Source organism: Cajanus cajan, chromosome 5, assembly GCF_000230855.2.
Source record: "Cajanus cajan strain Asha chromosome 5, NIPB_CcT2T_4, whole genome shotgun sequence".
Taxonomy (NCBI): domain Eukaryota; kingdom Viridiplantae; phylum Streptophyta; class Magnoliopsida; order Fabales; family Fabaceae; genus Cajanus; species Cajanus cajan.
Window position 1 is genome coordinate 15684615 of NC_138521.1, and position 72089 is coordinate 15756703.

Here is a 72089-nt window from a genome sequence, read left to right on the forward strand (position 1 = left end):
GTGTGTTGTCTAACATTTATTTATGCACTTGAACTTGAGTGAGATGTTTCTCAGTCCCCTTTTACTCTTTGTATGTGTTTAAATTGTGTTGCAGGTGATCATCAACATGAGGATGTTGGTGATGAGGCATAGGCTTTAATTGGGCGTGCTTTAATAGGATATATGACATCGGGGCATATAGCTAGGCTTAGTTTAGGATTTCATTATTATTATTTTGTTTTGGAAAAACCCATGTTTCATTTTCTTGTAAATTTCGCATTTGACCATGATTTACATTTACGGATGTGAATTCTTTACTCTTATGTTAGCGAAACCATTGTTTTAATTCAAAAAAAAATTATTTACTTTGAGAATGTTTTTTTTATAATTATTGTATATGTATGTTGGGGTAGAGGGTGTCACACTAACGAACAAAACATTTTTATATAGGAGAAATGTCTGTGAAAATGTCTTTGAAAAGTTTATCAGATGAAGTTTAAGATGTAGATCATCTGTAAGACATTGTAAGTCAAAGAAGCAAATAGCTTGTTTCATATACATTAAATATTTATCATTCATTGAGACTAACGACAAAGTCTACTTTGAATGCTTCATTTCTTAATAGATCGAATCAAAAATCCATCTCAAAACTCACAAATCTATTAAAGAGAAGAACCATGTCTTTCGTCAGAACCAAATCCCTGAAATAATGGAGAAAAGTAGATAAAGTCACTACTATAACTGTTCTACGCTAACATTGCTTCTACAAGCTCCGTTTAGTATGAAAAGTTGATAAGTAGCCTTCTTGATCAGATAAGAGGTACCATTTGATGAAATATATTTAATGCTCACATTAAATGAGTTAAATGGTCACTTGTCATCATAAAGAAAGACGACAAAGACAAATAGAGAAAACTTGTGAGATAGACTCAAAATATTGTAACGATCATCTTCTCCGAGTTACTATATAAGAAGTTTCAAAGCACAAGAAAGACTGGGATGCTAATTTTACATAGATACATTTGTATAGAAATTCACTTTTTTATAAATCTATTCTTTCTTGTAAACATTCATTGCTATATAATTGGTTGTATAATGTCTTAGTGATACTAACACAACTTCTCTACAACCTTTATAAGCATTGTTATGAGATTGAGTCTAGAGAGGCTTGTTTGAAAAAGAATACTTGTTCTTAAGCCTGGAGAGGTTTGACTATAAAAAAATACTTGGTTGTTAAGCTTGGAGAGGCTTGTTGTTAAAAGAATACTTAGGTAGTTGCTTGAAAAGGTAAGTCAAAGAATACTTAGGGTTGAGCTAGAAGTGACCTATTAAAATAATACTTGTATCTTTATTTAAAGATAGTGGAACTCGATCTAGTTAGATTGAGAACTGGACATAGTCTCAGTTGTTGAGGCAAACCAATATAAAAATACTCAATGTTCCATCTAACTGCTCTTATTACTTTATTTGACTAGCGTTACTACTTTACTATAGAAAACATGTGAGTTTTTAATATATATTATTCAATCTCTCTTCTAGTGTTTATCTCTTCTCCACACAAAGGGTTCTAAGATTTTGACCTAACAATCTTCTTCCTCCACCTATAGTGGAAGTGAAGAAGAAGGAGGGTGGCAAGTTCTATGATAGAGAATACTTATCCTTGTGATAGTGATCTCTTATTGATTTGAAGGCTTCTTAGAAGCTAATCTTGTGAAATTAACATTTCACAAAGAGAGAACATCTTTCATATAAGATGGTAAAATTTTAGAACAAACTTATTTTCTCATTGTTAATAATGGATCAAAATCTAATTGTTGTAGCACAAGGTTTGTTGTTAAGTTATACCTCACTACTATTCCTCATCCAAAACCTTACAAGATTCTATGGCTTAATGAAAAAAAGGATTTGGTAGTAAATCAATAAGTGAATGTAAAGTTTTCCATTGGGAACTAGGATAAAGTATTATATGATGCAATTCCAATGGAAGCTTGCAATATTTTGATAGGAAGGCCATGGAAATTTGATAGAAAATCCATACATAATGGCCTTACTTATGAAATATCCCTCACTCACAAAGATAAGAAATTTGTATTACATCCTCTTACACCTATGCAAGTGGAAGATCATCAAATGAAAATGAAACTTATGAGAGAAAAAGAAAATCAGAAAATAAAGAGAAAGAAAAACAACTCCTAGACGACGAGAAGAGTAAAAAGGAGGAAAATATTTGTTCCCAAGTGATTGCTAAGAATGAGAGTCATTTTTAAGAAAAATTCAAATCAAGAAAACTCTGTATCTTAAGCAATCACATGTTACACCAATCAATGAGATGGTGAAAAACATTATTCCTTCCTTTTTGGATGGAAAACTTGAGTAAACTTTTCAACCTTCACAAGATGAACTCACTAATGCATGTGTTCTAGCTATTCCAAATATTTCTTTTGAGCTATAATATTTTGCTCATGGATTAGGTGTGGGATTTCTCTAGTTGAAGGATGGACACCCTATTGCTTCTTTAAAGATAACTCATCTTGGTGCCACTATCAACTACCCCACCTATAACCAAGAGTTCAATGTTTTTTCTAGCCTTTCAATCTTAAGGAAAACACTTTATTCCTAAAGAGTTCCTTAGCCATGGTGGCTTTAGATCACCTTAATCTTTAGGTAGGAAAGGAATTTTAATGCTAGATAGTTATATTCTAAGGGTATGGATGATCACATAGAACACCCAAGGCAAGACTTTTTAGAAGTTAATAACAAACCTCCTTTAGAAACATTTGAAAAATATAGTTTGAGTATAAATAGCATAGTATGTTTTATAAGAGTTCAAAAGGACCCCAAGAAAATAAAAATCCTTAAGTATAAGTCCATCCCACACTTGGATAGGATAAATAGGTTAAGGGTCTTTGATCATAAAGAAAACACCATTTCTAAGTCTTGCACTTTACTTTCTTTTTTAGGTGTTAAAGAAGAAGAAGGAGCTTGTGATTTGAGGAAAAATCCTCTTGAAGAGGGATGAGATGATATTATCATGCCTAGGGGCCAAGTCCTAAAGGCGTCAAGAGGAGTGAGCTAGACTTGAAGGAAGAAGGTTCAAACTCTTATTGAGCTTTTGATTACTTTTAGTAGTCTACTTTCTCTTTTTTGTAAATATTTTTTCTTGTAAATATTTTTCTTATTTCAACCTTGATTTTTGGGTCAAGTAGTGTAGGAATTTATTCCTTGTAATTAGTATTTTTTAGGAGTAATTAGTATTTTAAGAGGGTATAATTACACTAAAAGAATTATTGTTTTTAATGAAGGTTATTTAACTGGGGTTATCCTAACTTTTAGGAATGTACACAATTATCGAGATTTTTATTGACCTTAATTATGTTATGGGGGTTTATTTGAAAATCCCAAGTAAATTGATGGAGTCTAATATAAACCCCCATAACGTTCTTCATCTTTTTAATTTAATTTAATTAATCAATTAAAATTTCAATTCCACCTTTTGTTTTAATTTTCTCTTTATTTCCCCCTTTCTATTAATTTATCCTTTTGCCTACTTCTAAATCCTTAAAAAAAAGTTATTCTCTAGCTATGCTCGTCTTCTACACTTTGCTATGCTCATAACCCTAAGGTTGTTGCTATGTAAGCCCCCTTCATTGCTAAGCATTGTGGTTTGCTTGCCGCTTGAGCAACTTGTGTTGAGATTCATGGATGATGAATCAAACTCAGCTCTGAAGTTTTGAGAGTTTTGATGATAACAAAGGACACAAGCTAATAACAAAGGACAAGTTAATCAAGAAAGGAAGACATGAAGATCATGAAAGAATACAATATGTGATAGGAGTAGCTTATATGTTCTTATATGGTGTGTTGCCTTGTTGAGTTTATTGTGCATGTGTATGCTTTATGCATGAGTTAATCTTAATCTAAATTGACTAAGAGTGAGTATGATGATGATTCAAATAACTTGGAAAGTTTTCTAAAGTGTGAAATCAAGTTTTTGAAAACTAACTCAAAATAATTGATTATTATTAAATATAATCTATTATTCCTGCAAGAGGTTCAGGGAACCTTGCTGTAATAATCGATTATCTGAAAAAATAATAAATTATTCCAGGAAGTACTCTTTGGAATAATCGATTATTCTGCAAAACAATCGATTATTCTGTTCTTGAGTGATTTCCAGAATTCATAAAGAACAAAATAATTGATTATCCTTAAAAATAATCGATTATCTGGGTTTGGAAAACTTTATAAATAGTTTTTACACTTTGAAACAAGTACATATAGATGAACAGAGAATAGAACAGAGTAAAATTGATTTTGTGATGTCTTTGTGACCTTCTTGGAGTGTTTTCTTTGTGAAACCAAGAAGAAAAATATTTTGTGAAATGCTTTGAGAGAGATCATCATCATCACTACATTCTAGGAAAAGAAGGATTAAGATTTTTCAAGAATTCACAGTTTGATTTGTTCAGTTTCAAGGTGAATTCGTTCCTTTAATTCTTTGTGTAATGTGTAAAGAAATCTTGAGTAGATGTCTCAAGTGTTAAGGAATTCTTGTAGTGGGTTTCTACAAGAAGTGTTTTCTTGGGTGCAAGAAAATGTCTATCTTGAGTGTTGAAGTGTGTGCATGTGTGGTATGCTTCTGAAACTTCTTCATTGAGTTAGTGGAACAAATCTTGATCAGGTTATGATTGAGGACTGGATGTAGGTCACATGTGGAGTGGCTGAACCAGGATAAAATACTTTGCACTCTTCTCTCATCCTTATCTCTTGTATTGATTAATCTTTTGAATTTTACAATGACTGATTTTGAGTAATTTGCTTACATGGTTAGAACTGATTAAAAGTGAATATTGTCATGGCATACATGTTATTGTGAGAGCTGTTTCAATAAAGATTAACCAAGAACTCATATAGAAGTCATTCCCATATATAAGTGGTTTAATATACTTCTTTGAAAGGTGTTTTAGAAAAGTTTTGAATGAAATAAAGATCCTTAAACTCTGAAAAAAATTTAAGTGTCATTGAATCTAATTCACCCCGCTCTTAGATTGAGCCATTCTTTTCTATCAACTTGGTCCGTTGCTCAGAGCGTTACTCAACAAATAAGATAACTGCTCTCTGTATTTTGTTGCTAGCAGTTTGCACTTTTGTAAGTCCTTCGGCAATTCACATTTTTTCCAAGAGAGAGGGAGATGTTAAATTTCTTCTAGTTTGCACTTCATAATGCCAACATTGTTCAAACATGCATGATTGCTTTTAGTATTTTCTTTTGCATTATACAAACATAACTTTCTTTATAAATACTAAGCACAAAAACATTCAAACCATCTATATACAAAACTTAAACCACGTACACATAAGTGGATGAAGGAATCATATTCCTTGAATTTTACATTTATTTAAAAACAGAGATAGTACTTGAGCAACCATAGAGTTTTTAAATATAAAACTGAGTTTCATATATGGGTTTGTCGTTTTGGTGAATTGGTGCATTGTTGTGGCATAAGTGGAATTGTGGAAGTGATTTTATAGTTAATGAATAGATATAAACGAAATGGACAATTGAAAATCTATTGGAAGTTTAAGATTATTTTAAAGAAATTCTTTATTGAGCAAAGTCGTTGGTGGTATTGTGTAACTGAGATTCTTCCCCCTAAACAATACATTTAAGTCCTTTATCTACATTGCTTTGTGATATTGAGTGTTGGTTGGTAAAGAGCTAAAAAAAGAATACTCTAGTAATTAAGATACATGTTGTAGAGAGGAGGATGTTATAGTGCATGAGTATGAGTAATGAACATTCAAGATAAGGATTAGGAGTGAATACATTTGAGAAGAGGTAAGGGTAGCAACACATGTTGAGGAAAATATGGTAGAAATCCCACTTGAAATCATAAGTAACTAAAGCAAGATGAGCTGATTTGATGGACGATGGCCCATTTTACAATGGGTAGAGAGAGATCATAAAAATCACTAAGTGGTACCAATAAAAAAGAGTTAGATCTAAATGGCCTTTCTATAGCCTTGGATTGTGACTATTGGATCCAGAGTGGTCACATCGACCTAGTAGGAAAAGGCTTCTCTTATTATATTGTTATAGTAGTTGATGGAACCCTTCAATCATTGTTGGATAACAACTACCAATGGGAGGCCTCCTTTACTCCAAGGATCACGATTCTTCAAGTCTTCTAGTCTTAGATGATGATAATGACGGAAAATGGAAAATGAGACAAGGTGTTTGATGAAAGATTTGAAAGATGCTCTAGGGTTTTGACTCTCTAAGGTTGATGAAAGCCACTCTTAGGGTTCATTGAGTCAAGGTGGAGACAAGATGGGTTTGGCTGAAAATGACCAAGAGACTAAGAAGAGAAATTAAGGCACTAAGGCTCACTCAATATCAATATACTCCAAAGTGTCTACAAGAGGTATAGCCTAGGATATTTATAAGTGAAGGGTGAGGTCATAATCTAATGAGTAAGTGGTGGCTAGGACATCATTGGATGATCATTTCTGTCTAAAATGAGAAGGAAATGCATCCTAAACGAGACCTAAATATGGCCCCATGTGACACACATGCTAGGTAAATAATGGCATCTTTTGGGTTTTAGTTTAGTTACAACTGGGTGAACAATAAAAATATGCAACCTAGGTGCCCTTCCTCTTGGCCCAAAGCCTCACTAAGCCCAAATGAACAACTCATGAACACACCACTCTCTAGTCCTCTAACCCACTTATAATAGCCTAGCAAATAAGGTCCTACACTCTAAGTACCCCAAAATATAAGGGTAAAATAGGAAATATAAATAAAATAAATCCTATCATCTAGGATACCCAAAATATAAGGGTAAAATAGGAAATAAAATAAAAGACAAAAATTCCTATGCTAATATTATCAAGACTTAGGAGATGAACAATACTCTACACTCATGATGAGCATGGCTCTAGGCATGGTAGCTCTTCTATCATCCTCCACTCTCGGTTCTAGTGATGGGTCGCACATGTAGCTCCAAGGATGATCCTCCATCAGTAGTCTGATAAGATGGTAAAAAAAGTTTATTGTTTGGTTTTTGTTAAAGATAGTTATGAAGTTATGGAAACTTTCATTGCATGATTTGCAAGAGGTTCATTGACAAACATTTATTGCTGACATATTTTTAAACCTATTGCCTGCACCATGGACTGATGTAGCATTTTCACATGTAGCTACTCTACTTCTAGTTACAAAGGTATTATTGATGTTCCATAAAATGTTTAGTGAAAGATAATTCTTTCTCACTAGAATTCCTTTGAAAATCAATCCCTCTTCACAAGAAGGAAATATTATAGTGTAAGACATTTTAGTTGGCCCCTACACCTTCAAGGTATTTCTTGAGTCTTTTGAGTTTAATTTTTACGCACCTTGTGATTACAAAAACATAATATTAAATACACACTAGTAATGCAACAACTTATTAGATTTTACAATTTATATTGATTCCATACTTTTCCATTCTTATCATATGAATATGAATAATATAATTAGACTAAAATTTTTTCCTTTATTTTTTCTCTTCAAAAATGGTTTCATCCATTTCATTCTTTTTGGCTTTGATTCTGAATATTACCTTCCTTTATTGTTCACTCCTCTATCACCTGAACTTTGCAAGATTCAAAGGCAGAATGATTTTTCAAAAGATAGTAAATTAACCAAAAGACAAAAGGTTGAAGTTGGTTACTTGCACAAGGTATGCTAAAGTTTATGATCATTCATTATAAAATTTTGAATTCATAACTTTAATTAGCTCAATAGAATTTTTTTATTCATCACATGTTGCTAGTTTGAAACATTACATTAGTTAATAAATCATTTTGAAATGGATAAGGTTTTTAAATGAATCATTATGGATTAATCTAGTGTGTAATAATAAAGTGGTTATCTAATTGGAAGACAAAATTAGGTATAGGAACTATTAAACTAGTCATTATGTGCAAGCTTAATTTATCTAAATTATAGCGATTATAAGTTACTGATGGAAGACCATGGGCCAAGGGCCCAATTACTCGAGCTATGACTAGGAGCATACAGGAAGGATTAGCTAGCTTGAAGGTTAGTGGGCTTTCTAGGCCCAAGCTACTCTCCATGTGGGCCATCACATCTTGAGAAGTGGCCTAACTCTTTTGTACATAGTAGTTTCTTGTATAGGTTTCATTTTGCCTTTGTATTTGTGAGACACTTTCTTTCTTTTATTATAGGATATTCCTTTAAGTATTTAGGGTATGTTACTTTGAGATTTTTTCTCCATTTGACCTTATATTAAGGGTAATTTATTTTCATATTTTTAATAGTAGAAGTGGGGTGACAAATAGTAAGGTATGTAGGTGTAACTAGCAATTGGGCTAGAAGTGGGCCTAGGCTAAATTTTACACATTGGGCTTGTTTTCCTACATTTTTTTTCTAAGGAATTGATTTAGCTAGGTCTCACCATCATTTGGGGTGAACCTTACTAAACCAATTCCAAGATTTTTGGATTAGAAAAGTGAAGGAAAGCACCAAGGCTGCCTAGCTCACTTCTGGCCGAATTGCATAGCTTCTTCTATACACTTGGGAAGCTTGTGCTACAAGCTTCTAAGTTAGAAGCTTGCTTCCCAAGATTCTAAGTTAGAAGCTTGCTCCACAAGCCTCATAAACTAAATAGGCCGGTCAAGCTTGACTAACCATGGTTCTCCTTGAACCATAGTTAGTCTAGCTTGCACCACAAGTTTTCCTCCACTATATAAGTCTTTTCATTGACTTTGTAATCACTTTTGACATATATGAGATCATAATTTTCAGAAATTCTCTCTACTTTCAAAGGTATAAACCTAGGAGAAAACCTTCTCCTTAAGAACCTTCACAAAGGATTCCTTCCTTTTGTGCCTTGCTTCCAAATTTCTTTTTCTTCTTCAAGAAGATTTCCACACCATTTTTGTTGCTTCCTTCAAACTCTTGTAGTTTGAACATTGTTCCATGAAGCTTAAAGCCTTAAGAGAAGATTGGACAATGAAGACGGAGCTAGGAGGAAAACGCCAATCTCTTCTCCAAGTTTCTTCCATCAGTTACAACATTTGAATATCTATAATATGGTAATTTCCCTTGCAAGTTGTGATTATGTTATATGGTAATAATACGTGTCCTTTTAAATAATATGACCTCTTTCACCTTCAACTACTAAATTTATGTTTGATGATTTCTAGCCAGAAAACAAATTTGATTTTTAGGGCCACTATAATTTAACCCTAAGTAGAGTTTTTAATATGGTTTTCCTCCATCGTTTCCTCTTAATATTAGTGGAAACTGATCTTGGTTATATTGAACTACAAACACATTTCCATTTGATACTATCATGCCTGAGTCTTTGTCAAGGGTATTTAGTCCTACCTTAATGGTAGGCATTAATTAAAATTTTGAAGTCAGGAATGGCTTAGGGATTTTTTTTTGTAAGTTGAAAACATAGCATGACCTTAGACAGTAATAGTGCAATTCTCAATTTTCCATTTTTTGGTTTAGAGAATAAAAATTCTCATGTGTTGATGATGGTTTGGAAGGTGTACACGTGTTGACAATGTTTACTTGTAAGGATTAAAAGGCTTTGTGACAAAGGAATTTTGAGATGAAACTTGCCTTCATTTTTTTTATTTTACCTTATTCTAATATTTCACATCACTAACCTCTCTCTACTGACCACTACCTTGTGGCATTTCCTTATCCAATGTTTATAGCGAAGCTGGATTCAAGGTGACATTATTTGTAGAGAAAATAAAATTGCCCATTATTCTATGCAAAATTTCACACACATAAACACACACAGACATACACATAGTGTAATGTCCCTTTGATTTGATGTCTTAATGGCTGCACTCCATAACATTTCACATAGTAACACTTCACATAACTTCTTGTTGGTAAAAACCCTTCACCGATCAAAACCTTCTACAGGTAGCCCTTTCTAAAATGCTCAACTTCTTTTAAGATTAACAATTGTTCCCACAAGCCTATAGAAGATTTTTTTGACATGTTTTATCCTCACTCACTTTCTAGGAAATTTCTCTAAAGGTTACCCATCCCTAAATTGATCAATGTCAAGTATGTTTAGCTATAAAGTTCTTAAGTGATGGGTTACTGAAAAGTAGATGTATCTTGCTGGTATAAATATTACTAATTAATTCATTTAACTCATTTTTGACAATATAGTCTCACATTAATACAACTTCTAGATCTTTCACATTCTAGTGTGCCTGGGATGTTACACACAATAATTTGAGCATATAATTTTCATCCTAATAAATAATATTACTTGACTATAAATACATAAGAATGTTTATAGATGGGGATCAAGTAACTATAAGAGTTATTTAGTAGAGTAACTCTTAATTCTACTAAAAGTTACTATTTGAGTAATTTGATCCTTACGTACATACACTCACACACACATTTATAAAGGAGTAAAGTATCAGTTTGGTCTTCAACTTTATGGGGCATTATCATAATAGTCCTTGTGTTAAGAAAAATGAAACTTTAATCCTTAACTTTTATTTTCGTCACACAAATTGATCCCTACCATGATGGAAATGTTAACTCTTTTTGTCAAGTTACTACTTAACATGTTATGTATCGCATAACCAATGATGTAGTTTGTCACTTAAATGTAAAATCACTTCTAACTTAGTAGGGATATTAATGGAAAAAATTTATCTCATTTTTAGGATCAATAATATTGAATTAGGGAGGTGAAAAGTTAGTTATTTTTTTTCCTTTTTAACCTAGGCCTTTGAGAATTGAAGACCTTTCATATCTTTGTACCGGTCATTCACGTCTTTTTCCCTTGAATTTGAATCATTAATTTTTTTTTTTATTGTTACTAAGTTGAGCATGTGGGTTGTTAAATGTTCCCTAGGGTGTTAGTAATTTTTTTCACCGAAGAAAAGATATGTATGTTGAACACATTATTCAATACATTTTTTCCTGTAGGTTTCATTTTCATCTTCATTGAAATCATTGAAGTTTTATGTTTAATTACCTTAATGTTCTTCACTACTTGTTTAATGATTGATTTTTTTTAGAGAACATGAATAATTTTATATTTTTATTGAAATAGCTTAAATGTGGGTGTTTTGTAGCAATTTTATTTGGTGATTCTTGTTAGGTTGTTGCATTCTTACTATGTTATTTGACTGGTGATGAAGAGGAAGTTTGATTAACTGGTGAAGGGAGGAACAATATGGTTAGGGCTTGTGGTTAGGAAACAGATCCATTAGTTGATGATGGGAGCAACAACTTGCCTCATGTTAATGATGAGTAGCAAGTACCATTAGTTAGTGATGACAAGTGTGACACTCTCTACCTCGTATGCATAATACAATAATTATAAAAAGAAAATATCATACTTGAATGATTTCAAACAAAGATAAAGAGTATCACATTCGAAATTTTAATAAAACTAAATCAATGCCTAACTATTACAACTTTTACTGCTAGAAAAGTACTATTTAACATCACTATATTTACATCAGTTTTAATAAAAATGATATAAATGAAAAATATAGTAACAATTTTGTAAATAAATAAAATATGTAAATATATTTACACCGGGTTTATGGAGAAACGATATAGATATAAAAAATTATACATCGATTTTGTGATTGACCAATATAAAAGCGAAATGATAAAGTTATTTTACATCGGTTTTAATTTTGATCAATGAAGTGAAGGCCAAATCTCCGAAGTGACAAACCCTCTCGACATCTCAACACTCTCGGACGTGCGCTCTTCTCTTGTGCGCGGACGGGAGCTCTCGTGGGCACTCTTTTCTTCCGACCTTTGACAACCATAAGGAGCTCTCCCTCTAGACATCTCAACACTCTCGCGGGCACTCTCCTATTGCTGACCTTCAACAACCCCGGAGGAGTGTGCTAGAAATGTGGTGGTGCTCCAAATCCACAAACGCTACCAAAGGAGGTTTCCTGAAACGTGGTGGTGCTCGTGCGAGTTCGCCGCCGAAGAGAAGACTAGAAGATTCGTAAGTTTACTTGAAAACTATTTTGGAATTTTTCAAAGCTTGCTATAGTGTGTGATATATTTTGTTTAGGGTTCAGGGTTGAACAGACCCACCATCCAAGCCTTGCCGGTGACACACCTTCGATTCCCGCCGCCAAAAAGCTTCTGACTTTGGATGATGCAGAAGTAGATACTGTCAACACGATTTATGGGTCTGATAAGGTGGTGGTGATGATTACCAATTTAGAGCCTTTCTTTGTGAGAACATTCACCGTGCTTTCTCTTTCTCACCATTGCTTCGGCTTGCTTGAGATTCAACCTTTTTATACTATTACAGACTACCTTTGATGCCCCAACTAGAGTTGCACCACTGACTTTAGACATGGCCAGTATGGGAAAAGGTAAACTGTGGATAAATGGACAAAGATTGGGCCGCTATTGGCCTACTTACAAAGCATCTGGTTCTTGTGGTTACTGTAACTATGCAAGAACATATAACGAAAAGAAATGTGCAAGTAACTGTGGCAAGGCTTCTCAAAGATCGTGAGAATATCTAGCTTATTCTGTAGTTCTATTCAACGTTTGTTAATTGAATTATTTATTATATATTATTAAGGTGAAGTTCTAATTTTGGTAGGATAATGATATGTATTAGATGTAACTTTTATCCTTACTTTATAGTAGTTTATAATTTGGCCGAGAAATGCATCCAGTTGAAACCACAATCTAGTACACATAGGTTGGCGGGACTTATGATTGGAATTCTTGAAGAAAATACTGAGGTGATTATTGGACTATTGCTGTCAAAGATTTAGGTCTATTTTTTTTCCTAATATTCTATTATTTGATTCAATTTTTCCCTTCACATTTTAAACTTGGATAAGCATTGTGCAATGTCTCAGGTTGTTTTAGCAGATGTTCCAAAGAATTTGGCCCTTAGTGAGAGCTGTTTTCTCTTCTATTGTTAACTGATTCAAAGTAAGCTTACAATCAAAATTCTCAAAACCTATTTTGCATTGATTTTTTAATTTAGTGTAGTTTTGATTATAATGGGTTTGGGGGGAATCAGCATAGTGGAGATACATCAGGTTACATATGCTCAAATTCTGTCATCACATGCATTGACCTAGCAAGTGAGTGCTAGTTACTTAAGCAAAAATATCCTATTAATCTGATGTCAAATTGATGAATAATGTTTGATTAAGGCACATCAAAAATTGCTATTTCGCATATACAGATGCCTTTGATTTTGACATATCGTTGAAAAACCAAGAGTAAGGATGAAATTGATGTCTTGTAAATAGAATTTAGCATTACCGAGCCAATGCCAAATGAAAGTTAATTTATGAGATTACAGTTTGATCAACAGGACAATAATTTGTTTGGTGCTCCTATGGTCTAATGTTCACACATCTGCAGATAACTCCAATATATTTAAAATCATGCATGAAGCAGGGAATGTGCTTGTTAGAAAATTTATTTTACAGGAAATCTATTCAACAAAATGATGTGTTGCTTAAGGTAACTGTTTTTGTGTACTATTTGTTATTATCTATTTAACAAGTCATTTCCTCATGGTTTAATATGTTTTTGATATGCTTGCACTAACAGGAAAATAATTGTTACTCATGCAAAATATTGAGATATGCCGTTTGTATGAGCTTGATCATATCAGTTCAAATATTATAAAGGTAACCTGCATCTTTTGATTGCGTGCCTGGCCTGGTGATGGAGGAGGCCCATGGGCTAAGGGCCCAACTACTAGGGCTATGACAAGAAGGATGCATGAAGAGTGGGCCCAAGCCCAAGAAAGGCCCATCACTTTATTTTGTTGGGCTTTGTCTCAAGCCCATTAGATTAGGGTTAGTATAGGATTAGGCCTTGGTGCCTTGTATTTCTTTTTGGGCCTTGTATTTTCGGCCACTTAGGTTAGGCATTTTCATTTGAAGGTCATTTGAAATTAGGGTTAATTAAGGTTGCATGTGAATTGTCATTAGAATGTAATTAGCTTTGCATTTGATATGCATTTCGGCCATGTGCACACATGCACATGGTGTGACCGAAATGCAACTCAAATGGAAGGCAAATCACATTCCAAATGAGGTGCACATGGGAGGTTTCGGGTTTGGCTCCCAAAATTTGAATTTTGAATTCAAATTTTGGGCGCCTAAGGTTAAGTAACCATACCATGGTTTCACTTAACCTTAGGCTAACCCATGGTTCACTTTGACCTAATTTACCCTATATATTCTATATGGCCGAGACTTGTAGCTACTTTTGGATTAATTGAATGAGATTTCTCTTCTTAGAATTCTCCCTTCCGAAAGTCACCTTTTCCTAAAACTCTACCCTACTTGAGATCCTCTCCTTGTAGAGTTAGGAAACTTACTCTTCTCCGGACTTGGCTAGAAGCAATCATAGGTCACATTGAAGCTACTTGGAGTCTTCTTCCTTGTTGATCTTCTAAGGAATTCCGAGAAGCTTGAAGTGTTCATGAGAATTCCAAGTGGAATCTCATCACCTGGGGATTAGAAAATATTATATTGTTCTTTCATACTACAATATACTTTTGATTGTGTGCCTGGCCTGGGGATTGGAAAATATTATACTGTTCTTTCATACTATAGTATACTAGAACTAACCTGCACAAGAAATATATAGATTGCTGGAGTATATCATTGGAAACATGACCATAAGGTGTCGGAGTATTTTGGCTTCAACAAGCCCAAGACAGAAGTTGTCTAGATAGTATTGCCCAACAGTTATTTGATTTTGTTGGAAAGCCAATATCCAATGAAAGCTTCAAGGTAGTTCTTGTAATACTCCAATAATAAGCAACACATTGAAAGATTTTTCATATATATTAGTTTATTCCTATTTATGAACATTTCTTTTCTTGATTATTATTTAGATTTCTAACTTCATCCATTCTTTTATAGCAATGGGAAGGCATGATTGAACTATTGGGCTCCGAATCTAACCTTGTTGGAGGTCTTGAATTTTTGCACAAGTATAAATGATTGAATATTGGATACTTCACAAATTCATATTATAATATTTCACAAATTCATAAGTAACTTTGATTAATCATATACTTTAATAATATTGCACAAGTATAAAAAAAGAATAATAAGTTTAAAGGCATGATTGAATTTTTTATAAAGGTCTTTAATATATTGACATTTTCTTAGCGACCTTGTACTTAAATATATTGTTATTTCAATTATTAATAAAATTCGTAACTAAACTAATTTTTAATTCATATTAATTGATTAATCTTTTAATTTCCTAACAGGAAAATTGCATCTAAAGATTTACATGCATGGTTTATTTACTAATCAAATCATGACAAAATTAAATTCTAATTTTGTGATATTTCGTCAATACAACTAGTGATAAGTATATCTTTATCACATGTAGCTAATCTTTAATTACCTAATTTTATATCTTGTAGAACAAAATCATATCTAAAATTTAAGAGATTGTTGTACATTGTATACAGTTGTGTTATATAACTAGTCTTTTTATTTGTTTGGGTTCTTTTTAGGGTGTTTATGTTATATGATCTGTTTGGCAAAATCTTGTTATTGTTGTGACAATTCGAATGATAGAATATAGAAGCCCTTTCCCTTGGTATATTGTATTTGAAATTTATTATCATAATTAGTAATTAACAATCCTGGGTAGTGGTGTAGAGCGATCAATTCCAAAAAAGTTATTGTGAGATGGATGCTCAATACCAAGATTATATAACAAAATACAGGTAATCAGAAAAAATCTAAAAATAAATTATTTTTTTTAAAAAAAATACAATCTACATCAATTTTCTAAGGAATCGATGTAAATTTATGCATTAATTTACATCAATTTTCCTGAGAACCGATATAAATTTATATATAAATCTACATCAATTTTTCATAGAACCAATGTAAATTTATACACAAATTTACATTGTTCTCAGGAAAATCAATGTAAAATATGCATAATCTACATCGGTTTCAAAATCGATGTAGAAGTGTATACATTTTCTAAGTTGCTTTATTCTACATCAGTTTTAGTTAATGCATAGATGGCTTCGCAGAACTGATGTAGTTAATGCATCCTGTAGTAGTGTTTAAGAAAAGTATGTTGTAAGGAAGTAAACTAAAACTCCTAAAAAAAAGCATGAAATGTAATTTAATATCCTCGTTATCACAAATATCACAACTCTCCCTTCAACCAACTAGACTCCTCCAAAAAATAAGTCTCTTACAATCACATATAAAACAACCACAAGAAAAATAAGGGAGTGAGAATATAACTCATTCCGACTACCGATGTAGAATAAGGCTAGGTAGTCACACACAAACAATATATATAAAAAACAATGGTTAAACTTAGTGTACATCTCATTGGTTAAACTTAGTGTACATCTCATTCCATCACTATATCAACCAATACTTTTGTTCTCCCATGTGCCCAAGCAATGTACAATACTTTTGTTGAACATATGTAAGAAGAAATGTAAAAGTGAAAACTAACATAATCAAATCCATGATCTCAAAATTTTTTATACCACCACTAGATTATTAATTTTATATATTTATATAGTGACACATAATATATATTTTAAAATTTAAATATATATATATATATATTATTTTTAAAATTTTTTAAATATTACATTGTATGGATCGGTTAAATTTGAAGTTATGTCTTGATTGTGAATGTTGGTTTTAAGACTAGTCTCGTGGAATTATAATAATTTGTGTTGTAAGTTTCTTTTATAAGATTATCTTAAGTATGATTTGATATTTTTCAATGCTTTAAAGCATAAGTTTCACATGTTTTCAATTATTTATAATTTTTAATATAAACTATCATATGAGTTAATAGCTGACTCAATAGTTTAACCTTTAACCCAATAATCTAGTATCCCAACCGACTTTCTTACTAGGTCAAATCTAATAACATTAATTCAACTCATGATTTCATGTTAGTTTCTAAATGATAAATATATTTTTTCTTTTATACTTTTTATATCAAGTATATATGAGTGTTGTACATATAATTAGGTAAACATTTCCTAGTGGATTGTAAATTTTTTAATTGATGCCAAATTTTATTTCCATTTCGAGATGTGTTATATCATTTGCAAAATTTTGCAAGTCATGATAACAATCTTAAAAATGAAAATGAACTCTTCAGTCTCCGTTATGCATATTTAATGAATGTGATCAAAAGTATATTTAGTATTGTTCCGGTATGCTTAAAAAAGTCCCACATCGCTTAGGAGTCGAGGCTAAGGGTAGTTTATAAACACTCTTCCTCCTTAACCTACTGAGACGCCTTTTAAAAAGACAAAACCGTGACGGCCCAACGAGTACCAAAGCGGATAATATCTCGGATGCAGTGGCCCTAACAATGACAGCAAACTTACGGTAGGAACATTTGGCGTTAGAAGGAGGGCCTAGGCCACTCATGCCCCTTAGCATCGACTGGGGGGCTTGTCCCGGTATGCCTAAAAAAGTCCCACATCGCTTAGGAGTCGAGGCTAAGGGTTAGTTTATAAACACTCTTCCTCCTTAATCTACCGAGATACCTTTTAAAGGACAAAACCATGACGGTCCAACAAATCAAAACGGACAATACCTCAGATGCGATGACCCTAATGATGACAGCAAACTTACGGTAGGAACAAGTATTTATATAACCTTTCACAATTTATAAGTGAGTGTTTTCAATTCTATTTAAAACACGAGATGAATTGTGTTTATATGTATAGTATTGCATAATTTCCTTTACAAAATGAATGTCTCTTCGATGAATTTTCTATTGAACTAGTAAACTAATCTACATCTTTAATATTATATGTTAATAAATACTATAATTTTAAAAATATTATTCAAATTCAAATTAAAGAGTATGGATGAAAAAATGTCAATCCACGTACGTCTCCATAAACAATCCATTAACCTTTTAATTCGGGCGATAAAAGTTAGTTAGGCAATCACAAACTAAGGAAAAAGAAAATGAGGAAAAGCATGTAACGAATCAATTTGAATAATTAATTGAAAAAAAAAAAAAAAGAACTCAGGACTACAATAAATTGAAGAATTAAAAAAGCTACATTTTACACCCTTTATTCTATAAATCAAACTGTTATTACAAAATATTATTTATATTAAATATTATAAAATTGAATAATAAAAATAAATAAATAACTATAAACTATATTTTATATATTTTTTAAAAAATAAAATTAGTGATGAAATAATTTATATCTAACTTTAAAAAAAAAAAACTTGTCATTAAATTAAGTTATTCCAGAATTACTGAAAGAAATTACTGATTCGTTAATTTTTAAACTAGTATATTACGTTTTGGTTAAAAAAAAAAGTAGTATATTACGTTAATTTAAATGTACATGAATTGGGTATTAAATAAATATGAATTAATTTAAAATGTGATTTATATGAAAGAAATTTTTAATTTAATAATGCTGAGTTTTGAGATAAAATTATATAATTAACAATTATTAAATAATGTAAAACTATTACAAAATTTATTCTAATGAAACTATTACACAAGTTTAGTTTTGTCAATTGTGTCATAACTTCAACTTTACTTCTCTTTATTAGTTTTAATTTAATCTTAGAAAAAGCTTGAGTTAATTTCATTGAAAAGTAATTACTTAAAAGGAAAATAGTGAATATAATTAAAGACGTCGTAAGTATATATACCCTCTATTATTGAATTTGTTGTGACCTTCAAGCACGTTATGCATTCTATTGTATGAATATATAAACTCCTGCAATTGGAAGGATTACAAATAGCTAAACTAAAAAAATCTATATTATTAATTTGAAGTACATTTACCACGGTATAATGCATCTTAAACCCTAAGTATATTTATCATACTATTTTTTTTTAACAATATTATCTAATCATAAATTAAAAATATATAATAAAATTCCTAATTTTGTAATAATTACCTTAAAAATTATATGTAAAATTTTTCTTATTAATCGACGATATAAAAAGCAATATATGAAACTAAACTTTATTTAGTATCGTATAAACACATTTAGATTTTGAATGTACATTCTATTTTTTTTTTTTTTTAGTTCTTGTAATTTTTTTAAAATAATCTTTATGATTTTTTTTATTTTAGTCCTTGTTTTTATTTTAGTATTTATAATATTTTTTCCTTTTAGTATGTATAATATTTCATTGTTTTTGAGTTAGTCCTTTAAAAAATATAAGAAATAAAAGAAACATTACAAAGAAAAAAAGAAAAATTTTGAGTATAATACAAAGATTAAAACAAAATAATAAAGATCAAAGTTAAAAAGAGAAATTTTACGAGACTATTTTAAAATCATAATTTTCTAAGGGCGAAAATCGAAATGTTATGAAAAATATAAATAAAAACAAAAACAATTTAAACAAATTTGAAAAATAAGAAGAAAAAAATTAAAAATGTTATAATCACAGCTTCTATACCACGAGGGTCAGTTAGTGGTGAAGAATTAAAATAGATGAATAAAGATTTATATTCTATTCTCATTCTTATCGTTATAATTTTTTCTAATAATTAAAAAAAAAAAAAAAAAAACACACACACACACGCACACAGTTTATTTTAGCTTTATACAGATTCCTTGACGTTCATGCATCACAATGAAGCAAAGGCCAAGTTTTAGCAATATTTGAAGACAACTAAGAAAATTAAATACATAATGTCTCCCCACACGAAAATAATTGTAAGATTCAATTGCATTTTCTCCAGAAATTTTTCTTTATAGAAGGGGTAACGTAAATTAGAAGGTCAAAATACAAAATAGAATCATGTGATATGCAGTGCAGAAGAGACTCTTTTTCCTCTTTTTTTCTCTTCTTAAAACTTGGCAATTTTGAAGAGAAAAATGTCTCGTTAATTAAAGTAGGAACGATTAAGTTAAGGGAAACAAATAAATTAGGATGAAGTAAAACCTAAATGAAGTCTTTGAAGTGCAACCAACGAGCAAGAAGCACAAATGTATCGCGCACAACCATAAGAGAAGACCACTTTTCCTTATTGAAATCATATTTTTCTTCATATGCAATACTCCAACAAAATAAGAAGCTTCACCTTAAACAATTCTACTTGTTAAAGAGCACTATATAAAGGGTTGGACTAACGTCAAATATATCGTGAGAGATACATTAAGATGAACTCTATCTAACTTTTTTTATAACAGAAATATTTAGATTAGGGGACTCTTCAAATCAAAAACATTATTCAAATTTCAAATTCACTGAGATAATTGAATAATACTTATTATCTTACCATATGTCTTATCCAAATATATATATATCAAAAATTGTGAAGATAATCAAAGTAAAGTAATATATTCAATTGCTAGTAGATTAAAAAACGTTGTTTAATAGTTTATAAGATGTGAAATTATAGAGAAATTAGATAATCACATTTTTAAATGCAAACTGTATGTCTAGCGCGGATAAGGATACTAATTTTTAGTTTTTCTTACAAGAGGCAATTAACTGAATTAAGGGGGAATGCAAAAAACAAAATAAAGTTGTTAAATTATTGGATTTTATAATATCTAATAGTATGTATATATACAGTAAATAACCCTCGAACATTAATGATCTTAAATTGAAAAAGTGGCTCCTAAAGCAACAATATAGGCAGCAAACTCAACAAAATCCTCAAAGCCAGCCAAAACTATGACAAAACAAATAAAGGAAGTCATAGCATAAGGCTAGGCTGGCCCTAGCAGGACTCTAAATCAGCTATGATTCACTAACAGGGAAAGAATAACCAGATAAACTAGTGATGAATTCCTATCACAATCTGCACGAACTGCCTTTCATGATCCATAACATAACCATACATAGGACAAGGACATTTATAGTCTGGTAGTTCACCCAAGTCTAATAACTGAAAGGACAAGATCTTCATGCATAAATCTGTAACATCAAGTTCATCGAGATTCCCAGTCCTTCAATTTTCTGCTTCCTTTAGGTTTTGCTATAGGTGCATTCATAGCGGCCATTCTGTCATTATACTTTGCACGAAGTGGATCGTTGTAGGTCCACCTGTAATACAATTCAATAGTAACAAGAACATCAGAGCAAAATATTACAGCAGTGAATGTATACGTATAAAATGGTCCTAGCAGTAGTACTAAAGAAACTCTTTTTTCCAGGAGAAGGGGAGGTCTGGAGGTTAGTCGCAAGTTAAGAAAAATAAATTCCAATCATCAATGCATTAACAAATCCCAAATTCTTGTCAAAGGAGATAGATCAGACACAAGTAAGATCCAGAAAGCCGATGCAGAAATTTCTTTGACAATGCAGCAAATATTACCTAAACATACTTAAGCCCATTATTCCACAGATGATTATCAATATGTAATGACATGACCGCAAGCCTATCAACCTAGACTCCTAGAATGACAATGCATGATAAAATTCTTGTGGGATAAAAAAAATTGTCCAGTCCTTTTGTTTGTATAAAATCAAAGTGTGGTAGAATCAGTTTAACAAGATACATCAACATCCAAAACATAGAGTCAGCATTGTGTAGATAATAGAAGTACCATTTCAGATGGTCTCAAGACAGAATATACCTTCATCTAGAAATTAATATAGAATCAAAACTTTTAAATGTTATGTTATACTCTCCTAACTTCACAAATTACAAGCAAGCAAATGACATAAGTGAAATCCAAAACTACAATGAAAACAGATAAGCATAACTCATGAGCATGCACTTGTGTCAAGATCTCACTAAACCATATCAAAACCAAACATGCACTTTTATACCCACACCACTCCATTTCTTAGAGCAACAGAAAGTATTGGGTTAAATCTTCCAAGTAGAACTTAACTCTTGACTGTTTCTACTAACATTATCCTAAAGTACAACGACATCAACTCTTAGTGTTGAGAAATTCTATCAGACTAAAATCACTCATGTCTTCAGATAAGCTAATGCAATAGCTAGCTCCCTTCCAAGAGCAACATTGATGTGAGATCCAATTGAATATTTAGAACAAGGAGTAGGCACGAAATCTTTCATGTATTTTTTTGATTCAGAAATCAAAGTGAGATCCACTTGGACATTCTGGGTAAAGAGTGGACTAGCACAATTGCCCCACTTTGGCGATCAAAGAATCCCCAATCTTTGCCCCCTTTCAGCTACAGTATTACTTTGGTGAGGTATATGCTCAAAAGGGTGGATCCAAGAACTAGAAGGAAAGTACCAACAAACTCCAAGGGGGAATTTGGTACACGGAAAGATTTTACTTTCTTGAGAATCTGACATCGGGAATATTAGTTTTCCGCGTTTGATTTGTTATTTAAAAATAACATTTTTAGGAAACAGTATTTTCCAGGATGGTTTTTGCATAGGTTTCCCACATAATTATTTCCATGTAAAAGGTGAGAACCTAACTTTTTCAGGATAAAAATAAAGTTTCAATGCGATGAAAACATTATGTTACCTTTATTTGCTTATTTAATGCAATAAAAATAATTGATTTTCAAGTAACATTTATTAAATATTTCTAGAAATATTTATGATCAACCAACCAAATTTTCATGATTCCTAGGATTTATAGTTCCCATGAATCATAATTCCCAAGCATGAAAAAATTTGTCATATACCAAGCATTACCTAAAAGAAATATTATCAAGAGTTTAGACAAGACCTGAATTTCATAACGTAATATTTAAATCCAAAGGCATGCATAGTTCTTTTTTGCCATGTCTGTTATTTTTAATGGACTAGATTTATAATACCTTCAGTTCAGAGCACACAAAAATATCTTCTGAAGAAAGGTGTTTGAAGAACAATGTGATGCCACGACCAACAAAAGATACAAGGTCAGGGACAATGCAGAAGAGCATAGAGGGATTTCAGAAATTTCACCAATGCATGCGTAAATCCAAAAATACTGGGAATTTCTAAATAGTTTCCATGAGAAAATGGATGGCCAATCAAAATACTGGGAATTTCTAAAGAAAATATTGAATATTGAAATTCAGTATCTTAATTAAGCATTTTAAATACTCTAAAAATCAGATTCCTACTTTAAATCATCTTATACAAAAACAGCCTAAGAACTTGGGTCCAGGTGAAAGGAAAACAAGTGTAGGTGTTCACCTGTACTAAGAGAGCCACATGTCTTTCAAACAAAAAGCGATATGAAGAGTTATAGACACAGTAGCTATTTAGATTTCTTCAAATCCCCATTCATGTAATGTTAATAACCTACCATAGAAGACAAATCATGATAATGATGATGCTCAAGAATACAGTAATCATGATCATCATCAATTACAATACTATTATCAGAAATTTAGGATATTCTGTTCATGGTACAAATCATAGATCTAACCGGGATTGGAAGAATGGGTAACTGCAGTATACAAGTAGCAGCTATGTATGACCCCCAAATTACTGATTCAAAGGCTAGCTCGAGGAAGGGCTGGAGAATTATTGTGATATTGTCCATGTCTTCAAATGTGTATTCTGGTCATGTTCTTAATCAATGTGGAACAACTTAACACACCTCTCATGCCTAGAACTGGACATTTGGAACACATAAGTTTGCAAGACTGAATATTTGTTATGACCCAAGATTAAGACTAAATTGGCTCTAATACCATATCAGAAACAAACCAAGCCTAACTCACTCCCAAAAGCTAGCTCAAGGGTGGAGGATTGCTCCAGTCTTATAAAGAGTATTTTGGCTATACCTAGTCAATGTGAGACATCTTAAAAATATTTATAAAGAAAAAAGATTGGCACATTATGACAAATCCATACACACTCCCCTCGTGCTCTGGTGCTCCAGGTTGGCAGTAAGTTATCTCTCTCCCCTAAAAGTGATTGGTTGGACTGCACCGTTTCCCTATCATCACATATACCTTATTGATCTTGGCCTTTGAGCCACATCAGAAAACCATTCTTCATAAAAATACTATCTCACTCTTCTGATGACTAATAAGAAGCAAAATTTTCTATATCACAAGAGGAAAATAAATAATACGTGAATATTTCACTTCTGACTTGAGCTTCTTGATTTCATTCAACGTATGTAAAAGTGATGTCTGACACCATTTTCAACCAATGCCATAGCAGGTGGACTTCAGAAGTAAGATATGCAATATATATTTTTTCTTGGGATAAAACAGAGAAAAATATATCAAAGAATAGAACACACAATCTATCGCTACTCTTGAAAAATATAGACCATAGAAAAAATAGAACTTACGGGTTGTTCCAATCAGTAGTGTCCTCATTGACAAGATGGGTCCACTTAGTTCTTCCACTACGACCAAAGTGCTTGACTTGCATAACCTTTGGTAATATTGTCTTGTCCATTTTATCCTCCCCAGTTGGGGCAGAGAAATCACGTGTAAAAATCCCATCAGATCCAACAGTGGCAGCTTGATCATCAGATTCAGACTGGAAGAAAGCACCTTTGTGATAGTATTTCTGCATAAACCTCCATTTCTGCTTTGGTGGTGGAGCAGGTTTTGGATTCTTCCTTTCCCACTCTCTCCTCTCTTCCTCAGTCATGTTTCTCACCCTCTCAATCTCTTCTTTTTCCTTCAACATTGCCTCACGATCCTCCCTATCCCTCTTGATCCTACCAATCTCTCTCACTTTCCAAGCTTCATATTCCTCTGCCTCATTGATTTCATCATCAGTATCCACATCAGCGATGTTGGCCTCCATTTCCATGTTTTTCTGGATCTCTTCATCCTTCCGGATCTCCTCAACAACAATCTGCTTTGTCTCAATCCTCCTTTCCTCCAATCTTCTTTTCCTTGCTTCCTCAAGGGCTTGCTCCTCAGCTTCAAGACGCTCACGCTCAGCAATAGTATCTCGCTCAGACTTGGGAACAAACACAGGCTTCACCATAGCCACTCCCGTATATTCCTCATCTGAGTCAGTCTCATACTCAGATTCCTCCTCCTCCTCTTCTTCTTCCTCTTCATCCTCCTCTTCTTGAGGAAGCGCCTCTTCCTGCTCTCTTTGAAGCAACTTCTCTTTAATCAGCCTCCTTCTTTCCGCCAAAGCATTCTCATCTTGTTCTTCCAACTCCAACCCTTCCTGCATCCTGGCCTCCTCCTCAATGGTGGAGACAATCTCAGCCTGCCGAATGCGGCGATGATCAGCCCGGACCTCCTCACGGTTATCAATCCGGCTCTCAGCCAAACGCCGGAGCCTACGGTCATCTTTTCTAACAATAGCAGCATCTTCTTCGTGACGAGGAAAGGCTTTCTCCAAGGCAGCTTCCCTGGAGGGTCTAATATCAACGGGGGCAGCGTCTTCTATCTCATCATCAGCCCACTCAGGAACTTTACCAGGCCAATAACGCTTAACTTTCGTTTGCCCAATTTTACCTCTGAGCTTATCCCTAATTGCTATTACAGTATCACTAACACCTGCCGTCACTGACATTGTTCCTCCTCAATTGAACACCACTGGGAAAAAACAAAAACTAGCTTCAATTCCCTTCTCCACCAAACCCTATTTTGCAAAGATGCATAGTTGTTAGGAAAAACATTTATACAGCGACAGACAATTTCAGATGAAATTATAAGTAAAATTGCAAGAAAATGAATGAAGAAATGCATGGTGAATGATAAATTTTGATATGCGAAAGATTTGAATGCGTAACAAACTAACAATAAGGGTTTGGGTTCAAAACAGAAACTTGAATTGATAGAAAATAGAAGGCATAGGGAAAAAGGACTTATGGTTATAGAAAACAGAAAGCACTTTTGAAAGGGTTGCAAGAGCTCATCATGTTTGCCCTTGCTGTGAGCGCTCCTTATCTTCAGAAGAAGACAATTTTGTCAAGAAGGTTGGTACATTTCACAACCTATTATAACATACTGATATTAATATTATACTATACATTGGCTTTCAGCAAGCACTTTATATTTTTTATTCATTTTGAATTGCCTTTTCTTTTTTCTTTTTTCTCTTTTAATTACAGCAAAGAGTGAAGGCTGCTAGTTCAGCTGAACATATGAAAGTTCTCACTGTGGAGTCCTCAAATGCAGAGCCTCATATCAGCAGCTGGACAAGCTTCGTTTGGTTTACGAAGATTATGTTAAACTTGGCAAGGAGACAATTCCAAATGCCAAAAAGGAAATTCAGCAACTTAAAGAAGAGATGGATGACAAATCTCTGGCTCTTGATGATGTAAGTATCATAATTTCTTTTTAACATTTCCTGGAAATTTCTTTTAAGTAGGCATTTGAATCCCTACGTACTCATCAATTCCTATCTTAAATTTTTGTTTTGTGGATGATGATTATTATTTTATATCAATTGCTTAATATTATCTGTTTCTGCCTCTTTTTTTTAGTCTCTTGGTGTTAACTTGTTTTGGATTATACAACTCCAGCAATTTTCAGGCTTTAGGTGTTTTAGCACAAATAAAGACTGACAAGGATTTGATTGAGACATTGGAGCAACCTGTTGAAAATGCTGACCGGCTTTTCCTTGAAATTCAACATTTGCAAAAGGAAGTTGAGGAATTAGAATATAAGCTTGATTTTCAAGGACAGGGAGTGAGCACTATGGATGAGATTCAATTGGAGCTTAACACATTGCAGAGAACAAAGTAAATAACTCTGGTTAATTTTTACTATTTACGAATGTGGACAATTTTACAATCTAGATCATTATGATAATTGAATCTCATCTCAGCATCATCTCCTATTCCCTGAGTGCACTTATTTACTATGAGATTTTGTTTTATTTTTCTTATTTGTATCATTATTTCCTCGCATATCTTGGTTACAAGGTACAATTTGCAATCTGAATTGGAGAGGTTGAGGGATGAAGAGAGGCATATGGAAAATGATCTATCAAATATTTGATTACGGTGGCACAGTCTAAGGGAGTAGAAAGTGAAAGCAACTGCCATATTGGAAATGTTAAAAGATTAGAAGAAGAATTGGTACGGTTAACTGAAGAAAAGACCCAAGTTGATCTTGATAAGAAGGTGTCTAATCATCTCATACATTGATGGATACTTAATTTTAAGTTATAAGCATATGTAATGGCCTTCTTATCCCTTTCCATGTATATATAAGCACCTCATACACACATTTTTCAAAAGAAAATTTAATAAAATGATTAACGCTCTCAACACACATGCTATTATCAGTTATTGTATATATTATAAAGATATTAAACAGCTCCCGCCCCGCCCCCCCTAAATGAATTGCCTCTTTTTCAAAGTTCTCAAGCTTGCTGATTGATACATACACTTGTTTTAAGTTCATTTCAGATTCTATTGCAGCATTTGGCAGAAGCTCTCAACACAATGGGTACATAATTGTCATTAAAAGACCAATAGTTAAAATTTTGACAATCATATATATGTTTCTATACACGTGATTTTATCATAATATCCATTATTAGTTTTCTAGTCACTCCCACTCCATTGCGGGAAATTTAAAAGCTTACTCTCCTGACAACAACCAGAAATTTATTTACCATATATTCACCTTTTTTTCAGCGTGACTTACTTGATGAAAGAAAAAGAGGGTTGGTTTCAAAATAAGAAAAGAAAATAGCCAAGGTGGGAGAAAATATAGATAGAGACAAGTTTCACATAACAAAATCAAGTTAAGATTTAAAAACTGAGAGAACAAATTTCACATATACTACGCAAAGCAATTTAAAGGTATTATTATTGTGATTCTTTCTCCTTTTGTCAAACTTCTATTGATGGAATATCACTATGAGCTTAATTAAAACATGTAAAAGGAGATGTGTATAATTTGATCAATCCAAAACTGAGGAACATGATCGACCCTGAAAAGTGATAATGGGCAAATGAGATATTATTTGTTTTTCCATTAGTTGATTATTTGATTTAGAAGAATAACCCCTTCAGTAATTAAAATTTATCCTATCTATGCACAAAATAGCCACAATAACATGTTATACACCACAATTGGGTCTTCACACAGGAAAACTCAGATTATCTCAATTCCTAAATTCTAAAAAAATCTAGGAAGAACATCCAACCTGGCTTACGCGAAGAAATCGTCTTTCCAGCTTGCAACGAACCCAAAGCACCCCACCGTACTTCCACCATGCAGCGAAGAAATCAGATTACCGAAAACGTGGTCGTAGAAAGAGAAAGGGTTTCCTTGAACAACGAGAGAGCGTGGAGTAGCGTTTGGCGTGGTTGAGTACCTCGCTCGTGGCGGCAGCGTCTCCGCCGTCAAACATGCTCTCTCCGACAACAGCTTTGCTCCGACAATAACTTCTCTCAACGGAGGCAGGGTCTTCTTCGCTCGTGGCCTTCTCGTATTACTAAATGAACAGAGAGAGTTGTGAGAGAATAGTATATTTAGGAATTCTTGGTTCATTTGGGGTTTTATTCATTTTATTTTTAGTAAGTAGGAAGATAAAGTTTAGACTTAATTAAATTTAAAAAATAAATTAATAACTAATAGTAATTAAATTTATAATAATAAATTTGTGGAATATCAATCATGTTTACTTCTATAAATCTATAGATCTTCTAAGGAGTGGAGATGAACTTCACGAGGATATTAAATTATTGTTTATGGTTTCGTCAAATATTTGAGACTAATTCTCAATCATTCAAGGGCATGTTTGTGCTTTTAATTTTGTTGAGATCAGTCATGTTCCCTTTTATCTCCTTGGAAATCCTTTTTTCCTTTCCTTGATCCTCTCCGAAATGGTTCATAAATTCAACAAGTTCCTCCATCTACATATACTTAGTAGCACTTTTGTGAAGCTCTTCCATGGATAAAGTTGATTTTTTATATAAACTATAAAAAAAAAATGACCTAGCTTGAGGGTCGACAACATTTTGTGTAAAACAACCTCTTCGGGTAAGTTGAGAGTTTCAAAAGCAACCTTCCCAAACTTATCCATGAAGGCCTTAAGAGACTCATCATTCCTCTATTTGACACTAATAAGTGTCATTGAGGTCATAATATGTGTTGGCTAGTGCTAGACTGCATAGTGAACTGAAAGACAAGTACCCAAAAAGAATTCACCAACTGAGAGGGTAAATGACTAAACTACCTCAAAGTTACACCCTTAAAAGAGGTAGAAAATAAACGGCACATAATTGCATCTATATTAGTGAACATGCTAACTTGAGAAACATATAGGTTGACATGATCATTAGGGTTAGAGGTCCCATCATATATATCAAGCCCTAAATTTTTCCATCCTTTTAGAAAAAGAGCCTCCATGATTTCATTTGTGAATGGGTGTTTCCTAAATTCCTCATATATTGTTGTGAAGTGGGGTACCGATGTTCCAGCTTGTCACGAGATGTGTGTTGAGGTACCGATAGGCCATGATGCATTAGAGGAACGAATTGTCCTAAAATGTACTGCGTGAGTTGACGATGTTCTAAAAGGAAATGTAGAATCTTCTAAGAAACACACAAACATCCACTAATTAATCCATAAGGTCATCTATCCTTGTATTAACATACACGCATATCAAATCATATTAGAATATCTACTTTAAACATTTATATATACCATCCCCAAGCATGTATGAATCAATCACCATTTACTCCACACAACATGTACATGAAACAACTTTACCACATAACATCATACAACCTTTAATAACCTCTCAATCTACATGAAAACACCTCAGAACATCATAACAAAATCAATTTTTATCCTTGCATTGTCTAACAGTTCAAAAACATTATGACAGCATACATCTCTCTTCAACAACTATGAAAGAAAATGATACACACAGAGTTATACTCATCCAAATAATCTCAATCCTATCTAAGGAAATCTAAGAGAATAAGCTACAACTCTTATAAATACATGAGATTCTAAAAAGATCATTTTCTTAGCTAAAAATTTAAAAACCACAATAGATATATTCAACGCTTACAACTAGACCTCTTATCACCAAAGTAGCTATAACTGGAGTTCTAGACCTCCGTTTTACCTGATTCTAATTCCAATGGAAAGATAACGTCCAAGGCTACAACTTTTGTGAAGACTACAAAATCTAATTCTGTCAATACGATACTCATATTGGCACAACAAATCTGCAGCAAAAACTAATTATGCTTGACAACAATAGTGTACTAACATCCCACAAAATACCTCTTCCAAACTCACTCCTTTCCACCTTAAACTCATATCCAAACTTCCCACTACAATCCTAAACTCAAGTAACTCATATATTCAACACAAAAGACTTAGAAAATAAAACTCACATGCTACCTAAACCATAAAAGGTTAACATGCAAGCACCAACTCTCAAGGAAATTACCAACATTTCAATCTCTCATCAAGAATACCAAAACTTCAATTCTCAACATACAACCTCCTTGGATTCAATCGCTATAACTATAGATTTCAGAAACTCCATCAACCTTAAACTCTCAATACACTCGACAATTCAATGTCTCACCCACACCCAAAGTTCTAATAGTTTCTAGTTTATTAGGACGATACTTCGTCCACTACTACTTGCACCTATGCTCGCAACACGAACGATACCACCCAATCGCTACTTCTTACATAAGCAAGAAGTATTAAAACAAATAAGCAATCATGAGAATGAAGAAAAATAATCATAAATAACATCATCTAAGCTATATCATGTTTATCATCCAAATTCTGAGAAAATTGTACACACAATTAAATAAAGAACAAACATAATCAATCAGCACACTAGCACATCAATAAATTTCACAATCAATTCATTCCATCATTCATCTACTAAACAAGCATAGTAGACTCATAACTCACGGCCGATTGGATCGACCTACTCTGATACCACTAAATGTGACACCCTTACTACCCCAACACATATCTTATAATAATGTAAATAAAACTAACGAATAAATTTTTCAATGTTGGTAAAAAGGGTTCACATAAAATCTTCATAACTATTCATCAATAATCAAAATAATTGAAAATAAAACCTAAGAGTTTAAAAATTGTTTTCAAAATAATAAATACAACTCCAAATCCATATAAAAATCCATGTCCTAAAATCCTTTGCCCCGATGTCACAATATTAAAGCATACCCACAATTCAACTGTTGACATTCTAGATGTCACTCATAGCCGAATCTTCCTCACCTAAAACATCCACAATTTGTACAATGAGAAAAGAAAACATCTATATGTAAAGCACACAAGGAAAATCCATAACATAATTTCATCATAACTAATTACTTAATAAAATATTCACAAGCATTTCTATATATCATAATTTTATCAATCATGCATCATCTTCACATCACAATTCACAATCACACCAATCCATCACAAATCTTGCAATTAACACTATGCCAAGGTCACGCCACCCCTGTAGCATCTCTTGCCCAAGGTCGTGCCATCCTGACATAAGTGCTACGTGTTAATTGCCTCACACATCCCACAATATGCTAATGTCACGCCATCCCTATAGCATCACTTACCCAAGGGTCGTGGCATCCCTGGTCATAAGTGTGAGGAACCACAATCACATCACATTCACATTCAATACAACATCTCATTTCATGTCAACATACTCACATCATAATTAATTGAACAATAATATACCATTTGCCACATCATGTTATCAATTTAATACTAAAATGGTAGATATAATGTATACATTTGTGCCAAGACATCACACCGCATTCCATAACTCAATTCCATATCACATACACAAAATAAATAAGTCCACACAAAATAGTGGTTCACATACCTCTCAAGCAATTCACCATGAATCCACATCTAGATCATCAATTTTTACCATATAATATAACAGTAACATTTATAAATTAACATAACACTCAATTGAATCACCAATTTAATAGAATCTTAACTCAATTAGTAAAACTCCCAATTTTTCTAAAACCTAACTCACAGACACTTTTCTACAATTTCGTTCTCTCTCCCAGATCATCATTTTTACAAATTAATTACATATTCCTAATCCTCAATACATGAAAAATCTAATGGGATCATCAATTCCTCAAACATAAATAATTATAAAATTACCCATAATCCTACAAAATTCCTCATCTACCCAATTCCCTCCTATAACTTTGCATACAAATAATTTCCTTTTTCCTCGTACCTCGATAAGCAGTAGCTGAAACTAAAACAGGATCTGATTGGTCTCCTCCTTTGGGTTCCCCTCGGTCTTCAGAGAGTGCAGAAGGAAAAAAAGTCAGAAGTGAAAAGTGTACTTTTGGGAGTGCCAGAGTGTGCTATTTATAGGCATCAAGAGTAGCCAGAACGACCCGTTTCAAATCTGGAACGACCCGTCCTGGACTCATTCATTATGTGTAAAATTCACATCTAGAATAACCTATTCTTAAACTAGAACGACCCATTCTGGGGTTGCATTTTAACCCATAACGACCATGTTTGGAATGGCCCGTTCCCAACCTAGAACGGCCCATTCCCAACTAGGGTTTATAAGCCTTTTTAGTAGTTTGTAACGGTCCGTTCCAATTTGGAAACGACCCGTTCTAGGCTACTAAATCACCCTTATTTTAGTAGTTTGGAATGGCTCGTTCCAATTTGGGAACGACCCGTTCTAGGTTACTAAATCACCCTGAAAATTATTAAATTACCCTTCATAAAAGTATGAAAACTGAGGTGTTACAAGTTCAGTGTTTTGTTGTCTAAGAAGAGCCATTTCTTCTTCATAGTGCTTCTATTGCAGCTTACTTTGTGTCTTCCATTGTTGTATCTTTCGCTGCAGCTTGGTAAGCACCTGAGAATTGTCAAGCACTCCATAAGGCCTAGTTAGTGAAGCTCTTGTTCTCGCCATTGTCTTAGTGATGTAGAGTCCGTAGGAAAAGTTTTATTATGGGCCCCATGGTGGGTGCCAAATTTTCTTGTTAAAAAACAGGTATAAGAAATCTTCAACTAGTGATCCTTAGTTCCCGACTTCTCGATCCTCAACCTAGCGATCCTTGATCTTTGAAGATCAAGTGGTTTATACCTGCAACAGGGACTCTAATGCCAAAGCTAGCACGTACTTAGAGCTATAAAGTATATATTATTTTTTATGTATCTCATGAAGGTTTGATGCAAGCATATTTATAAATAAAGAAAAGTTACCATTGATGTTTTGCTTATTAAGTGTACTCAAGAACCTTTATTGCTTTGTAATGAACGAGCATTACTTTATGACACATTTATCAAGGTTGAATTATACTCAGTTACACACAAGTCATAATGTTGGTTCCCAGGTACATGTGGAGTTTATAAGCGATTAGCACTCAAGGGTCAATATATGCTATCAGCCTTGAGACATCTCTAGTATGGAAACAACATTATTAGCTTACCTAACTTTAACTTTGTGTTATTGCTTTGATACTTGAAAGACTTGACTTTAAAAGAATACTTGATTATTAGAGCATGGAGAGGCTTTATTGTAAAATAATACTTGGTTATTTGAGCCTAAAGAAGGTTGACTATAAAAGAAAAATTGGTTGTTTAAACCTGGAGAGGCTTGACTTTAGAAGAATACTTGTTGTTAGAGCCTTGAGAGACTTAACTATAAAAAATGTTTGATTTTTGAGCCTAGAGAGACTTGATTGTAAAAGAATACTTGTTGTTTAAGCCTGAAGAGACTTTCTATCAAAAAAAATACTTGGTTAGTTACTTGAAAAGGTAAGTCAAAGAACATTTAGGTTGAGTCAGAAGTGGTTTGTCAAAGAATACTTGTATCTTTGTAAAAGTTAGTGAAACTTGATTGACTTAATCAAGAACTGGATGTAGTCTCGGTGGTTGAGACAAACTATTATTAAAACATTGTTCTTCTTACTTTGCTCTTCATCTACTCTCTTACGGTCTTGTTACCGCTTCATTGTTTCGAGAAAAATGTTGAGTTTTTTGTTAGAAACTATTCAATCCCCCTTCTAGTATCTCTCTTTTCTCCACAAAATTGATTATAAATAAGGATGAAAAGAAAAATAAATGTGTATATGTAGGCATTGGAATAATTATTAGTTAAGTTAGTCCAACATGAAAAAATAAATTAGTACACTAAAGAACTTAAATAATTATTAATGATTAATTTTGATGACATATACATAAATACATTTTGTCATATATTTTCAACTTGTTAAGTTTATTGAAGATTGCTAAGTTAATTACTAAGTCAATTACTGAAGCCACTTATGAAGACTGAAAAAGTTTTAGTTTTAATGATGATAACGTTAAATTTGTATAGATTTATTTAGTTTGCTTCATTCATTTTTGTATTTTATGGCCTATATTGAAAAGGATAATGTATTGCTTGTTATTAGACTTACGCTTGGATGTGTTTGATTATTGTGATGAATTAATTTCAAAATTACATCTTGTTTTAGAAAACATAAAACTCATATTTCAACTTAATGTTTCTTATTTCATGTGAAAACATAATGTAAGAGATTATAATGTGTTTTGACATAAAATGGAACTTGATTCATTCAAAAGAATTCATGATTAAGTTAGGTAATAGATTACCATGTGAGGTAATAAATTATTGAACCTTAGTTTTGAAGTGGAATTCAACACCCTCTCTATGATAATCAATTACCAAATGAAGTAGTTGATTACCATGGTGACTTTTGAGTGAAAACAAGTGAAACAAGTTGAAAAAGTATCGAGATAATGGATTACCAACGTTAGTAATCGATTACCTCTATTGAAAAATGAGTTCTATGATTTCTGGGACTCGAGATAATCAATTACCAGGAAAAGTAATCGATTACCTCTATTCTTGTTTCTTAGATTTCAGTTCTAATTAAAAATTGGTAATAGATTACCTGATATTGGTAATAGATTACTGTTGTTACGAGTTTTTAATGTTCAAATCTTATTTTCTCTATAAATATAACTCTTTTTGAAAGTTATCTTGAAATAAGTTCAAGAAATTCAACATTACTAAATAATTCATTGTGAAAGATCAATCTACACTACATGTGTATCTTTTCTGATCTTGTAACTCTTGTTTGTGTAGTTGGGTATGCTATGGTATGTGACTCTTCGAGATAAGGGTATCTCATGAAAGAATGAAAGAGAAATCTTGATGAGATAGGTTTTCTCAAATGGATTCCTACGGTGCAAGAATTATGGAAATTGTATAATCTTGTGGGATCAAGATTAGGTGATTGTGTTTTTTGATTATAATATTGCTTGTACATGGTGTTTGTAAAGAATATTATAGTAGAAAGACTAGATTTAGCGGGGAGCTAAGTTTGAAACTGGATGTAGGCCTTTGTATAGTTGAACCAGTATAGATCACTTTGTATTTTCTCTCTTTACCTTCATATCTTGTTATAATTCACATTGAATTGATAAAAAGAATCTCAAGATTGTAAAAGAAACGTTTTCTTGAATATTATAGATGGCTAATTTGGGAAATCTGATATGATATATGCAATTTGGTAATGAAGTGAAGGAAGGTAATTACTAAAATCAATTTGGATAACAACATCTATTCCGCTGTGTAATAATTCTGATATACTTTGTATCTTGTTTGGTTTGTAATCTGAATGTGTTTAGTAATAAGTTGTATGAGAAAGAAATAAATTAGCAAGAAAGCAAGAGAGACCATTAGAAACCGTCTAAGTGAAGAATTTATTCAACTCCCCTTCTAAATTTGTGTTCTACTCGGGACCAACACAACTAACATATGTTGGTGTAGTGGTAAGTTTTCTTTATATAATTCAAAGGAGACTAGGTTTTACTTCCAAATGGAGACACACCATGTAAGTTTTTAATTTATGTTAGTTTCTTCTAACCAATCAGATGAAGACACACCACATGGGATAATAGCTTAAGAAAAAGACAACTAATATATAAAATAATGCTCTCCTTAGGGCTTAAAAAATATTTTCAAGGGAATTTTAAACATTTCTAACTAACAGATCATCTGTTGGAAACTTCAAAGTTTCTGACATAACACTATCCATTGGTAATTACATTTTACAGCTCAGCATAATATAAATTACCATAATATAAATTATTTATTATAATTTATATTTTTTTAAAAAAAATATTTATATATTCAAATATAATATTTATTTATATATAATTTATATCTTATTATATATATTAGTGATGTAATATATATAAGTATATATATATATATATTATATAAAGGGGGATACGAGATAAATAATCATTTTATACCTCTATATCTTTAATATTATTTATTAATAAATACCATAATTTTAAAAACATTATTCAAACTGAAGAGGATGAATGAAAAGAGAAGGAATATTTCGGGATGGGAAAATAGTGCACTGGAAGCATCCAGTAATTAAAGAGCCCACCACCCATTGTTTGCCTCTTTGGGAGTGTAAAGAGCACTTTGATATATAAAGACTCTACACTTGAGTGGTTCAAGAAATGTGGGACTTTATGTGCAACAAAAATTCCATCAACCTTTTAATTCGGGAAATAAAAGTTGCATAGACAATCAGGAACTAAGGAAAAAGAAAATGAGAAAAAACATGTAACAATCCATCCTAGAAATGAACTCAGGGCTACAATAAATTGAAGAATTAAGAAGCTACATTTTACACCCTCTATTCTATAAATCAATTCTTCTACTAAGCCAGTATGTTAACTACAATTATCAACAACTGTAAACCGGAAATGAAAAACTTACAATTCATTACAAACTAATGCAACATTCAATTTAACCAATCTAGATGCACAATTAATAACATGTTTGGATTCACATCCTTGAATCACATCCAACACTAATTCCACGTTCAATAGGTAGAAATCTAAAGCTACTACTTGTAACTTTGCCTTTGACATGATTTTCATACTTGAGTTTGTTCTGATGAGATGAGATACCATGACAGACACTAAATTGTTCTAAGTTTGAGGTGTTTCCAAACGGATGGAGTCATACATAACTCCTAAGAAAGGACTTAGACCTTTTGCTTGCCTCAAATAGATGGTGTTGGTTCCTACCACCAATAAGTAGCTAGGTACTTGAATGTTGTAAGGCAGGTACAATCCATGAATGCCATGTCTTGCTATGGCATTATCCCTGCCTATTAATCCCATAGAAAAGTGTGGAGAACGAGCCAAAGGGTTATTGAACCGAACCTAAACATATTACATAGTGTTAGTGAAATAATCATGCTCATACAAAGCTCTACAACATAAATTAAGATTCTTGCATTTACCTCCAAGTTAGATCTTGTAGCTGAGGCCAAGGCAAGTCGTAGTGTGTTTCTACCTCTTATAAAAAATGGCAAATGGAATTTAATCTCCCATGTTGTTGGGCGATATGTGTTGTGATGTGGACATAAAAGCCCAAACTCAAGAGGCCCATGATTAGAAGGCCCAAGTCCACGATGAAGAGGATAAAGATCAAGATCCAATTCAAATCTTAGGTGGGCCTATGACTAGAGGGATGCTTAAAAAAAACCCAAGAGGCATTGCATCACAAAGTGGCCCATTTGCTAGAGACCCAACAATCGACTCAACACATGGAGGAGGCTAGACTTATTACATGCATAGCTTGCTTGGAGAGCTAGGAGGACAACTGAATTCTTGATAAGATCAGTTGATGCAAGGAAGAACCCTAGCAGAGCTAAAAATCACAAAAAAATGTAATCTGAATAATCTGTCCATTTTCTCAATTTCCAAAATGTTTAATACAACTTTAGTTTGAGTTTGCCTCATTTGGAAGTAAATAAAGAAAAATTAAAATACTAATATCCCAACAGAAGCTAATATGCCCAAGTGGTTTGATGAAGGCATTATAAGCTTAAAGTCTTGGGATCAAATCCTGAAATGTAGCAGTTTATTATTTTTATTTTTAATACTGCCTTTTGCAAAACAAAACTAACACAGCTTTAAAACTTAAGACATAAAAAAGATAATAATAATAAAATAAAAACTAAATCTTCGAGTTGGCCTCCTAGCTCTCCAAGCAAGCTATGCATGTAATAAGTCTAGCCTCCTCCATGTGTTGAGTCGATTGTTGGGTCTCTAGCAAATGGACCACTTTGTGCTGCAATGCCTCTTGGGTTTTTTTAAGCATCCCTCTAGTTATAGGCCTACCTAAGATTTGAATTGGATCTTGATCTTTATCCTCTTCGTCGTGGACTTGGGCCTTCTGATCATGGGCCTCTTGAGTTTGGGCTTTTATGTCTACATCATTCTCTCCTTCTTGCGTAGCATTTGTCCTCAAAGCTATGAATTCATCTCCTGCATCAAAATGAGTCAAATCAGCAACATTAAAAGAAGAACTTACACCATACTCACCTGGTAGATCGATCTTGTAAGCATTATCATTGATCTTTTCTAGGACTTGGAAAAGTCCATCTCTTCTAGGTTGAAGTTTGGACTTCGTTTGTTCAAGGAACCTCTCTTTTCTCATATGTACCCAAACCCAATCACCAGGTTCAAAAATAACTTTCTTTCTGCCCTTGTTGGCTTGCTTGGCATAACTCTCAATTTTCTTTTCAGTTTGAGCTTTCACTTGCTCATGCAACTTCTTCACATAATCAGCCTTAGCCTGTGCATCTTTATGTTTAAATTCAGAAATGTTAGGCATATGTAACAAGTCAAGTGGTGTTAGAGGATTAAATCCATACACAATTTCAAATGGTGAACATTTAATTATGCTATGGACAACCCTATTATATGCAAACTCTACATGAGGCAAATGTTCTTCCCAAAATTTAATATTTTTCTTTAAAACAATCCTAAGCAAAGTGCCTAAAGTTCTATTTGTAACACCCCATTTTTCTATTTCAATATTATTTTTTTAAGGGTATTTTGGTAATTTTATAAAGGTGATAGGGGTGATTTAGTAGCTTGGAACGGGCTATTCCAGAATTGGAACGGGCCGTTCCAAACTACCAAAAAGCATGTGATTTAGTAGCTCGGAACGGGCCGTTCCGGAATTGGAACGGGCCCTTCCAAACTACCAAGTTGTGTGTGAGTTAATAGCCCAGAACGGGCCGTTCTCAAGATGAAACGAGCCGTTCCGGACTATTAAATATGCCATTAACCCTAATTGGGAACGGGCTTGGAACGGGGCGTGACCGTTGTGGGTAATTAATGCACACCAGAACGGGCCGTTCCGGATTTGGAACGGGCTGTTCCGGCATAAAAAACCTATAAATAGAGCTGTTTGCCACTCCCAAAAAGCACACCTCTCATTCTGATTCTGAATTCTTTTCTTCTGCTCTCTCTCTTCTTTCCTCTACTTTCTGCTTCAGACCGAGGGGAACCCAGTGAGGGAGATCAACCAGATCTAGTCTAGATTCAGCTTCTTCATATCCAGGTACGGGGGAAAAAGGGAATTATTTATATGTAGAGTTTTATGAGGGAATTGGGTAGAGGAAGAATCCTTTAGGATTATGAGCAATTTTATAATTATTTCTGTTTGGAGAATTATTGGTCTTATTTGATTCTGTATATATTTAGGACAACAAATATATGATTTATTTGTAAAAAATGATGCTCTGGAAGAGAGAACGAAATTATAGAAAAGTGTCTGTAGGCTAGGTTTTGGAAAATTTGGAATATTTCTGTTTGAGGAATTAATGATACCATTAGATTCTGTATGAATATATGATTTATTTGTAAGAATGATGATCTAAGAGGGAGAACGAAACTGTAGAAAAGTGCTTGTGAGTTAGGTTTTGAAAGAATTGGGGGTTTTATTGTTTATGTTAAAGTTTTATTAAATTGATAATTCCATTATTTATAATATTAATTTATGAATGTTATTGGCATATTATTTGATAAGAATTGATGATCTAGATGTGAATTGCTCGAAGGGTGTGTAAACCCTTATTTTGTTAGACTTATCTGTTGTGCATGTAATATGGAATTGAGATGAAATAAGATGTTGTGTGGATATGATTATTATTGTGATTGTGGTACCTCACACTAATGACCAAGGATGAGACGAACCTTGAGTAGTGATGCTTCAAGGACGAGCGTTTGTATGTGGTGTGTTTGTATGTGCTTTGCATATAGATATTTTCTTTTCTCACCGTATAAATTGTGGATGTTTTAGGTGAGGAAGATCCGGCTTCGAGTGGCATCTAGAATGCCAGCAGTTGAATTGTGGGGATGCTCTGATATTGTGACATCGGGGCAGAGGAATTTAGAACATAGGTTTTTATATGGATTTGGAATTGTAAACGTTATTTTTGAAAACAATTTGTAAACTCTTGCGTTTCATTTTTTTATTATTATTGTGGTTGTTGAAGAATAATTTCGAAGATTTTCATGTGAACCCTTTTTACCGAAATTGAAAAATTTATTTGTAAGTTTTTATTATTACAATATATGTGTTGGGGTAGTAAGGGTGTCACATTTAGTGGTATCAGAGCAGGTCGATCTAATCGGCCGTGAGTTATGAGTCTACTATGCTTGTTTGGTTGATAATTTATGGAATGAATTGAATGTGGAATTTGTTGATATGTTAGTGCTATGATTGATTAAGTTGGTTGTTTACTTATAGTGTAATTGGTAACTTTTCTGGTGACCAGAAAAGTAATGGCAGGAGGTAGGAACGATCGTGCAATCGCTGATGCTCTTCAAGCGATGGCTCAGGCTCTTGGTAATATGAACCAGCAACCAGAGGTAGATTGGCTGGAGAGATTCCAGCAAAATAACCCACCAAGCTTTCGTTGGGGTTATAATCCTGATGGAGCTGCTGAATGGATTTTTGAAGTTGAAAAGATATTCCAAGTTATGGGATGTCCTTTGATACAGAAGGTGACTTTGGCTGCCTTCATGCTTTCTGGAGAGGCTAGCATCTGGAGGCAAGGTACTTTACAAAGAATGATAGCTGCGGGTACCCAAGTGAACTGGGAGAATTTCAAGCGGCTATTCTTGGAGAAATACTTTCCCCGAGATGTGAGACATAAGAAACATGTGAAATTCCTTGAATTGAAGCAAGGAGATGATTCTGTGGCTGAGTATGTGACTAAGTTTGAAGACTTGGTCAGATTTTGTCCTATGTATGATGGTGTGAACAATGAGGAGGACAAATGTGTGAAGTTTGTGAGTGGTCTTCGCCCATAGATTAAACAAGTTTTCAATTATCAAGGGATCACTCACTATCACGAATTAGTAAACAAGTGCCAAGTATATGATGAGGACAACCGTGCTAGGGTAACTCATTATAGGAGTGGAGGACCTATGAGGAATAATAAGTTTGGGTCATCTAGTAAGGGTAAACCTTACACCAAGTCTGCCGGGAATACGAGCTCTAAAGTGAATAATCAAGATTATGTGCAACAAAGGAGCCAAGCTAGCCAAATGTCTAGAGGAGGGAGTGTGAGTTCTGTTCCACACAACAACTGCTTCAACTGTGGGAAGCCAGGGCATAGGGCAATTGAGTGTCGGATACCAAGAGCAATAACATGTTACAACTGTCAACAGAAGGGACACAAAGCTAATGAATGCCCCAATAACAAGAAAGGAACATCAGAGGTTGGAGGAAGCGCTAGTAAACCTAGAGCGACAGGAAGGGTGTTTGCCTTGAGTGGTGCTGAAGCTACTCAATCCAAAGACTTAATCCAGGGTATGTGTTTCATCAATGGAACTCCTCTAATTGTTTTGTATGACTCTGGTGCGACTCACTCTTTTATATCACATGCGTGTGTGTCCAAATTAAAATTACCTATTTCTTCCTTATCTTTTGAATTAATAGTAGAGACACCAACTAGTGGTTCAGTGTCTACTTTTGATGTTTGTTTAAAGTGTCCTTTGATTATTGATGGTAGAGATTTCATGGTTGACTTAATTTGTTTGCCTCTAAGTCAGCTAGATGTTATTCTAGGTATGGATTGGTTATCTTCCAATCATGTCCTTTTGAATTGTGCTGATAAATCTATTGTTTTTGGTGAGCCTGTTGAAAAAGTGAGTAAGGATTATTTGACTGCCAACCAAGTTCAGGTATTTTTACAAGAAGATGCCCAAGTGTACATGTTGTTAGCTTCTTTGAATTCTGAGAGTAATGTTTTGGTGAATGAACTGCCTATTGTGTGTGACTTTTCGGATGTCTTCTCTGATGATATGTCTAGCTTACCACCTAGAAGAGAAGTAGAATTTTCTATAGACTTAATACCAGGTACAAGACCTATTTCTATTGCACCTTATAGGATGTCACCCGTAGAGTTAGTGGAGCTTAAGAAACAAATAGAAGACTTGTTGGAGAAGGGGTTTGTGAGGCCTAGTGTATCACCTTGGGGAGCACCCGTGCTATTAGTTAAGAAGAGGGATGGTAGTATGAGATTGTGTGTAGATTATAGCCAGTTGAACAAGGTGACCATTAAGAATAAATATTCATTGCCTAGGATAGATGATCTTATGGACCAGTTGGTGGGTGCTTGTGTATTTAGTAAAATTGATCTTAGATCGGGGTACCATCAGATTAGAGTTAAGAGTGAGGATGTATCTAAGACAACATTTAGGACTCGTTATGGACACTATGAGTATCTAGTAATGCCTTTTGGTGTGACAAATGCTCCTGCAATTTTTATGGATTACATGAACCGAATTTTTCATCCGTATTTGGATAAATTTGTAGTTGTCTTCATAGATGACATACTAGTTTATTCCAAGACTAAAGAGGAGCATAAGGAACACTTAAAGGTAGTACTTCAAACTCTGAGGGAGAGACAACTTTATGCCAAGTTGTCTAAGTGTGACTTTTGGCTAGAGGAGGTGAGTTTCTTAGGACATGTGATTTCAAGTGGGGGTATAGCAGTAGATCCATCTAAAGTTGAGGCGGTGCTTAAATGGGAGACACCTAAGTCAGTTAGTGAGATTAGGAGTTTCCTTGGATTGGCTGGATACTATAGAAGATTCATAGAGGGATTCTCTAAGTTAGCATTACCCTTGACAAGTTTAACCAGGAAAGGAGTTGTGTTTGTATGGGATAGTAAATGTGAGAGTAGTTTCCAAGCCCTTAAGGAGAAGTTGACTAGTGCACCTGTTTTAGTGTTGCCTGACCTTAGTAAGACTTTTGTGGTTTATTGTTACGCTTCTAAGATGGGTTTGGGTGGAGTGTTAATGCAAGAGGGAAAGGTCGTATCTTATGCATCTAGGCAATTGAAAATACATGAGAAGAATTACCCCACCCATGATCTCGAATTAGCAGCTGTGGTATTCACACTTAAGATTTGGAGACATTATTTATATGGTTCAAAATTTGAGGTGTTTGGTGATCATAAGAGTCTTAGGTATTTATTTGATCAAAAGGAATTAAATATGAGGCAAAGGAGATGGTTAGAGTTCCTTAAGGATTATGATTTTAATCTTAGTTATCATCCGGGTAAAGCTAATGTGGTGGCTGATGCATTGAGTAGGAAATCTTTGCATTTGTCTTCTCTTATGATTAGGGAGATGGATCTTTTGGCTCAATTTAGAGACTTGAGTTTGACTTGTGAAGTGACCCCTAGTAGTGTGAGACTAGGTATGACTCGGGTGACTAGTGAGTTGTTGAGGGAAATTGGAGAAGCACAGTTAGTGGATTCATTTCTAGTGGCTAGACATGATGCTATAGGACAAGGTGTTGGAGGAGAATTTACCTTGGGTGTAGATGGAGTGTTAAGATTTAAAGACCGAGTGTGCGTTCCTAGTGACCCTACACTTAGACGTTTGATCTTAGAGGAAGGTCATAGGAGCAAACTTAGTTTTCACCCAGGAGCAACTAAGATGTATGAAGACCTTAGGAAGATATTTTGGTGGCCTAGGATGAAGAAAGATATAGCTGATTTTGTGAGTGCCTATTTAGTGTGTCAGAAGGCTAAGATAGAACATCAGAAACCTTCAGGACTACTTCAGCCTTTGAGTATACCCGAGTGGAAGTGGGATAACATTTCTATGGATTTTGTAGTTGCTTTGCCTAGGACTAGGAGAGGACATGATTCCATTTGGGTTATAGTTGATAGGTTGACTAAGAATGCACATTTCGTACCTATTAACATTAGGTATTCTCTAGATAGATTGGTTGGACTGTATATTGATGAGATTGTGAGATTGCATGGGATACCATCTAGCATAGTTTCAGACAGAGACCCTAGATTCACCTCTAGGTTTTGGGAGAGCCTACAACGAGCTTTGGGGACCCAACTTAGACTTAGTTCAGCTTACCACCCTCAAACTGATGGTCAGACTGAGAGGATTATTCAATCTTTAGAGGATTTGCTTAGAGCCTGTGTGTTGGACCAAGGGGGTAGTTGGGATAGTCTTTTACCTTTGATAGAGTTTACCTATAATAATAGTTACCACTCTAGTATAGGTATGGCACCTTATGAAGCCTTGTATGGTAGGAGATGTAGGACCCCTTTGTGTTGGTGCGAACCTGGTGATAATGTTATCTTAGGACCTGAGATTGTGCAACAAACCACTGATAAGGTTAGATTGATACAAGAGAGGATGAGGACAGTTCAGAGTAGACAGAAAAGTTATGCTGACAGGAGAAGGAAGGACTTGGAATTTCAAGAAGGTGACCATGTTTTCTTGAAAGTCACTCCGTGGACTGGGGTTGGCAGGGCATTGAAATCCAGAAAACTTACTCCTCGATTTATTGGTCCTTTCCAAATTCTAAAAAGAGTCGGTAGTGTGGCCTACCAAATTGCTTTGCCTCCTAATCTGTCAAATCTCCATGATGTCTTCCACATTTCCCAACTTCGGAAATACATCCATGATCCTTCGCATGTGATTGAGTCGGATCATCTTGAGGTTAAGGAGAACTTAACTGTGGAAGCTACCCCGGTGAGAGTCGAGGATCGAATGGTGAAGCAACTTAGGGGTAAGGAAATTCCTTTAGTGAAAGTTATTTGGGGAGGAGCTACACTTGAAAGTGCTACTTGGGAGCTAGAGAAGAAGATGAAAGCGTCATATCCATTTTTATTTGCTTCAGGTAATTTCGAGGACGAAATTTCTTAAAGGAGGGGAGAATTGTAACACCCCATTTTTCTATTTCAATATTATTTTTTTAAGGGTATTTTGGTAATTTTATAAAGGTGATAGGGGTGATTTAGTAGCTTGGAACGGGCTGTTCCAGAATTGGAACGGGCCGTTCCAAACTACCAAAAAACATGTGATTTAGTAGCTCGGAACGGGCCGTACCGGAATTGGAACGGGCCGTTCCAAACTACCAAGTTGTGTGTGAGTTAATAGCCCAGAACAGGCCGTTCTCAAGATGGAACGGGCCGTTCCGGACTATTAAATATGCCATTAACCCTAATTGGGAACGAGCTTGGAACGGGGCGTGACCGTTGTGGGTAATTAATGCACACCAGAACGGGCCGTTCTGGTTTTGGAACGGGCCGTTCTAGATGTGATTTTTAGCCATGTTTTAAAGGTCCGAAACGAGCCGTTCCGGATTTGGAACGGGCCATTCCGGATTTGGAACGGGCCGTTCCGGCATAAAAAGCCTATAAATAGAGTTGTTTGCCACTCCCAAAAAGCACACCTCTCATTCTGATTCTGAATTCTTTTCTTCTGCTCTCTCTCTTCTTTCCTCTACTTTCTGCTTCAGACCGAGGGGAACCCAGCGAGGGAGATCAACCAGATCTAGTCTAGATTCAGCTTCTTCATATCCAGGTACGGGGGAAAAAGGGAATTATTTATATGTAGAGTTTTATGAGGGAATTGGGTAGAGGAAGAATCCTTTAGGATTATGAGCAATTTTATAATTATTTCTGTTTGGAGAATTATATTGGTCTTATTTGATTCTGTATATATTTAGGACAACAAATATATGATTTATTTGTAAAAAATGATGCTTTGGAAGAGAGAACGAAATTATAGAAAAGTTCCTGTAGGCTAGGTTTTGGAAAATTTGGAATATTTCTGTTTGAGGAATTAATGATACCATTAGATTCTGTATGAATTTAGGATTATGAATATATGATTTATTTGTAAGAATGATGATCTGAGAGGGAGAACGAAACTGTAGAAAAGTGCCTGTGAGTTAGGTTTTGAAAGAATTGGGGGTTTTATTGTTTATGTTAAAGTTTTATTAAATTGATAATTCCATTATTTATAATATTAATTTATGAATGTTATTGGTATATTATTTGATAAGAATTGATGATCTAGATGTGAATTGCTCGAAGGGTGTGTAAACCCTTATTTTGTTAGACTTATCTGTTGTGCATGTAATTTGGAATTGAGATGAAATGAGATGTTGTGTGGATATGATTATTATTGTGATTGTGGTACCTCACACTAATGACCAGGGATGAGACGAATCTTGAGTAGTGATGCTTTAAGGACGAGCGTGCCCTTGGCATAGTGTGGGATGAGTAAGGCAATTAACACGCATCACTTATGTCACATATGGCAGCCCTGACATAGGGTTAATTGCAAGAGATTGTGTGGATTGTAATGTGCTTGTGGTTCCTCACACTAATGACCAGGGATGAGACGAACCCTGGGTAGGTGATGCTTCAGGGACGAGCGTGCCCCTGGCACGGTGTGGGATGAGTGAGGCAGTTAACCCGTATCACTTGTGTCAGTTGTGGCGTGGTCTTGACATAGTGTTAATTGTAAGATTTATGTGGATTGTGATGGATTGATGTAGTTGTGAATTGAGATGTGAAGATGATGAATGATTGATAAATTATAATATATATATGAACGCTTGTAATTATTTTATTAAGCAACGAGTTATGATGAGATTACAATTGTGGTGTGTTTGTATGTGCTTTGCATATAGATATTTTCTTTTCTCACCGTATAAATTGTGGATGTTTTAGGTGAGGAAGATCCGGCTTCGAGTGGCATCTAGAATGCCAACAGTTGAATTGTGGGGATGCTCTGATATTGTGACATCGGGGCAGAGGAATATATAACATAGGTTTTTATATGGATTTGGAATTGTAAACGTTATTTTTGAAAACAATTTGTAAACTCTTGCGTTTCATTTTTTATTTATTATTATTGTGGTTGTTGAAGAATAATTTCGAAGATTTTCATGTGAACCCTTTTTACCGAAATTGAAAAATTTATTTGTAAGTTTTTATTATTACAATATATGTGTTGGGGTAGTAAGGGTGTCACACTATTCACTACCTCAATTTGTCCATTGGTTTGTGGGTGACAAGTAGTAGAGAAAAGTAATTTGGTACCCAACTTACCCCACAACGTTCTCCAAAAATGACTTAGGAACTTGGTGTCCCTATCACTTACAATGCTCCTAGGTAGCCCATGAAGTCGTACAACTTCCTTGAAAAATAAGTCAGCTACATGGCAAGCATCATTAACCTTTTTACATGGTATAAAATGTGCCATTTTTGAAAACCTGTCAACAACAACAAAAATAGAATCTTTTCCATTCTTTCTTCTAGGCAACCCCAAAACAAAGTCCATAGATATATCAATCCAGGAAAATCAGGAATAGGCAAAAGGGTATATAATCCATGAGGCTTAACTTTAGATTTAGCCTTTTTACAAATAATATAATGATCACAAAATTTATGTACATCACGCTTCATATGGGGCCAATAGAAATGTTCTTGCAAAATTTCCAAAGTCTTTTGAACCCCAAAATGACCCATCAACCCCCCCTCATGTGATTCACTCACAAGCAGCTCTCTAATGGAACACTTAGGCACACACAATCTATTTGCTTTAAACAAGAACCCATTATGCCTATAATAACCATTTTTAGAAAATTTTTCACATGCAGCAAAAATTTCAGCAAAGTCCACATCATGCATATACATGTCTTTCAAAGATTCAAGACCAAATAGTTTGGTTTCAAGCATAGAGAGCAAAGCATGTCTCCTAGACAGAGCATCAGCCACTACATTCCCTTTTCCCTTTTTATGCTTGATGACATATGGAAATTGCTCTAGAAACTCTACCCACTTAGCATGCCTCTTATTAAGCTTACCTTGTCCTTTTAAGTACTTTAAGGACTCATGATCACTATGGATGACAAACTCTTTGGGCAAAAGGTAATGTTGCCAAGTCTTTAAAGCTCTCACCAAGGCATACAATTCCTTATCATAAGTGGGATAGTTTAGGGCATCCCCATTCAGCTTCTCACTAAAATAAGCAATTGGATGACCTTCTTGCATCAAAACAACCCCAATACCCACATTAGATGCATCACATTCAATTTCAAAAGATTTTGCAAAATTTGGTAATGCAAGAATGGGGGCATTAGTTAGTTTGTGCTTAAGTTCAGAAAATGTCTTTTCTTATTTTTCACCCAACATGCTTTTTAACTATTTCATTAAGAAGTGCAGCCAAAGTACTAAAATCCTTAACAAACCCCCTATAGAAACTAGCTAACCCATGAAAGCTTTTCACTTCACTCACACTTTTAGGGGTAGGCCACTCTTGGATGGCTCTAATCTTTCCCTCATCAACTTTTACCCCTTTACAACAAATCCCAAAAACATAACATGATTAGTGCAAAAGGTACATTTTTCAATATTAGCAAACAATTTTCCTCTCTAAGCACATTCATGACAACACTTAAATGTTCAACATGAAAATCAAAGTTAGTGCTATATATCAGAATATCATCAAAGTACACCACAACACATTTGCCTAAAAATTCCTTTAAGACATGGTTCATCAATCTCATAAAAGTGCTTGGGGCATTAGTTAACCCAAAGGGCATCACTAGCCACTCATACAAACCATACTTAGTTTTAAAGGTAGTTTTCCATTCATCCCCTTCCCTAATCCTAATTTGATGGTACCCACTTTTCAAGTCAATTTTTGAGAAAATACAAGCACCATGCAATTCATCCAATAAGTCATCTAACCTAGGAATAGGATGCCTATACTTAACTGTGAGGTTGTTGATGGCTCTACAATCAGTGCACATCCTCCATGTTCCATCCTTCTTAGGGACTAAAATGTCTGGAACTGCACATGGGCTCATGCTCTCTTGTACCCATCCTTTGCTCATCAATTCTTTGACTTGCCTTTGGATCTCTTTGGTGTCTTGGGGATTACTTATATATGCTGGTCGGTTGGGAAATGACACTACTGGAATGAGATCAATATGGTGTTCAATTCCCCTCAAAGGTGGCAGTCCATTTGGTAACTCCTTCGGAAACACATCCTTATATTCCTGCAAAAGAAATTCAACACTAGGAGGAATAACAATTTTATTTGAATTGTCAGCAACAAAAATATTATTTTTGCAGTACATCAAGTAAAGTGGTTTGTGAGCAAGAACCATCTTTTTCACCTCACTCTCTTTTGCTAAACAACTCATTTTTCTCTCAAGTGTTTCACTCTTCTTCTTTCTACTTTTGATAGGTTTTTCACTCTTCTCTCTTTTCTCTTGCATTATTTTTTCTCTAATTTTTATTTGATCCTCGCACACATCTCTGGGAGATAATGGTTTGAGAATAATTTTCTGGTCATTGTGCATGAAAGAAATCTTGTTGGTGAATCCATCATGTAGTGCTTTTGTGTCATACTGCCATGGCCTCCCTAGGACGAGATGAGTTGCCTCCATTGGAACCACATCACACAACACCTTATCATTATACCTTCCAATTGAGAAGCACACCTCAACCTACTGAGTTACTTTCATCTCTCCATCTTCACTAAGCCATTGAAGTTTGTATGGCCTACGATGTGGTTTGGTTCCCAAATTTAATTTAGATACTAATCTGGAACTAGCCACATTAGTACAACTTCCACCATCAACTATTAAAGAGCATAATTTACCTTTGATGGAACATCTAGTGTGGAAAATATTTTCTCTTTGGGTTTGCTCAAGTGGTTGTATCTGACTTCCCAACAACCTCCTTACCATTAGTATATCACCTTGTAATGCTTCCTCTTCTAACTCTTTCTCCACTTCTTCTTCACCAGGTTCAGATTCACTAGTGATTTGCCCATCCTCCTTCATGATCATAATCCTCCTGGTTGGGCATTCATAAGCAATATGTCCTCTTCCCAAGCATTTGAAGCAATTGATGTTTCTAGTTCTAGTGGGAAAAATAGATGCATTTGACTTTGTTGGTGATTTCCCTTGTGGAGGAGTCACTGCTGAACTAGATAAATTTCCTCCTTCTTGCTTAGATCTATCCCTCCAGTTTGGATTATAAGAACTGGAAGAATTCTTCCTTGTTATACCTTTCCTCTTGAGCTGTTGTTCAACCTGTATAGCCTTGTGCAACAAATCTTCCATCTCCACGTATTCTTGCAATTCCACAACATCCCTAATATTAGTGTTTAGGCCATTCAGAAAACGAACCATTGTTGCTTCATTTTCTTCCTCTATATAGGCTCTCATCAATGCTATCTCCATCTCCTTATAGTATTCTTCAACAGTCATGCTACCTTGAGTTAATTTTTGAAGTTTTAAACACAAAGTTCTACTATAACTAGTTGGCACATATCTCTTCCTCATGACTCTCCTCATTTCAGCCCATGTATCTATTTTGCGTTCCTCATCTCTTTGCATTTCCTTTTGATATTTGTTCCACCAAATGAGGGCATAGTTTGAGAATTTAGCTGCTGCTAATTTGACCTTTTGTTCTTCAGTATAGTCATTGCATGAAAACACATGTTCAATCTTCATCTCCCACTCTAGATAGGCATCTGGATCACTCCTACCTTTGAATGGGGGAACATTCAACTTCACTCCTTCAAGTCTGTTTTGTCTAGGACCTCCATTACGACCTCTACCTCCCCTATTTCTGTTAGGACCTCTGACATCTTGATTTAGTTGATTTTCAATTCCTTCAATCCTCTCATAGAGCTCTTGATTATTTTGTGTCATCAATCTTTGCATTTGTGCAATCATAGCTTCAAGTAATAATCTTTGAGCTCCTTCTAAATGAGGACCACCACCAGCTGCTCCTGCCATAGTTCAACTAAAAAAAAATCGAAAACAAAAGAATGTGAAGTAATAGGACCTTACCACTCTTCTCACGTGTTTGCACTCAAAGATGTACCACTTGTAACACCATGGAAATACCGAGCTATTTGGTAGATATACTTTATATATATATAAAGGTATGTATGCATGTATGTATATGTTGTTTATATGGATTTGGATTGGATTATGGAGATGTGGATTTGAAATGTACTTACCTCTATGCATGTTGTATGTTGATGTGGTTTTGATTAGTTGTTTAAGCATGGTAGTGATTTTATAGTATGAGATGAGAGGTTGATGTTTTGAGAGGTTTATATAGGCATGTGTGTGCATGAATTTGGTGAATGATGCATTGTACACCATTATATTGAATTGGTACTAAGAGGGAAGAAGACTGATCACCTTCCTTCTCATCTTGGTTAAGTGAAGTATTATGGCATGCAACTCATTATTCCAAGCATATGTATCTGAAAGTGATGTTTGTTTGTGTGTTGATACATGTTGCATTTCATATTGTGGTGAGTTGTGAGTATTGCATGGAAAAGAATAGGATAGATAGGAGATTGAAGGATATGAACATAAGATAAATCTGGTCTTTCTGAGTGAATTTGAGGTTGTTTTAGAGCTTAGGGTGTTGAAATACTTCAAGGAATAGGATATTTGAGGTAAATAGGTGCTAAGGGTGAAATTTAGAAATTTCGAAAAATGACTATATATAGGGACTTAGGACCGGAGGGTCTCATTTGTCAGACAAGGACATTTTTAGAGAGAGAAAGTAGAGAGAGGGGCTCTGGTTCGGAGGGAAGTTGAGGACACATTTGGGAAGCTTATCAAGCCAGGATCAATCTTCACAACTAGAGTATTAAGAGATTTAGCCTCTAGAAGCTTGAAAAGTGAGATTGAAGTTTGAATTGGGATTTGAGGGTTTTGTTCAAATCTTGCATTTCTAAAGTTTCTAAGGTAAGGGTAGTACTTATAAGACTTAATCTAGTATATATGGAGTTGAAATATCACATTGATTCCATGTTTTACGCATGATTGAGGCTGGATTGAGCTGAAGATGGTTTGGTTAGGGTTCTTCATGATTTCCTACGATTTTCATGGATTAATGGTTAATACTTGTTTTTATCACTTAATATGTTGTTTTTGGATGGTGTTTATACTCTATAATGGTTCGGAATTGTATAAATTTGGTTTGGGATTCATTTGGGATGGATTTTGGGGTTGAAAATCGGAGTTTTCGAACTTCTGACGCGCTGTCTAATGCATGTGCGCTGAGCGAACGCGACAACGACTGAGCGCATTGAAGAATAGAGCTTTCTGTCTAGAGCGCGCTGAGCGCATTTATCCATGGGCTGAGCGCATTTTGAAATGGGCTAAGTGCACGGGTCTACGCGCTGAGCGGGCTGTTTCCAGTGGCTCTCTGTCTCAAGTGCGTTGAGCGCACGAGTCTATGCGCTAAGCACATATAGTCATGGGCTGAGCGCACATGGTGACGTGCTGAGCAGGCAAAGCCTGATAGGATCCCAATTTTAGTTGCGCTGGGCGCATGGTTTCTTTGAGGAAAACCTTTATTAATTGAGTTTTTATGAAACTTTTAAATGTTGAATCATATCATCTTTGATGTTATATATTTGGTATGGAATGTGACATGGTTTTGGAAAAGATTGCATGTAATTATGGAATGTGCTTATGTGTGTTTGGTTTGGAAAGCTAATAGGACTTAGAGGAGTAAGGTTATGGTATGGATTGGAATATCTCCTAGTGAGATTTGGATATAATCTTTGGAAAAATATGTAATTTGGGAATCCCATGGTGAGGATTCCAATATGAAACTTTTCCAAAGATTATATAATAAACCACTTCAGATGTTAGGTGAATTTTGAAGTACTCCTCTAAGTATTCTATTTGTTACCGGTATGGGGGCAAGGCCGAGTCATACCGATGGATGAAGTGGTCGCGATCACCAGGGTTACGTGACGACGTAGCCCAACTGTATATTTTTCATGAGAGGTTATGTGTGTGACATGGGCAGGTGACATATTCACGAATTCAACACTTAGTTTGGATGTGTTGAGGTCAACATTTGGTTTGGATGTGTTGGCTACTTCATGGGATTATACAGTGGTGTGACTTTGGTTTGGATGTGGAATATGTATGCATTTGGTATGGATTGTATACATTGGTTATGGATTCTTTATTATCATAGAATATGTATGCATTGGCATGGATGTATATACATTAGATTTTGGATTGGTTTATATTTGGCATGGAAATGACTTGTTATAATGTTGTCATTCCCTTGGTATGGATACATACTGTTGATGAATATCTAGTTTAATGATATTTCATTTTATTGTACTATGATTTGTTTTATACGTGCTAACCCTTATATTTCCATGATGTGGACTGTGATGATCTCACTATGTGGGGTAGCAGATCAGGTGTGAGGCTTTGGGATGACAAATGAGTCTTTTTGGGTAGCTGCTTTGAGAAGTGGCTAGACTTAGAGCTTGACCAGCACCTAGGGTGTCTTATTTTGATGTCTTCATGACGTTGTATATTCATTATCTTTTTGGATGATTGTATAACTTTACGAATGATGACTCTTTTATAAAATTATGTTTTATATTATGGAAACAATTTATACATTATTGTATATTTACACTCTAGTGTAGCTGGCCTTTACTCTATTTTCTTTATTATATATTATTTTATTTTAGTTGTCATATTAGTTATTGATGTGACGGCCTACGGCGGCTCGTTACACCACTCGTGTTTATTCTCAACTTGGATTTTGTGTAAATATTCACTCTTGCCTTTTTCCGCTCATTCTCTAACTTAAGGTTCTTACAAGAATCAAATAATCTATAATCAAGAATCACCTTCAAGGATAGCAATCATAAGGAATAAAACAGAATTGTAGTACCCACAAAGGACAACTAGCAAAGAACAAGGAAGACACTTGACACTTAGGAATTTTATCAAGCAGGTAATGTGCACGGAATTTAAGGAAGAACAACCGCCATATATTTGTGTATATATATATATATATATATAAAATTTTCTTTTGCTGCAGATTTTTTTTTGGCAGAATTTATGTTCCAAAATGAAAGATAATCATTGAAAGAAATATGTGGATACACAATAACAAGAAGGAATGAAACAGGAAAAAAAATTAAAATAGAAATTTGAACAGTACCGTGAACAATACCGATGAACAGTACAATGAACAGTACTAGGAATAATGCGCGTGAACAGTGCACGTGAACAGTACCCCCCAGAACCTGGCTCTGAATACCAAATGATGTGAAACAATTAATTATAAGTAAGGCGCCACAAATACAATTATTTGATAAGCCAAGAAAGATCGCCACAAGAATTGGAGAATTCTTGATAAGATCAGTTGATGCAAGGAAGAACCTTAGCAGAACTAAAACTCACAAAAAAAATGTAATCTGAATAATTTGTCCCTTTTCTCAATTCCCAATATGTTTAATACAACTTTAGTTTGAGTTTGCTTCATTTGGAAGTAAATAAAGAAAAATTAAAATATTAATATCCCAATAGAAGCTAATATGCCCAAGTGGTTTGATGAAGACATTATAAGCTTAAGGTCTTGGGATCAAATCCTGAAATGTAGCAGGATTTAGTTGGCCTCCTAGCTCTCCAAGCAAGCTATGCATGTAATAAGTCTAGCCTCCTCCATGTGTTAAGTTGATTGTTGGGTCTCTAGCAAATGGGCCACTTTGTGCTGCAATGTCTCTTGGGTTTTTTTAAGCATCCTCTAGTCAATAGACTCACCTAATATTTGAATTGGATCTAACCAATCTTTACTATAATCATTCACAGCAACGTTGTAAACGAGGTCCTTATTTGGGTATAACTCAGAATAACGCTGCCATAATCCATATTGTCTAAACCTGTCAATGTGGATATGTTAACAATGTTCCGATTTATTATCTTTAAATATGTTATTTATAAATTGAAGGATTAAAAGAATAATTTTAAATCTAAAAGATAAATATCTTAAATTTAAGGTACTAAAGACATATTAAAACTGATAATTATTATTGATTGAGTTTTGGACTAACTTGTGTCTTGGTTTTCCAATGTATAATGGGTTCATGAGGTTGGGATAAGGGTCTGGAACATAGAACTCTGCAGCAGAGCGATCTGGGATGCCAATTTCCCATATGGTAGGTCCATTTCTTGGAGGATTGTATATTAGTGAACCCAATTGGATAACACATCCTACAAAAAGAAGAAACGTGTGAATGAGGATTAAGAATTTTTGAGAATGACTAGAATTCTTTCATGACAAAATGTGCACCTGGTGTGATGGTTATAGTAGTGTTATATTTATAGTCCCCAAAAATTCCTGGAATCCATGCATATAAATCGTAGTCTCCTGGTACAACATTTTCAATTGTGAAGTGACCCACTTTGTCAGCTCCACTCCAGAATTGGTAACCCTGAAAAAAGTGGTATTATCATGTTATTATTAGTGTCTCATTGACTAGGGTCTTTTTTCATTATTACTAGAGAAAATGAGACGCTCATATCTCGCTATTGTTTCAAAAAAAAAATGATAATAAAGAAGAGATGGTGAAATGAGAAGGTATACAGTTAATTTTATAATAATGGATAACTTGGTGGATTAGTTGAGGAGTAAAAGAGAGAAAGAAAAACATATATAATGATTAAAACATTGTATCTTCTTTATTAATTATTATAGATTATAGATTATAGATTATTCATTAGTGTCATTGGGATTGGAACATATTGGAAACTAAATTTCATAAGAAGAAATACCTTGCTTTGCCTTTGCCATGATCCCTCATTTCCAGGCAGAGCCAAACCAACATAAGCATTGTGGCCATATACAAATTTCCCTCCTTTAATGTATCTGGTGGTAAAAGCAAGGAACATTAGTTCCTTTGTATCATAAATATAATTTTCAAAATAAACAAGAGGAAATGCATGAATATGTACCTGTCTTGGACTAGTAATTGTCCTTCCACTCTTCCCCGTTTATTGGCTGGGAAAAACTCATCTGATTTTGGGAAATCATAGGGCCAACTTTTAATTTCCTCGGACATCTAATTAAGTGATGCAAATTCAGCAAAGAAAACAAAATGAGTCAAATTAAATTTTAACAAACACACTTTTAATGGTATATTTAAGGTTGTTAGTTGTAGCACCTGTTGTATAGCATCACTCCATAGGGCTTGTGAATCATGGCCACTTGAAACTGAGTTTAGATAAGCAAAAACGGGGCCATAAACTTTCTTGAAGGGTTCCCCTTCTTTGAATGCCATGGTTACCTCCTTCCCCGCGTAGTGAGTGGTATGAAGTATCTAGACATAGATAAAATCATGACCAAATTAGATAATGTTACTTAATAAATTCTCCCAAGAAATTAACACAAATAATTTTTTATTTATTATTTTTTAGAAATAAGCAGAAATAAACCCAACATTGTATATTTCATATCAATAATTATTATTCTTTGTTTAGGCAAGATATGGATGTGAAGAAGTCATGGACTTACATTGAGGGTTGTAGGGCCAACATGAGAAGTGAGGCCTTGCTTAATTGGGCCACCACTACGGAACTCGTTACTTGGTGTTATCATCCAGAAGCCCACAGATTCATTGGACCTTGAGTCCATGTTAATCCACCCATGAAGCTTATTGTCTTTGTTCTCACATGAGTATTGGTATTTGTCATCAACCTGAACAAAGCCCAATCCAACCATTAACCAACTCTGCCCGTGTTTAAAAAAATAAAGCGAAAAAAAAAAAAAACAAGTGTAATAAAATACGATATTATATATTTTCATGAAATGGTTTTTTTAAAAAATTATCATTTCCTAGATGTAACTTTTCCAAACGTATAGAGAGAGAGAATCAAGCACTAAACATGTGATGAAAATTGAAGAAAAGAAAAATAGGTACCTCTCCTTGAAGCTGTGGGTTACTAGGGTTGGTTATTAGAACAGCTTCATCATAATCAAGGCGTTTCCCCGTAGTTCTATCTTCAGGCGTTGGCATGGCTCATTGCATATCATCTGCTATAGCCATATAGGGGAACCTGTATAAATAAATATTGCATCGATAAAATAAGAAAAAAAATTAATTTATAAAATATACACACACTTTAATTGAAATTTTTTTTGGATGATGACAAAAACAAAAGTAATCTTTATAAAATATTCTTTCAAATAAATACTATAAAATAACTTTATTATTATTTACATGTTTCATTTACGCATTTAAGATTCTGTTTATTCTAGTTTGCACTGATCGATAATTGGATATTAATTTCTTTGGAGGTGAGTTTTGTTGGAGAGCATTCTCTCCCAACAAAATGTGCATGAAGATTTCATGATTAGGGTAAATTAAAATTATTAAAAACACTTGTCATTGTATTTGTGCATGGGAATGCTATTTGTTTACCTGTCCTTTTTCAACTTGAAAACGATCCTTATGTGATCAATCTCCAGAGCTGGAAAATGCTGGGGACGTTCAAATATAGCGTATATGTATAATCCGGAACTACCTCTGCGCAAAATATACCTGCAAAATTGCAAACATTTCATGTGAAACTCAATGCAATATTTAAGTATTAAGGTTTTTTCACTTAAAAAATTATAAGCCTCTTGATACTATACTCATTATAATAATGTAAAATATTTCAGATGAGTTGAGATAATAAATAATTTGTATATGATGTTTCTAGGTTTGATTCTTATTTTTGAAGTATGGATTAGTCTTTATTATCAATTTTAGAATATTGGTATAAATTATATATATATATATATATATATATATATATAAAAGTAATTGAGAAAGATCAAAATCACCTTTTGTCTACGTTTACGGGGGAACTGAGGCTTCCATGTTCCATGTTCTTGAAAAGGAAAGCTCAATTTGATTCTCGTTTGCCTCTATAATAGAAAATCTACTACCTTGGATTCTGTGGATCCATGTAAATTGGTCAGTTAATCAATGATCACATAAAATTATTATATATACGGATCAAACTGTTATTGTTTATACAAAACAAAATATTATTTTTATTATTTGTATATATCGTATAAGATTGAATAATAAAAGTAAATAAATAAATAAAAACTAAATGTATTTTTTTTAAAAAAAAATTGTGATTAAATTAAGTGATTCCAGAATTGGTGAAAGAAATTACTAACTCGTTAATTTTTTTTATACTAGCATATTACGTTTTGGTTCAAAAAAAAGAAAAGTAGTATATTACGTTAATTTTAATGTACATGAATATGAAAGAAATTTGTAATTTAATGTATAGCTTTGAGATAAAATTATATAATTAACAATTATTGAATAATGTAAAACTATATTACAAAAATTTATTCTAATGTAATTTGATCATCTCTCGTATATTTGTGTGCTAACTAATTATTAAGAAAGGTTTACCCCCAAAGTTTTGATGTGCTTCCTGATGCATTCCAGACAATGTCAATATACCTGCAAACACGAGTTTAGTTTTGTCAATTGAGTCATAACTTTGACTTTATTTTTCTTTTATTAGCAAGCTAATTAGAAATATTTTTAAGAATTTATTTAACTAAAAACAAAAAGCATTTTTAGTAGAAAAACTTTTAAAAGTACTTTTAATTGAATTTGTACTTAAACAACTCTTTGTCTCAAAAAAAGTTTGAGTTAATTTCATTGAAAAGTGATTTACTTAAAATGGAAAATAGTGAGTCGTAAATATATATACCCTCTATTATTGAATTTGTTGTGAGCTTCAAGCACATTATCTATTCCATTGTATGATATTCCAAGGACAGTGCCCTCTGGTTTTGACAAAGTGACACGAATGATGCCATTTTCCATTATGACCTGAAGATTATATATACCCAATTGAAACAATACGAATATGGTTACAATTGAAGTAAATTTTTTACATTTAAAATAGGAAATTTTACCTGATTCTTGTGTTCATACAGATTCACTCCAGGATGATTGAATGTTATTCCAGGACTGTTGATTTCCCTTAAACTCCTGCAATTGGAAGGATTACAAATCGCCAAAACAAAACAATATATCTATATATTATTTGAAGTACATTTACGACGGTATACTGCATCTTAAACCCTAAGTATATTTATCATACTATTTTTTTTAACAATATCATCTAATAATAAATTAAAATATATAATAAAATTGTTAATTTTGTAATAATTACCTAAAAACTTATATGTAAAATTTTTCTTATTAATTGAAGATATAAAAATATATGAAACTAAACTGTATTTAGTATATCGTATCAACACATTTAAATTGTGAATGTATAATATTCTATTTTTTATTTTAGTTTTCGTAAAAAAAATTTAAAATAGTCTTTGTGAAATATTCTTTTTTATTTTTATTTTAGTCCTTGTTTTTATTTTAGTATTTATAATGTTTTTTTTTTCCTTCAATTATGTATAATATTTCATTCTTTTTGAGTTTGTCCTTTGAAAAAAAAGAAGAAGAAATAAAAGCAATATTACAAAGAAAAAAAAGAAAAAATTGAGTATATTACAAAACAAAATAATAAAGATCAAAGTTGTAACGTAGTAAGTATTTTAGAAGCCCATGGGTGATTTAGTAGTCCATAACGGCCGTTTCTAAACTGGAACGAGTCGTTCCAAACTACTAAATAGGCTTATGAATCTTGGACTGGAACGAGCCGTTCCAAAATGGGCATTGTGAGTTAAATTCAACTCCAGAATTGGTCATTCTGATTTTAGAACGGGTCGTTCTAGACGTGCCAGAACAACCCGTTCTGCATGTGAATTTTACACATGATGAAGGAGTCCAAAACAGGCCGTTTCAGATTTGGAACGGGTCGTTCTTGCCACTTCAGACTTCTATAAATAGAGGTTATGCAGTTGAGGAGAAGGAGAGGTTTTTAGAGAAAAGTTTTAGAGAGAAAGACTTTGGACTAAGAAGCTTGCTTTGAGTGGATTGAAGTTCCGGGTTGAGCTATTCGAAAAGTAAATTCCACTTCTTCTCAGTTCTTGGCTATCCTAAGCCAATCTTCAAGTAAGGGAAGCTAGATTGTATGTTGTTTGGTTGTATGTGAGTTTAGGAACTCATATGAAGTTGTATAATTACATTGAGAGGTATGATGTGTAGAAAGTGAAATGAAGAGATGTATGTTGAGTATAGTGTTGTAAACTAAATGAGTAGTGTGCCAAATAGAGAATGCGTTGAATACATGGTATGTTGCTAAAGTTGCTATATTTATGTGTAGATTATTTATATGTTGTAAAATATGATGAAATGATATGTTGTGAGTTGTGAGAAGCATGATGTGAAATGTGTAGACGTGTTGAGATTTATACAAAATTTATTAGTAGACCATGTTGTTAAGTTGTTAGAGAAGAGTTGTATGTTGCTATAAAGTTGTATGTTGTTCCATGTGTTGAAAATATATTATTTTATGATGATTGAGTTGTAAATTATGAGTTGAGCTAATAAGTTGTTGAGTTGATTGTGTTATTTAAAGTTGAAATGAGATATTGTGTTGTTAAAATGTGTTGTTAAACAACGTTGATGAGTTGTTGTGCTGATATACCATGTTGTTTAAGTTGAAAGTTGATTGAGATGATGAGTTGAAAGTTGTGTTGTTTAAGTTGTTGAGCTGAGCTGTGTTGTTGAGTTGTAAGCTGATTCAGTTGTGATGATAAGTTGTTGATCACTAGGACTAGAGGAGATGTTTTCGAAGTTGCTCATCCAATTGTGTGGATTGAGATAGTTGTGGTGCTCTAAGAGCCCAATTTGTTGAAAATCCTCCTTGGGAAGTTAAGTGGACGTTGTGTTGTTCTCCTCTAGGACTTAGTTGGTCCCGTGTGTGGGCAAGGTTGAGGCATACATGTATAAAGCGACCACGATATAGGGACAAGGTCGAGCTATACCGATTACAAAGCGACCACGATATAGGGGCAAGGTTGAGCTATACCGATTACAAAGCGACCACGGTATAGGGGCAAGGTCGAGCTATACCGATTACAAAGCGACCACGGTATAGGGGCAAGGTTGAGCTATACCGATTACAAGGCGACCACGGTATAGGGGCAAGGTCGAGCTATACCGATTACAAAGCGACCAATTTGAGTAAAGTACGAAGTCGGGAGCTTAGTTCCTAACCGAGTACTATAATTCCTTGTTTAAGTGGCAAAGTCTGAGAAATCGTTATCGTGTTGTGGATTTCTATCCAAATTTGTTGTTTACCTAGCAAGCCCAAAAAGGTTATGTGTTGTTGGTTCAGTAGGACCTAGCCACTTAGACTACTCACCACGTTGTAGGAGATCTCTGAGTTGAAATGCGTGACGATGCATAAGTTGTTGATGAGTTGATTTTTTGTTGATAAGAGTTGTATATATGTTTTTGTGTTGTTAAGCTGTGATTGTGTTGTATGTTGATCCTGTTGAGGATGATGATAGTGTTGTTATGTTGTAAGTTGCTTAATTGTATACAAGTTGATGATGATGCTAGTGTCGCTAGATTACCTGTGTTGTAAGTTGTTTTAAACATGTGTTGTTGAGAGGTGTGTAACACATGTGTTGGTTTTTGTTATGATGAATATGATAACTATTCCAATGGTTTGTAAAGTAGTTGTGTTGAAGTGTTGATACAACGTTGATATGTGGAATCAAGTTGAAATGATGTTAAGATGTATAATATATGTGTTGTTTATCTTTTGTGTCGTATGTGAAGATGGTTATATAGTTGTGTTTTATATTTGATATTTATGAGTTGCTTATTGTCTCTAGCTTACCCTTGCATGTTTCCATGTGGTTAAGACTGCAATGATCATATTGTTAGATAATCTTAAATTTTAGAGTTAGTTTATCTATTTTATTTGTTTTAGTTTAGATAAGATAGTTTTTGATAAGATTTGTTTTGATAAGATATTTTGTTATCTTCTTGTTAATTTGGTACGTTGTACAATGGCTATTTAAAGGTCATCTCTTATTCAATAAAAAAATAGTGAGTTGCTACGTTCACCCACAATACTAGTATTACTCGTCTCTCTTTATATTTCTACAAATTGGTATCAGAGCTTTATGCTCTGAGTGCCAAGTGTGAGAGGAAAACAGTGTGCGCCTGTGAAGGGAAGAAAGAAGAAAGAGAGAGTAATGGTGAAGGTTGTTAATGGAATGACCGTATCACAACTGTCAAAGAAAACCAATTATGATAATTGGTGTTTACAGATGAAGACCCTGTTGGGTTCCCAAAGTCTATGGGACATAGTGGAGAAGGGGTTCCAAGAACCCGAGGAGGACGAAGACCAATCTGTGGCTCAGATTACCGCATTGGAAAAGACACGAGTGAAGGACAAATCGACTTTGTATTTTTTGTACAATGTCGTGGATGAGTCAGGTTTCGAGAAGATTGCAAACGCTGCATCTTCAAAGGAAGCATGGAAGATCTTGGAGGTTGCGCACAGAGGTAACCATCGTGTCAGACAGATCTGACTTCAAACTCTCCTCGGAGAGTTTGAGTGTTTGAAGATGGAGGATAAGGAACAAGTATCCGAGTACATAACTCGGGTGGAGAAGTTGGCTAACCAACTCGGAAGGAATGGGGAGCCAATGCCAGCAAGTAGAATTGTGGAGAAAATCTTGAGATCATTAATAGATGATTTCGAGAGTATTGCATGCGTAATTGAGGAGTCAAAGGACTTGTCAGTTCTCTCAGTGGAAGAGCTCGCTGGGTCACTCGAAGCCCACAAACAAAGGAGGAGGAAGATGAAGAGTACTCTTGATCAAGCATTACAGGCGCAACTTGATTTGAATGAAACTCGGAACACCCAGGGCCGAAGATCAAGTGGACAAGGACGAGGTGATCAAGGACGAGGCAAAGGACGAGGTGATCAAGGACGAGGTAGAGGACGAGGTGATCATGAAGGAGGACAAGGACGAGGTGATCGTAGCCAAGGAAGTCAGCCAAGGTCGGAGGTAGAATGTTATAAGTGTGGCAAACTCGGCCACTACGCAAAGGAATGCAAATCGGAAAATTGCTACAACTGTGGCAAATACGGTCACATAGCAAAGTATTGTCGAGCTAAAAGCCGAAGTGAAGAGAAAGAGAAGAATATTCTCACAGAAGAAGAGGACGAGGAAGCAGGAATTTTGATGATGATGCAAAGCTCGGAGACCAAGCTACGTCCGAGTTATGCCTCCGAGGTTCAGCTAAACTTGAGTTGCGTGGAGAGATCAGTAGTTGAGCTTCCAAGCTCAGATGAGAAGTCAGAAGCCGAGCTTGATTCGAGTTGCTTAAACAACTCGGTCTGGTATTTGGACACTAGAGCGAGCAATCATATGTGTGGAGAAGAGAGTTTCTTCAACGAACTCATCAAGGTGAAGGCTGGATTCGTGTCATTTGGGGATGATTCCAAGGTGGCGGTAAAAAGGCGTGGAACCATCAGGCATATGTAGAAGGATGGACGAGTTGGAGAAATAAGGAATGTCTACTACGTTCCCGAGCTTAAGAATAACATCTTAAGCATGGGGCAGACGATGGAGAAAGGCAACTCGGTTCTGATGAAGGATCTAGTGCTTTATTTGAAGGACAAACATGATCGTTTAATAGCCCGAGTAGAGATGAAAAAGAATCGGATGTATAAACTGGAGCTGAACATCCTTCAAAATAAGTGCTTAAAGCTGGACGTGAAGGATGAAGCCATGATGTGGCATTTTCGTTTTGGGCATTTGAACTTTGGAGGTTTGGCTGAGCTATCAAGGAAGGAGTTGGTGCACGGACTACGTGGTGTTGAGTTTGACAAAGTAAAGGAGCAACTTGGCCTGATACACACTGACTTGTGTGGACCAATCTCTCCTGCATCCTTCAGTGGTAAGAAATATTTCATCTCTTTCATAGATGATTTCTCTCGAAAGACCTGGGTATATTTCTTGCAAGAAAAATCAAAGGCATTTGAAGCTTTTAAAAAGTTTAAAGTCATGGTGGAGAAAGAGACTAACAAGCAAATTAAAGCTTTGAGGTCGGATAGAGGTGGAGAATTCACATCGGCAGAGTTTATGGAATACTGTGAAGAGCAAGGTATAAAACGTTTTCTCACAGCTCCATATTCACCACAACAAAATGGAGTAGCTGAAAGAAAGAATCAAACTATTCTTGATATGGTCCGAGCTATGCTTAAAGGGAATAATATGCCTGAGAAGTTTTGGGCAGAGGCAGTGCAGTGTGCTATATATATACAGAACAGGTGCCCACATTCAAAATTGGATGATGTGACACCTCAAGAAGCATGGAGTGGACAAATACGTCACTTCAAGATCTTCGGAAGCCTTGCTTACAGTCATGTTCCAGCTCAGCTCAGAACGAAGCTTGATGATAGGAGCAAGAAGTATATCTTGATCGGGTATGATGAAAAGGCAAAAGCCTACAAATTGTACAACCCTGTTACAGGAAAAATTCTGGTAAGTCGAGATGTCCAAGTAGATGAGGAAAGCGAGTGAAGCTGGAGTAACTCTGAAGAGACTTCGGGGAGCTCGAACTCTGAGAGGGAGAGATCAGAGATAATAAGCAGAAGCTCGGATAGGACCAATGAGCATTCCGAGGAAGATGATGAACCTGAGCAGCTTAGAACTCGGAGCTTGCAAGACATCTACAACTCCACTGACGAGTTACATGTAGTATGTCTATTGACAGGAACAGAAGACATAAAATTTGAAGAGGCGGTACTTGATGAGAGATGGAAGAAAGAAATGGATGAGGAGATCAGATCAATTGAGAAGAGTGAGATGGGAAGCAAAGCTGAGTTAGTTGAGGAGTTCAAAGAAGTGATGAAGAGGGAGTTTGAGATGACCGATTTGGGCATCATGAAGTATTTTCTGGGTTTAGAGGTGGATCAAAGAACAACAGGTACTTTTGTGTCCCAAAAGAGGCATCGGCCACCGCGGCGCCGGGGATGCTGGACGTCGTGTGGCTCGCAGGGCCATGGTACGCGGAGGAGTATCGCGCTCTGGTGGAAGAGGCATCGAAATGAAAAAAAAAAGAAATTTAAGCTTATGGGGGAGTTTTGTTAGATAATCTTAAATTTTAGAGTTAGTTTATTTGTTTTATTTGTTTCAGTTTAGATAAGATAGTTTTTGATAAGATTTGTTTTGATAAGATATTTTGTTATCTTCTTGTTAATTTGGTACGTTGTACAATGGCTATTTAAAGGCCATCTCTTATTCAATAAAAAAACAGTGAGTTGCTACGTTCACCCACAATACTAGTATTACTCGTCTCTCTTAGTTTTTCTACACATATGTTGTATGGGAGCAGGGCAGGGATAGGCTGGGAGATAGCTATTAGAGGCCACAGAAGGTGCCTGGAGGTGGATATTTTTTTTTTGTAGGCTACCTTATAGTAGCAAATTTTGTTGTATATAACTGGTTGCTGTTGGTTGCTTGATTAGCAACTTGTGTAAATATTTTATTATATTATTTTAGTATATATATTCCAGTAGTGTGTAGTGTTGTTTCGTAGTGTGACGGCCACAGCGGGTCGTTACACTTTTATGGTATCAGAGCAGTTCGAGTCTAGTGGACACTCTGTGGGGGGTGGTCCATTTAGGCTTTTGTTGTGTTGAACTCTGTGTTGTGTTGGATGTTGTGCTAATTTGTGTTGAGTAGTTGAGATGTAGTGTGTTGAATAAGTTTTTCATTTTGTAGAAGATGCCTAAAGCAAATGAGCAAATAGCCCATGCCATGGAGATGATGGCTATGGTTATGCAACAACAAAATGCCTACTTTGCTTGGATGGATGCTAAAAGAGCTATGGTTGGTGCAGCAAGACCAGTTGGGTCACATGAGAGTCAGGATTTGGCTGAGTTCAGGAAGTGTAGTCCTCCTCAGTTCAGAGGTGATGCAGATCCAGAGGTGGCCAACCATTGGATTTGCGAGTAGGAGAAGATATTCTTAGTTCTAGGTTGTTCAGGGGAGCGAAAGCTCGCCTATTTAGTGTATATGTTGACAGGGGAGGTAGGGTATTGGTGGGGAGGTACTAGTCAGATGTTGATTGACCATGGAGTTGTTGTGGACTAGGTGTGCTTCAAGAGGGCCTTCCTCGATAAGTACTTCCCAGATAGTGTCATGCATGCTCGGGAGGCAGAGTTTATGAGATTACAGCAGGGTGGAATGTCGGTGACCGAGTACGCCATGAGATTCGAGCACTTGGGACGCTTCTACACCCAAGCCACCTCTGAGGCTTGGAAGTGTAGGAAGTTTGCTGAAGGCTTGAAGTATGATTTGAGGAGAGTGGTGGTGCCTATGGCCATCACGGAATTTCCAGCCTTGGTAGAGAAGGCGAAGGTTGTAGAGCGGCTAGAGAGCGTTGGCAAGTCGGCGAAGACTGTTGGTGGGCTAGCTGGGTCCAAGAGTGATGGTGGTTCTAAGAGGAAGCTTTATGATAGGCCCCAATCACAGTAAGGGAGTCCTGTCACAAGAAAACTTATTGACACAACTAGGAATGAGGGTCAGAGTGGAGCTGCTACTCTTAAATGTTACAGATGTGGTGGATCTCACTTCATTCGTGATTGCCCTCATACCGAGAGCAAGTGCTTTAGGTGTGGCCAGATGGGTCACATGTCGACTAGTTGTCCTGCAGGTGTTAGACAGACCAGGAGTGCCCCGAGGGGTGATAGATCTATTGCAGCTAGGAGGGTGTTTTCCTTGACTGGAGTCGAAGCTTCCACTTCATCTGATCTAGTGAAGGGGAAGGGTAAAGCTACTTGACTCAGGGCCTCCCATTCATTTATTTTATATGCATGTGCTGAAAAGTTGGGTTTGCCTGTACGTAGTTTGGGGTTGAGATTGCTTGTGGCTACGCATGCTTCTGTTTCTATTGTTGCCTCTAAGATGTGTGTTGGTTGTCCCTTGGAGATGTGTGATAGGAAGTATAAGGTGATCTTGATCTATTTTCCTTTAGTAGATATTGACATAATCTTAGGGATGAATTGGTTATCTAACAATCACATTCTTATAGATTGTGCCAATAGAGAGTTGGTTTTTCCCTTAGGGGGAGGAAGAATTGTTGATTTTAGCTAGCCAAGCTGAAGTGATATTGAGAGATGGAGCAGAGTGTTGTATTCTGCTTGCTGTTGTGAGTGTGGAAACTGAGGAGGTGATCAATAGGTAGGAGTTGTGAGGGAATTCCTGAAGGTGTTTTGGATGAGGTGCCTGGGTTACCTCCTACTAGGGAGATTGAGTTTAGCATTGATCTGGTCCCTGGTGTAGGGCCAGTTCCAGTTGCTCCCTATAGGATGGCCCCAACAGAATTGGTTGAATTGAAGTGTCAGGTGGAAGAGTTGAAGAGAAAGATTGACTACTTCTCCTATGTTGGTGTTGCCTAATCCTAATGAGCCATTTGAAGTGTGTTGTGATGTTTCTCACCATGGGTTGGGGTGTGTGTTGATGTAGAATAGGAGAGTAGTTGCATATGCTTAAGGCAATTGAAGAATCATAAGAGGAATTATCCTACTCATGACTTAGAGTTGGAAGTAGTTGTTTTTGCCTTAAAGGTATGGATGCACTATTTTTATAGTGCAGGCTTTAACGTCTTTGGTGATTACAAGAGTCTGAAGTATTTGCTTGATCAGAAAGAGCTGAACATGAGACAAAGACGGTGGATGGAACATTTTAAAAGACAATGAATTTCAGTTGATGTATCACCCTAGGAAGGCCAATGTAGTGGCATACGCTTTGAGTAGGAAGTCCATCCACATGTCTAGTCTGATGGTAAAGTAGTTGGAGCTGGTTGAGAAATTCAAAGATTTGAATCTGTATGTGGAGTTGGCTCAAGACCACATTAGCTATGGCATGACTACCATTGCTAGTGAGCTCTTGTAGCAAGTTGGCATGAAGTAGTTGCAAGATTCAGAAATTGTGAAGGTTCTTAATTTGTTGGATATAGAGAAAGCAGTTGGCTTTGATGGAAGTTGATTTATTATTTAGGATTTAGGGTTTTGTTTTATAGTTTGATTATGTGCTGGTATTTGTTTCAGTTGTTTACAAAACTGGACATGTGTATGTGATTCATACGTTTCTTGTTTTCCGATTTAGTCTATTATTTTAGTCTATTTTGTGTTTTTGCATGCTTAGGAGGTTTGTTTTGAAGTTTTGTTTATTTTTATGGTTATAGGTGATTTAGTTTTTTCTTTGTGAATCACATAGTTGAATTTGGTTATATAGTTTTGTTAAATTTTGTTATCTAGGATTTAGTTTTGTTTTTGTGAAGTGCATGACTTAATTTGTGAATTAGTTTTGGTGATTTTACTTACACTATTAATTTTTTGTTTCTAAAGTGCATATTTATAGAAAAATGTGGAATAATTAATTTTTTGCAAATTTATTTATTTTACAACAAATAAGAGATCTCAATAATCTTGGTAGATAATATCATTTGCTCCCACTAAGACTGTGTGTCAGTTGTAAACACTAACTTTTCTTTTAAGAAATTTATAGACTAGTTAAATTATAAATGAAATTTATGCTAACAAAAATAAAAGTGAAATTACAAAACATGTTATGAAATTAAAACACGTACAATATGAAAAGGTTAATCTTGTTTTCATTTTTTCATTGTAATGTACATTTTTACATTTTATTATTCAAATTTACTGAATATTTTGGTAAAATTTAATAAAGTTATCCATTTTTAAAAACAAACAAATTTTTAATAATAAGCTAACAAATTAAATAGATATATAAAATCTTAAGTTATTAAAGATATTTTATTAAAAATGTAAATATATGTAAAAGTTAAATTAAATTAAAGTATAATTTTAAATTTATAGTTTAGACATTAAATAATTAGTAACAATATAATTAATAAAATAATGTTTAACTAAATTAATTTATAGTTAAACTAACTTCACATTAAATATATGTATTACTCTGACTTGAACAACCAATGTAGAAAATGTCACATAGGAAAAATGAAAATATTGATTTTTTTTTTACACAATGGCCCATGAAAATTGGAACATGATATATCTTATGTGACAATTTTACACATTATAACTATATATTTGCAAAAACATATTTAAAAAAATATCAACAACCAATAATAATATAATGTAACTACAAAAACAAAAATAACTTAATTTAAATGAAACAATAATAATTATGCAACATAAAATATCTTAACTACATGGTATACGTCGCATGTAATGTTCATGATTCTTAATTGTTATACACATCCAAAAAAGACAAGTTTGAAATCATACAGAAGCATTTAAAACAACATAACAGTTTAAAAAGAACCATAAAACTAAAAAGGCAACTAAGGTTTTCTTAACATCGAGGACAAGGAAGTTGGGGTCAATAACTTTTTCAATCTTTAGGCGTATGTCTTTCTAGTATCCTTGACGCTTAAGAAGTTTCCCACATTCCTTCCCAAGGTAAAACTCCCTTTTGTTACATTGTGTTGACCTTCTGTTAATGTCAACTTTAAGGCTTTTTGACTTTAATAAAGCAAAAAAAATAAAAATACATGAAATGAATTTTTTTTTTACTGGAATATGTGATTTTTTCCAACATGGAGCATTGTGGGACAAATTAAAGAAAGCGTAGGGGCTTGCTGCGCTGTCTGCAAATAAAGCTTGGCGCTTGACTATGAGGCGCCATGTATGCAAACCAACGTTTAACGTAATGCGCAGTGGGGGAAGCTTTTCAGTATGCGCACATGCCCTCGGCGCCAACCATGCTTTCCATGATGTAAGCCTGCTACATTGTCCCATTTTGTCTGAAGAAATTGACCACGTGGCACGTTTAACTTAAAGCGCAAGGGGAGGGGAGTTATTTAGGTGCCCTAGTACGCGCATCTCCCCTAGGTGCCATCCATGCCATCCGTTGTGTCTCATCTCGTCAGAAACTCCTCTAAGCACGATGACTGGAAAATGATGCTTTCCAAAGCTCCCTCACCTCTCCTTCGTTGTTCCTCCTCCTTATATGCCCTTCACTTCATCTCCTTCCTCCCTCCACTTGCCGTTTTTCTTCTTCTTCCCCACCTTCACACCTTTGCATTCTTTCTCTTCTCTGGTTTTCAGTTTCTCTGTCCGTTCTCTGACTCCGACAACGATCGCTCTCCGTCTCTGGCGAGTATCATGCAAGTGTGATCATTAAATTATTTTTAATACATATAGTTTTTAATATAATTATTGTTAAAAAGATATATTGTTGTTGTTGGAAAATATTGTATGTAATATTTAGAATTTGAAGTTATATAAAAATAAAATAGTAATTAATATTTAGTATTTATAATTTGTGATTTAAAAAAATTAATTGGTTAATATGATTAGTGAAAATAATAATTGTAATATATTAATAATTAATGTATTTAAGTTGTATTTAATGTAAAAAGATATTAATTACGTTAAGTTGAAGTTTAAAAATATATTTAATAAAAATTTGTGAATGTTTATTGTTTAATATATAATATAAGAGTGTTTGTAGGTAAATAGTTTATAGATAAATTTATATTGATAAAATGATGTAACTACTATTTATATAAATTCAGAATTTAAATAATATATATTTTTTAAAACAAAAGAATAAAAATAGCCAAAATAGCCGTAAGTAGTTTTTTAAAATAATAAAAAAAAAAGAATAATTAGTGATTATAAATTGGAAAAATACAATTAAAAATAAATTTACAACATTTATGGTATTATATTTATTATTGTAATTATAAAATATGAAATAATAAATGTAATTCGTTCTTATAGTAAAATATTAAAATAAAATGTTTGAAAAATATTATAGCTAACGTATAATTATTAAAGATAACGTATAATTATTATTAATAATAAAGATAATATTATTACTAAAAATAATGGCATGTAATAAAAATGTAGTAGTGAGTAGTAACTAGTATTAATAATAAAGTAATATAAGATACATATTTACCAAATGAATTTCTTAATAAATAATTATGAAAAAATAAGTTTTTGGTCCGAGGGCAATTTTCATCCTTGTATCACTATTAATATGATACATGAGAATGAATGTTAATATAAGATTGTTTGTGATTGATATATGTTATATGAAATTTAATTCATAATATGTACTTAATAATTATATTTATCTTATAATCTTCAATTTTTGCTTCTTCAACTATTCACTTAGCTATCCATATTCCACAATCATTTCTGTAATGTTTATTTGTGATAAATAAATTTAGAATATTATAATTATAATAAATAATAAATAAATATAAGCACAATATTTTTTAAGATAAAATAAAGTAATTGACTTATGATTCTAGTAGCTGTTATGTTGTTTGGTACCTCCAAAGTATAATCCAAAAATTGGAATATATTGGTACAATCATACTGATAAAATGACTCATATAATAACATTTCTTAAAAAAAAAATAGTTTGATATTTTATAAATAGGTGTTAGTAATTTAAATGTTTATACAAAAAATCATAAATTTAAATGTAAAATAAATTATTTTTTTTTACCAATTTCCTAACGTTTCTCCTTTGATAAACATTTCTTTTCTTGTTTGGGTAAGAATCCAACTGTATCAATTTTTACTTGTTCAAATCAACAACCAGGAGATACCAATGTAGATTCATGTCATTGATAGGAATAAATATCAGTAAATAATATAATTAAGACATAATAATTAAGTATTTTGGATAAAAAAAAATATGTTATAAAAGTTTAAAATGTTGACCAAAAAATTACAAACCTTGGACAAATAATTAATTTTTCCCATGATTTGGAATTGATAAAAGTCCATGACAAGATTTGGTTGAGTAATCCAACCCAATGCAAATTGTTATAATAAATAGGAAATTTTATATATAAAACATAAGTTTGTATTTTATTTTTCTTATTATTTGGAATAAAGGGGTAAATAAAAGTAATATTAAAACTTAAATGAATTTGTTGATATTATGTTCAATCCACAGCAGTAGTTGGTAAATACCAATACTCACTATATCCAATAGTTGATCTTTTTTTCTCAGTTAGTATGCAAGTAAGTAAGATAAGAACCTACATGAATAGGTTAACAATATCAATAAATGAATGAAACAAATATTATGTTAAATTTTATTATAAATATTAATATAAGTTTAAAATTTAAAATAATTAAGAAAATAAATACAAAAATGTTGAGAAACTTACATCTTGATCAACTAATCCTTTTGGTATGGGTGTCTTCAAATTG

The 72089-nt window shown here is 34.2% G+C and overlaps 2 protein-coding genes and 1 pseudogene across 18 annotated transcripts; 1 reads left to right on the forward strand and 2 right to left on the reverse strand.

The window, feature by feature from the left end:
• The first annotated feature begins 11667 nt into the window (after positions 1–11667).
• LOC109818642 (beta-galactosidase 12) lies at positions 11668–14303 on the forward strand. Of its 16 annotated transcripts, none has more exons than XR_014433924.1 (6): positions 11668–12014; positions 12091–12250; positions 12330–12807; positions 12895–12970; positions 13350–13513; positions 13604–14303. XR_014433924.1 is itself a non-coding variant. In XM_020384172.3 (3 exons), exons 1-3 carry the CDS (start codon positions 11914–11916, stop codon positions 12537–12539), a joined length of 471 nt encoding a protein of 156 aa, XP_020239761.1. In that variant the 5' UTR covers positions 11668–11913; the 3' UTR covers positions 12540–14303. The 16 variants fall into 16 exon arrangements, 1 of the variants encoding a protein (XP_020239761.1); XR_014433927.1 differs by having other exon boundaries at positions 13362–13513; XR_014433929.1 differs by having other exon boundaries at positions 13412–13513.
• Positions 14304–20534: 6231 nt separating this feature from the next.
• Positions 20535–28381, reverse strand: LOC109818645 (uncharacterized). Of its 2 annotated transcripts, none has more exons than XM_083074988.1 (3): positions 28050–28381; positions 24262–25480; positions 20535–21076 (listed from the first exon to the last, which is right to left on the reverse strand). In XM_083074988.1, the coding sequence occupies exons 2-3, from the start codon at positions 25455–25457 to the stop codon at positions 20962–20964; spliced, it is 1311 nt and encodes a 436-aa protein (XP_082931114.1). In that variant the 5' UTR covers positions 25458–25480; positions 28050–28381; the 3' UTR covers positions 20535–20961. The 2 variants fall into 2 exon arrangements, with proteins under 2 accessions (XP_082931114.1, XP_020239764.1); XM_020384175.3 differs by having other exon boundaries at positions 24262–25526; positions 28050–28380.
• Positions 28382–36877: 8496 nt separating this feature from the next.
• LOC109818636 (uncharacterized) lies at positions 36878–58994 on the reverse strand (annotated as a pseudogene).
• Positions 58995–72089: the final 13095 nt, after the last annotated feature.

Bases quoted from the DNA above. Each gene is read 5' to 3' on its own strand.
- LOC109818642 (XM_020384172.3), top strand. From the start codon at position 11,914: ATGTGGTGGTGCTCCAAATCCACAAACGCTACCAAAGGAGGTTTCCTG. The intron at 12,015-12,090 runs GTAAGTTTACTT...TTTAGGGTTCAG, and splicing joins AAGAGAAGACTAGAAGATTC to GGTTGAACAGACCCACCATC. The intron at 12,251-12,329 runs GTGAGAACATTC...ATACTATTACAG, and splicing joins CCAATTTAGAGCCTTTCTTT to ACTACCTTTGATGCCCCAAC.
- LOC109818645 (XM_083074988.1), bottom strand. From the start codon at position 25,457: ATGTCAGTGACGGCAGGTGTTAGTGATACTGTAATAGCAATTAGGGAT. The intron at 21,077-24,261 runs GTAAGTTCTATT...ATTGTATTACAG, and splicing joins ACTACTGATTGGAACAACCC to GTGGACCTACAACGATCCAC.